Source organism: Saccostrea cucullata, unplaced genomic scaffold (assembly GCF_032062105.1).
Source record: "Saccostrea cucullata isolate Sc308-1 unplaced genomic scaffold, CSIRO_AGI_Scuc_v1 ctg3241, whole genome shotgun sequence".
In the NCBI taxonomy this organism is placed as follows: domain Eukaryota; kingdom Metazoa; phylum Mollusca; class Bivalvia; order Ostreida; family Ostreidae; genus Saccostrea; species Saccostrea cuccullata.
In genome coordinates this window covers 1-58,508 of record NW_026933864.1, presented here as the reverse complement: position 1 = coordinate 58,508, position 58,508 = coordinate 1, and the positions used below count along the sequence as shown (strand labels likewise).

General features: G+C 32.0%; 2 protein-coding genes and 1 pseudogene across 3 annotated transcripts; 1 reads left to right on the top strand and 2 right to left on the bottom strand.

Moving 5' to 3' along the window:
- Nucleotides 1-14,951: 14,951 nt before the first annotated feature.
- Nucleotides 14,952-26,094, bottom strand: LOC134239515 (uncharacterized). Of its 2 annotated transcripts, XR_009986235.1 has the most exons (8): nucleotides 25,971-26,094; nucleotides 20,930-21,121; nucleotides 16,682-16,785; nucleotides 16,500-16,566; nucleotides 16,161-16,411; nucleotides 15,904-15,951; nucleotides 15,347-15,674; nucleotides 14,952-15,059 (listed from the first exon to the last, which is right to left on the bottom strand). XR_009986235.1 is itself a non-coding variant. In XM_062721691.1 (7 exons), exons 3-7 carry the CDS (start codon nucleotides 16,740-16,742, stop codon nucleotides 15,505-15,507), a joined length of 597 nt encoding a protein of 198 aa, XP_062577675.1. In that variant the 5' UTR covers nucleotides 16,743-16,785; nucleotides 20,930-21,121; nucleotides 25,971-26,094; the 3' UTR covers nucleotides 15,335-15,504. The 2 variants fall into 2 exon arrangements, 1 of the variants encoding a protein (XP_062577675.1); XM_062721691.1 differs by lacking the exon at nucleotides 14,952-15,059 and having other exon boundaries at nucleotides 15,335-15,674.
- Nucleotides 26,095-38,724: 12,630 nt separating this feature from the next.
- LOC134239514 (thyroid peroxidase-like) lies at nucleotides 38,725-41,735 on the bottom strand. Its single transcript, XM_062721690.1, has 8 exons — nucleotides 41,630-41,735; nucleotides 41,330-41,428; nucleotides 41,107-41,193; nucleotides 40,482-40,807; nucleotides 39,987-40,150; nucleotides 39,491-39,703; nucleotides 39,202-39,368; nucleotides 38,725-38,831 (listed from the first exon to the last, which is right to left on the bottom strand). The coding sequence occupies exons 1-8, from the start codon at nucleotides 41,679-41,681 to the stop codon at nucleotides 38,725-38,727; spliced, it is 1,215 nt and encodes a 404-aa protein (XP_062577674.1). The 5' UTR covers nucleotides 41,682-41,735.
- Nucleotides 41,736-52,226: 10,491 nt separating this feature from the next.
- Nucleotides 52,227-55,143, top strand: LOC134239512 (kyphoscoliosis peptidase-like; annotated as a pseudogene).
- The last annotated feature ends 3,365 nt before the right edge of the window (nucleotides 55,144-58,508 follow it).

Sequence of the window (58,508 nt, the reverse complement as noted above, 5' to 3'; positions counted from 1 at the left end):
TTTGACCAAACAGCTATAAAGTGGTTTAAATCATATCTTTACGATAGGACCCAGTGTGTTAAATTTGGATCATGTGTCTCCAATATTCTACCCGTCACAGCAGGAGTGCCACAAGGGTCAATTTTGGGCCCACGTTTATTTTTATTGTACATAAATGACCTTCCATTACATGTAAACAATTCAAATATTGATATGTTTGCTGATGATGTAACTCTGTATTCTAATAATAATAATGCAAGATGTTTAGAAAATACACTAAATTCAGATCTTTGTGAGATTGAGAAATGGTGTGCTCAAAATCAAATGGTTTTAAATGTAGATAAAACAAAATGTATGTTAATGGGAACACAGCAAAGAAAATCAAAATTAGATAATCCAAATTTACAACTTTATGCCTCAGACAAAACAATTGAAATGGTTGAAACTGAAAAAATTCTTGGTGTACATATTGATGATAAGTTACAGTATGCAAATCATATTGACTCGGTTTGTAAAACGATAAATTATAAGTTATTTACTCTTCGAAGGATTAAGAAATTTCTCCCTCTACATACCAGAAAACTATATTACAATGCTTATATTTTACCATCTATTAACTATTGTTTGACTATTTGGGGTAATGCCCCCAAGCAGGACATGGACAGACTATTTAAATTACAGAAAAGGGCAGCAAGGATTATTCTTGACGCAAGTCCAGATTCTTCTTCTAAACCACTGTTTGAGAAACTTGGATGGTTAACAGTTTATGAGCTAGTTGATCTATACAAATACATATTATTATACAAAATTTTCAGTGGAACGACTCCCCAATATCTTTGTAATTTATTTGAATTTCATTCTTCTACTTCTTATAATCTACGATCTGAAAGTAATTATGATCTAAGATTGCCGAAATTTCGTACAAACTTATTCAAGACATCTTTTCAGTATTCAGGTGTACATCTATGGAATAAACTTCCCAACACATTAGATTCTCTCAATCTCTGCGAACATTTAAGCGTAATATAGAAAATTACATCATCAGCTGTCGCACAATTTTTTGAAGACAATAAGGTTTCGATATTGTATATTGTATTATGATTGTTAAAACTATACATGGACATTATATTCATAATCGTATGATTGTAATTCCTTAAACATATTACTATTATATATGATGAATTGTATTCTGTATTATTTTTTGTATTTGATATATATAGAAGGCCCTGGGGAAGAATAGTGCATGCACTAACCAGGTTCCTTTTTAAATAAAGTATTTATTATTATTATTATTATTATTATTATTAATGAAATTAAAAAAAAAGAACGTTCTCATAGCCTACAATTCAAGGTTTAGAAAAATATTTAACACACTGTAAAATTTCTATAGAAAAGTAACACAAAAGCAGTGAAATGACAATAATTCCATTTTTTTTATTTCCGTTTTAAAACAAATGATAACAGGTATCTCTCATTTTCACATTTTTCTACTTTGAGAACCAACCAAAACCAGTAACAGAAACGTTTGAAAGACCCTGGAATGAATCTTTAGTTTGACACAGAATTGTAACGTAATTACTACTATCTATTAATGCACAAACCATTAAGCTATTGAGAGCACTGCTTTAAATATATTGTGTTTCATTTGCAACGGTCCCCTGTCAAGAATTAAAAAAGGCGGGCCACATTAAATTTCGCCCCAAAACTCCAGAGTAAATATTCACGCCTTTTCTTTGGACTATTATTAAATAGGTGTGATAGCTTCAATGAAATTAAATAAATGAAACGTTCTTATCGCCTTTATTTTTTTTCATTTAAGAAGGTATATTTAACACATTGTACACATAACATGTCGTATCTAGCCCAGTTAAACTAAAGCAGTGAAACGAAAATTAAGTTTTAAGATTGACACGAAATTTCAAACTACTAGTGAAATCCAAGTGTTTTTAAATTCCATGTATCCTTATGTGAAGGGTTTTAAATCAAACCTCGTCCCTCCATAAACCCCACTCGCGAAATGGCGGAGTTCACAGAGACAGCCGCCATTTTGGGGGCCCGCTTCAGATTTTCAAAATTAATATCTAGAGTTCAGATAACCCAATATTCAAACAATTTATATAGTAAACATCAATAGAAGGGTCTCTATTAACAATCTTAAAATTAATTGAAAATATTAAAAAACAAAAAAGTTAGAAAAACACTTTTTTCAATTCGCATCTCCTTACGACAGGAATATTACGACAAACGAAAGGTCGCGTCCTGGTTAGTATCTATCATGATCAAATCCCTGAAAGTTTCACTTTGATATCTTTTACCGTTCTTGAGATTAACCAAGACAAAATGTCATTTTAAAATCAGAAAATGTCCTTAACTTGGGACCAGAAAGGAATTTTCAAAAAATTCCTCAGATAGATCAAGTTCATTTAACAACACATCTTTTCTGAAAATTTCAGAATTCCATCCAGTAGTCTTCGAGAAATCGCGTGCACAAAATTTGAAAAAAAATAATAAAAAGAATAATAATAATAACTAGAAACGATCTCGTTGCGAGCAACGAGAGGTCTTCCGTCCGATTCAGGAAAAGAACCTAAAATCGAGCTGAAAAAGTGATAAAAAAAATTTGGTCACAAAGAGGATTGAACCCAGGTCGCCAGCGTGAAAATCAAACGCGCTTTTTTCCTCTTTAGTCCCAACACGCTTAAACTACGCGTTTGAGTCCACTGCTCTAAATGTACTTGAACATACTTCTTCAACAATACACCTGTCTTAGAATCACGAAAGGCGCGCCACTATTTATAATTTCGCGCCACACGCCACAAGTTAATCTGCGCGCCTTTTCTTTGGAATGTTTCATTAAATAGGTGTGATAGCTTCAATAGAATAAAGGAAAAGGAACGTTCTTTAAGGCTTAATTTCGAGGTTTAGAAAGTGTATTTAACAGATTGTACATATTCTATATCTTATATAGGTAAGTAACACGAAAGAAGTGAAATTGTAATCATTTTAAACTTTTTTTTAATTACCCGTTTATCCCCAAAGTGAAGTAACCCGATTCTTTACATCTTCATGAAAAGGTAGAAATGGTTCGATGAAAGACATGTCTCGCCCTTCGACGGTCAAGGAATCAGATTTCATTTCTGTTCAATGTTCAATGTTCAACTTTAAATATCTTTGAGAAAAGAATGTTAATATAAACTCCATTAGACGATCGTATTTAAAAAAAGGTTTTCTTATTTCTGTCTTTTGTATTAGTTTAATATGACTCACCTGTGCATTGGAAACACAGTGGTTACGTTTGTGAAAAACTAATAAATTTTGATTACTGCTCTAAATATAGTTATGTATACAGTACACCTGCAACAGTACACCTGTCTAAGAATCATAAAAGGCGGGCCACTATTCATAATCTGGCGACAAACACCACGAGTAAATATTCGTGCCTATCCTTTGGTCTGATCTATCAAATAGGTGTGATAGCTTCAATGAAATTAGATATTAAATAAAACAACTTCTTATCGCCTTTATTTTATTTCGACGTTAAGAAAGTAAATTTAACACATTGCACACACGTATCTAGCCCAATTACACTAAAGCAGTAAAACGGAAATTAAGTTTTAAGATTGTCACTGAAATGCAGCGTACTACTAGGTGAAAGTCCACGTAGTTTTTTTACTTTTCATGTATCATTTAGTCAAACGCTCAGCTGCCTCCATATTGCAGCGTACTACTAAGTGAAAGTCCACGTAGTTTTTTTACTTTTCATGTATCATTTAGTCAAACGCTCAGCTGCCTCCATAAACCCCTACTCGCGAAATGGCGGAGTTGACAGAGACAGCCGCCATCTTTGGTCCGCTTCAGATGTTCAAATATTAATATCTAGAGTTCTGATCAACCAATATCCAAACAACTTATATAGTAAGCATCGATCAAAGGGTCTCTATTATCATTCCAAAAATAAATAAAAAATGTTGAAAAACAAAAAAGTTAGAAAATACAATTTTTTCAATTCGCTTCTCCTAACGACAGGAAGTACCGACGACGAACAAAGTGTCGCGTCCTGGATGGTATATATCACGATCTATAATCCCTGAAAGTTTCATGTTGATATCTTTTACCGATTTTGAGTTTAATCGCGGACAAAATGTCATTTTAATTTCAGGAAATTGTCCGTAACTTGGCACCGGAAGTGAGTTTCCAAATTTTCTCCCGGATATATAAAATTCATGTTACGACACATCTTTTCTGAAAATTTCACATCATTCCATCCAGTAGTCTTCTCTCTTCTTTGAAATCGCGTGCACAAAATTAGAAAGTCAAAAAAATAATAAAAAGAATAATAATAATAATAATAATAATAATAAGAAACAGTAGAATCACTATAAGGTCTTCCGTGAAGACGGAAGACCTTAATAATAATAAGAAACAATAGAATCACTATAAGGTCTTCCGTGAAGACGGAAGACCTTAATGATAAGAAACAATAGAATCACTATAAGGTCTTCCGTGAAGACGGAAGACCTTAATAAGAAACAATAGAATCGCTATAAGGTCTTCCGTGAAGACGGAAGACCTTAATTAAACTCATATGCTGATAATATACAACTCATTTCGGAAAATCAATCAGGTTTTCGCAGAGGTATGGGCACAACAGACCATATTTTTTCATTATATTCTCTTGTACAACTTTTTAAAAGACACAAAATGAAACTGTACTGTGCGTTTATTGATTTTGAGAAAGCATTTGACTCGGTTTGGCATATTGGATTATGGAATAAAGTTTTACAAAATAATATTGATGGAAAATGTTTTAAGATTATAACCAACATGTATTAAGGTATAAAATCAAAAGAAGTAGGGAATGGAATAAGTTCAGAAATGTTTGAATGTAATATAGGAGTTCGACAAGGGGATAATTTGTCGCCAATTTTATTTTCATTGTACTTGAATGACCTTGAGGAATTTTTGTCTGGAAACAAAGCTAAAGGTTTATCTTGTTTGTCAGAAAAACCCATGAGAGAACTTAACCTCTATTTACAGCTTTTTGTATTATTGTATGCTGATGATACTATTTTGTTATCTGAAAACCCAGATGATTTTTAGTACATGCTAATTATTTTTTCTAAATATTGCAAGAAATGGCACCTTAAGGTTAATGGTAAGACAACAAAAGTTGTAATATTTGGTAAAGGGAAAAATAATGGCCCTTTTACATTTGAAGGCTCCAAGCTTGATATAGTTGATAACTTTAAATATTTGGGTGTTACAGTTTGTAAAAGAAATTCTTTTAATCTAAATACCAAAGAATTATATGATAAAGCTACTAAAGCTATGTACGGTGTTATTGGTAGATGTAGAAAACATAACTTATCAATTGATTGTAAATTAGACATGTTTGATAAAATTGTCAAACCAATACTCTTATATGCGTGCGAAATGTGGGGTTTTCACAATACTAAACTAATAGAGAGATTACACTTAAAATTTTGTAAACATATTCTGAGCTTAAAAAACATCAACACCAAACTTTATTGTGTATGGAGAACTTGGTAGACACCATTTATTAATTGATATCAAAGTTAGAATGATCTCATTTTGGGGTAAACTCATTAATGCTCAGTGCTCTGAATTATCAGCAAAAATTTTATGTGCAATGATATTATATAAGAATCCATGGTGTGATTTTGTACAGAAAATTTTAAATGAATGTGGATTGACTTATGTCTGGTATGAAAATTCAATTAATATATCTTGGCTTAAAAATAAAGAATATACCACTCTTTTAGATCAGTTTAAACAAACATGGTTTAGTGAAGTGCAAACCTCCCCCAAAGGCTTGAACTATAGAAGTTTAAAAAAAATCATTAATTTTTGAAGACTATTTGTTGAATTTGCCTCCAAAACAATCCAAAAAATATTGTTTATTTAGAACTGGGAATACAAAATTACCAATCGAGACTGGAAGATGGTTTAACATCCCTAGAGAAAACAGGATTTGTAAATTATGTAATAGCAACGACATTTGGGATGAATTTCGTTACTTATCTTAATGCACTGATGTGTCTATAAAGAACTCAAGAGTAATGTATTTGTCAAAATATTTTTATTTGAATCCAAATATTTTGAAATTTGAAATGCTTTTTAGCTCACCTGAGCCGAAGGCTGCCTCAAGTGAGCTTTTCTGATCACATTTTGTCCGGCGTCCGTCTAGCTGTCCATTTGTCTAGCTGTCCGTCTGTCTGTAAACTTTTCACATTTTCAACTTCTTCTCAAGAACCGCTGGGCCAATTTCAACCAAACTTGCCACAAAGCATCCTTGGGCTAAGGGAATTCAAGTTTGTTCAAATGAAGGGCCACGCCCTCATTCAAAGGGAGATAATTTGGAATTAATAAAAATTTGATGGCATGTTGTAACAATTTTCTTCTCCAGAACCACTTGGCCAGGAAAGATAAAACTCATGTGGAATCATCCTCAGGTAATGTAGATTCAAGTTTGTTCAAATCATGACCCCCGGGGCAAGGGTGGAGCAAAAACGGCCGACGTAATTTTTACATAGGAATATATAGGAAAAATCTTTGAAATTCTTCTTCTCCATAACCACTGGGCCAGGAAAAATGAAACTCATGTGGAATCATCCTTAGGTAGTGTAGATTCAAGTTTGTTCAAATCATGACCCCCCGGGGCAGGGGTGGAGCAAAAATGGCCGACCATTTTTACATAGGAATATATAGGAAAAATCTTTAAAAATCTTCTTCTCCAGAACAACTGGGCCAGGAAAGACGAAACTCATGTACAATCATCCTCAAGTAGAGTAGATTCAATTTTGTTCAAATCATGACCCCCTGGGCAAGGGTGGGGCTAAAATGGCCGATCCAAGTTTTACATAGGAATATATAGGAAAAATCTTTGAAAATCTTCTTCTCTAGAACCTTTCCGACTAGCTTTCCAACCTCTGACGGAAAGATCCGAATGATGCGACTGAGAGTTCAGAGTTAAGATATACAGAAATCCAAACACAGCTTGATACAAGCCTATAACAACGGTTTTCAAAGTGAGGGAGGGGGAGGGGGCGGGTTAGAAAAAATCTGCGTGCTGCAGAGCTGTGGTACACGTTTACCATCAGATCTAATTTTCCAATGTTGGATTTCTTCCGAATAAATCTAGAATACTAGTAAATGTAAAGTCCAAGACATTATGGGTTTTACGAGGGTTGTTCCAAAATTTCGTAGACTGAGCCCATATCATTTAAAGAAATTAATGTATCGCTATGGAATTTTTAGGGTGGATAAAAACGTGTTCTTGGCAGATAAATTACGAAGTTTATTCATGTTTACTCTAAAACTTTTCCAGTAATAACATTTAAAGTGATATCGATCTCTAACACTCGGAACAATCTGCAACGTCAAAAAAATACAAATGCCAATGGTTCAAATTTTTGGAGAAAATATTTCAAATACCAGAATCATATTCTTTAATCAAACGAAACGGTCACAGTTATAAATGTGAAATATCCTAATAACTATGATATGATCAAGTATTAATATATGTTAACAAAGTATATGCATGTACAGGTATGAAATAATAATAATTTGAAAACGCTATATTTCTACGGGCTTTTCGTCTGTTTTCTATAATAGAGTTGCACAACGGAACGCTTGTCCATTTCTAAGCCCTGCTTTTATTTTTGTTACTGTTATTCAGATATACATAGAGAAACCGTTTTAGTCATTTTAAACACGAAGAACAAGAAAGAGCTTCCTAGTCTACCAAACGTTTAACACTGGTACATTTCTGTAAGAGTGAATTCAGGATCAAAACACCTGGTCATATTTCAGTGCGCCGCCTGTGCCAATGCAGCCGCCATTTTCAAAAAGTCGGATTTCAACCCCAAGTATTTAAAAATTATAAAATTCATAGTTATCAAAGCATAAACACCAAAATTCGAGAAAATACAGTTAATAAAGAAGTATTAAAAATTTTCATTGCCATTAAAAATACCGTATAAGTAGAAATTTTAGCGAGGATTTAATTTTGGCATTATTAGCGAGGCTGTTGTGATCGCTAAAATTGAATATCGCTAAAAATAAATCGCATTATATTTGTACTAGCTTCTTTAGTGAGCATTTTAAAATCGCTAAAATTGCTTCTCGCTAAAAATAAAATACCAGTTTTTAATAAGAAATCGCTAAATTTGCGTCTCGCTAAAATTTCCACTTATACGGTACTTTGTAATAATTACTTTTCCGTAGGATTCTAAATATATTATACCAAATATTAATTGCAACTTTTGGTTATTGTGCTGCCTTCCTACACAAGACAATGGAATGTGTCTTATAAATTGGAATAAATTGTGTAGTTACTCCATATTTGTCCATAAATTTATTAGATAGCGTTGGTTTAATCTATATACGAAGTTTCATTAATTTATGACCTAGGTTTCCTATAAAACAACGCTTGTTTACGGAATTTCGGGACAACCCTCGCATGTATCAAAATAGCCTGAATTTTAAAATGACAAAACTATATGCCAATCGGAGATAAAATCTAACAATTTTGCTATGAAAGTATATCAGTCCAAGTAGGCAGATCATGATAGAAAATGGGAACAAATCTACATGAATGTCCAGTAAACTTTTAAAAAATCAGAATTTCGGTTAGAAACACATACATATGGTCCACGTATTGAAGTCTTTTTTTCAAAGACAGCAACTTGTTTTAATTATTAGTCTCCATGTATATCTGTACATATTTCTGCTTGCGGTTCGAGATGTTGGAAATATCCACAATCTAAAGCGTTCGAGCTAATTGTTTTATGATATTGATCAATCAAACATTTCATTCTATGAGCGTACGTACATGTATTACATAGTAAGAAAATTTTATCATGAAAGGTAGCTTAACATAAACTTTAACTAGAAATATGTCCAAAGAACATGCATGCCCCACCCCGAGGGTATATTATTAATAGAACATGAAAATTTGTATTAGTGTATGAAATTTTATCAAAAAATCTTGAATAGTGATGAAGTTGAATTACTTACATCAGTATGTATCAGCATATGATATTGACACTAATTTCTTTAAAGTGAGGTCAAGATCAAAGGAAAAAGGTAAAACTGTTGATTCAGTTGAAAAGCTCTCATCACTTTGTATCGGCATATGAAGTTGAGAACATTTTATGAATGGTTTACTGTATCTAAAACTAGCTTAAACACATGATAAAAGTGAGATCAAGGTCAAAATGAAAATCAAGGTAAAAAAGTTGATGCAGTTGAATTGCTTATATCAGTATATATTAGAAAATGAAGTTTGATAATAATTTAGGGAAAGTAAGGTCAAGGTCAAAGGAAAGGTCAAGGTAAAAAATGTTGATGCAGTTGATAATTTCTCATCAATTTTGTATCAACATACAAAGTTTGATAAACACATCTTGAATGGTTTCTTGAAAACTGTCTAAAACACATTTTAATAAAAGTGAAGTCAATGTCAAATGAAAGGTCAAGGTCAAAAAATATTGCAGTTGCATAGCTCTCATCAGTATGTTTCAACATGTGAAGTTTGATAGCACTATTTTGAAAGGTATGTTAAAACTGAGCTAAACACTTTTTATGGAAAAAGAGGTCAAGATCAAAGGAAGAGTCAAGATCAAAGCACGTAAATGCAGTTGCATAGCTCTCATCAATATCTATGCGTCTATAAAGTTTGATGAAAATATCTTGGACAGTTTCTTTCAAAATGAGCTTTTAACTGAGCTAAAGGCAAATTGTGACGAAAGGGCAAACGGAAGGACAAAAGGACGGAAAGACGGAAGTACGGAAGACAGACATGACAAACTTTTACCTTAAATTTTACCTTAAATAACAGTAGTAACCTTAACTTTTCATATAGTGTCTATTGCCTTTAAATAATAAATAAGACCAATATTAAGATATACAATAGAAAACAAACAGTAAACCAATGGAAAAAGAAAAGAATGTAGTATAATTAAAGAAGCAGAAGACAAATATACAGAACACCAAGTTCAAATGGTAACAAACAATTAAATAGTCACATAAAGGACTTGCTGAAATTCATTCATCTCACTTCTGCTGTAGATAAACATGATTTATTTTGCCTGAATGTTTTGTTGAAAAACGTCCACAAAATGAGCTAATCATTTGACGCTAAAATAACTTTTTGAAAATATTTCAGTGACTGTTAACCAACCATTATTTGCCTCATCTTTTATTCGCGATTCGACTGTTAAAAATCAATCAACGACTGAGGAAACATTACATGTATGTACGAATACAAGGGAACATAAATTGTTCGGTGCAATTTATATTTGCGAATAAAGGTAGGTCGCAAACCTTGTGGATATTTCTCACGAGCGAATAGAGTTTTGTTTTTAGAATCATTCTATTAATTAATTCGATTCATGGAGTGGATATACATGTGTATGTATGTTGCTCACCTGATATCTGTGTCCTCCACGTGCTGTAATCACCAACTGGAAGAAAAAATGGTACATGAATAACCAAGAAATAAATCAATATAACATTCAATAGTCTATCTTATAAGTCTAAAATCAACTCAACTACCTTAACGTTTGAAGTAGACATAGAATCTAGCTAAATAAAGAAAGGAAGCAAAATACCTATACGTTATATAATTCTTCTTGATATCTTGTACTGAGTTCATTTGGTTTTGTTTTAGTAAGAATAATGTTTATGCATACATTTATTTGTCATAAAAATATGATATGGGATGCGTAATAGTCCTAAGAATGAAATCAAAAACATTCGTGAATATCCTCAATATCGTCAATATTTTGCACAGTCTACAGCAAGATGCTGAACCTTACATGTAACCCTAGAGAGCGGTGATCATGATATGTAAAATTTTCCCTCTTTATCATTTGATTAACCAGAAAAACACACATTAAATTTTAGTTTATTTCAGTTAAACAGAAACACTTACATATCTTTCAACATTTTTAGAATACGTACTACCCGAAATTCCAGGGCGCTTAAAATATGTGAAATGAAATCTTGAAAAATAAAAAAAATCAGACCTGAAGATGTTAAGCATTTACGTTATGTATTTATGCCTTTCTAAGGCAGCAAGGTCACCTGCATATATGGTTTTTATTGATTCAATATGCCAGCGGATGTTCTACGTAAAACTACGTAAGATACTACGTATGATTTAATTCTTAATTAAAACAAGCTATTGACAAATAAGATAAGAAAGTGTTTTGCATATTTTATTATTTGATTTCCTGCACATTCCTCATAAAATGTTGATTCCTAATTGATACCGCATGGAAATCCTTTTAATAAACTCTAACATACATTTTCCCATTTGTCGACCTCCACTGACCTATTGTGATTATACATGTAATTTGGGTACTGATTTGAATATACATTCACTTTATATAAAATTTACATAAAACTATAGATTTAAGCAGAACATTCCTATTCTCAAATCGATTAAACAACTTTCTTTATCATTATCATTGTAAAACTGTTTATCTTCTATTGTGGCTCTATTCTCTTTCAGTTGCAGAAGTTTATCATGCAGAAAATCATATTTCAAGAGGGAAATAACCACCTAACAATTGACACGGAAAACATATGTGAAACATACAGCAAGACAATGAGAACTATATGAGAAGGATATGGAGATAACGAACAGTATTCAACATTAAAGTCCATAAAACAATACAATGATAGGAGCAGAGCAAACTCTGACCTCCGAAACATCTGAGATAGGATCAGGTGCCATGGAAGAGTGAGCATCCCCTGTTGAGCGGTCACACCCGCAGTGTTCTCCTTGTCATGATCGAGAAATATCGGGACAATCCGTCGTCAATTCAGTATATAAATAATAAACTAACAATTAGTATAAAAAACATATGTCATAATTTGACTCAATGATGAATTGCATTTGTTGATAAGGTCATTGTGTCCACCTTAGAACTTTGAAAACTTCAAACGAGCTTGCTAGTATTCTTGTTTCATCACCTTGCTTGTCAATAATTTACCTCGTTCTAGAAATTGTTCATGTGTAGAGCATGCTCTTGCGTATCGAATCAATTGAGATATATTTACACCGCATGCAGGTGATGGAGATATATTACAGCATATGTAAGGGAAGTTATCATATACCTTTGTTGTTAGATTACCATTAATGTCTTTTTCAAGTAAACTATCTAAGTATAAAATAGATCTGTCAGTCCCTGTGGTAACTTTTATCTCAAGCTCACCAGCATAATTATATCATATCGATGTAGGAATGAAATTGTTAATTGACAATACGTCGTCGATATATCTAAATGTTGAGTTAAGGCACGAGAGGGGCAATCTTGCGAGAAGCCTCTTATTGAATGATTAAGTATATTTTGTTTGAGGTCCCTCTCGATACGTTTTCACTAAATGGAGACGCCACAACTTGCCGATGAAAATCTGCAATTTTTTTATTTTTTTCGGCACTTGGTACCATTGAGATGGGAAGGATATTTCTTGTACCAGTACCTACTGCAACACGGAATCTCGGTTTATACGGTCTCATCCGAAGAACTGCTCTACACATCCCCATAGAGGAATTAGAACCCCTAACGTAAGGATGTACTTCTTACTTAACGATTCTAGAGCAGACGGTCTAACCACTGCGCCTCGCTGGCAATTCGTCAAACGTTTCTTAATTATCACTCGGTTTACTTTTTTGAATGTCATTCATATTCTACAGTAAGTCTGTACAGGACCAGCTAGCTTAGCAATATACTGTTGTCAGAAATTTGGGTTTATTATACATATTACTAGTTAAACATATTTTTGACAGAAGCCTGTTGATAAATCTTTTCTGAAAAAATAGCATTATTTTAAACAAAAAATAAAGTTTTTGGACATTTTCAAAATGTTGTTTAACCTATGAACTGAACAGAAGACAGGGGACCTTCCACCATTATATTTATTACTGTTATATTCCTCTTTAAGGTTTCGTCAAAGGTCAACATGTTGAAAAATTTATTTTTACAAAAGTCCCAAAACTATATGAGGTATAAAGTTAAACCTTTTACATTTAATCAATTTTTAATTGATTAACAGATAGAACGTATCACTTGATAAAAAAATACTTGGAAAAAAAATAGTAATTGAGAAAAAGTCTTCTTAAAAAAGCATATATTTAAAAAAAAATACACCTATTTAATTCCATGCTCTTGTTGAAAACCATTATTGCAGAAACAAAATATGTTAATCAATGAAGGGCAAGTTGGACTTAGGTTGTCTATGGAAAGTTGTTTTTCCTGTTTATTTTGTCCAAATGTTAAGACTTGAAAGTGAAAGTTCCTTGCAAATGGCAGGTTCTAAAGGGGTCTTGTCTTTTGCATGTCATGCTTTCAATAACAGCCTTTCAGAGACAATTCAAGTCCAACTTGCCCTTCAATGATAAAGATATATTATTTCTGCAATGATGATTTTCACAAAAAGGACAGAATAAAGCAGGTGTTTTTTTTTTTAAAATATGCACATTTTCTGATACACTTTTTTTCCAAAAATTTTTTTTTTATAAATATTTGTTATCAAGTGATACTTTCTGATACTTTCTGTCTATTAATCAATGATATATTTATACACTGTAAACGTTTTGACTTTATACCAGACATATTTTTGGATCTATTGCAATAATAATTTTTTAGACATGTTGACATTTGAGGAAACCTTAACATTTTATGCTCTTAAAAAATGAAAGAGCTATAACACAAGATGCACTTTAAGTAAAATTATTAATTTCACCATATTTTCGGTACATATATATGATGTTAAAAATTAACTTTTAAATAACAGGTTTTTAATTGCTGTGAAACACGCGTAATTGTTAGAAAAACGTTGTAGTATAAATATATAATCAAAGTTGTCGTAAGATAGGTATGCTTATTCTTTTTTCGAGAAACAAAAAACATTAAAATAATATGAAATTTATAAGAAAATATGCTGACTTATAAATGATATAAACAACCGCAACATTAATATATATTTTTCCATTCCAAGGCAGTTCCATGTAAAATATAGTTAAAACAATGCTAAAGTATGTGGACGTATTGCATAAATACACTCGTATTTTAAATTTCAATGCAAGACTAAAATACATCTGTGTGTAATTTTTTTTATGAAGATATCAAGAAGACAGCTATATGTATCCGTAGACATGTCCCGACCATGATTTTACTCGGACAAGATGAGAGGAATCAATTTTGTCTATAAATGATACTATCATTTTTCTCTATTTGCTTAAAAAGCACTACATGTACATCTCTCAATTGAACAAAGAAAATCAAACTTCAACCATAAGTAACCAATGGTATCGGAACTACATTTGTGCATTCATTAGTTGTTGATTCTGTAAATACAACATCATGTACAATAAATGCACACACACACACACACACACACCCACACACCCTTACACCATTCCTTTTTACGAGTATCTTCAATGTTATAAAAAGTTTTTGAATCCAAAAACAATATAGAAATAAACAATGTGAAACAAGGATCTTGTATATCAGTGCTTTTCATTGATAAGCTGAATACAAATAATTAGACTTAAATAAAAAGAAAATATTTTTAAAGAAAACAAAAAATATAACGTTAGTTGATTTTGGAACCCTTTGGAAAGTGAATTTCAGTTCTCTTTCAGCATTGCAGAAACCATATGGAATCGTAATAAATAGTTTCCGGAAACTGAAATCTACTGACGCAAAAAATATTGTAACATTGAAGTTTGAAATTAATTAATTTTCATTTGGTTTATGGCTTGCATTGCAAAAATCATACAGGAATGGTTCATGAAGGTTTCCATACAGTTTTATTTTATGGGAACTGGACTTCTTATCCAGTATATTCAAGATAGCTAAAGCTAATATTAGACTGAAATAAAAGAGGTGCCAATGTACATGAACTCTTACTTTTCAGTATTCGAAGAAGCTCGAACTTCCTTTCTCTTCTAGATTTACTATCCCTTAGGATCCCATGCTCCCCCTCCTCTGATTCTCTACTGACACCAGCCTCTGTGACATCATTCTCCCTCTCCTGCACTTCACCTTTGACATCAGTCTCTGTGACATCATGATCCCACTTCTGCAGTTCACTATTGACATCAGTTTCTGTGACATCATTCTCCCTCTCCTGCACTTCACCATTGACATCAGTCTCTGTGACATCATTCTCCCTCTCCTGCACTTCACCTTTGACATCAGCCTCTGTGACATCATGATCCCTCTCCTGCACTTCACCATTGACATCAGTCTCTGTGACATCATTCCCCCTCTCCTGCAGTTTACAATTGACATCAGTCTCTGTGACATCTTTCCCCTCTCCTGCAGTTCACCATTAACATCAGTCTCTGAAATACTATGGTCCTTTTCTTCTGAGTCACTATGAATATCACTTTCTGATATACTATACTCCGCTTCCACTGGTTCACAGTTGACACCAGCCGCTGTAATACCATATTTCTTATCATTTGGTTCATTAAGGACTCGAGTTTTAAGTATCACCAATGTCAACTTCATCTCCCATTGTTTCACTACTAACGCAAACCTCTGGGATATAATGTTTTATTTCTTCATTTTGACCACCTTCATCAATCTCCGTGATATCATTTTCGCTCTCGTTTTGTTTACTACTGGTGCCTGCTTCATCTCCCTTTGTAGCCCCTATGAGAAGATTATTTCAATCAAATCATTGTTTCTGTTGTTGGTTAATTTATTTTTATTGTTATCTTATCGATTTCAGATGCAGTGGGATATTTAGTCCACAGCTGCAGGTAAAACATGTTTTAACTGCAACTATGGACTACACATTCCACTAGATTTTTTTTCTTTACTCTAACATTACATCAAATGAAAATTTATTTAAAAAAAAATAATAAAATATTCAAGATACCTTGGACAACTTTCTCCTCTGTTTGCGTCAATAAGTTTTCTTTTTCAGCTGAAATATGGAAATATTATCAATAATTGGCTGGATAATACTTCATTTTCAAGCGTTAATATATTGGTGTTCATTTAAAAATTTGCGAGACGTTTTTTATTTCTTTTGTTTTTTTAAGTTGAGACAATTTTCTGTATTTGAAAACAAACTATTAATCAGACTGATTAGTAAACTCTTGAATACATGTAAGGCATAATAGAACAACATACTCAAAAATTCCTTTCTTTCTTTACTTTTCAGTTTTTGCATTCTCTTCCATACAACCCTCAAAATTATTAACAGCAGTATAAGACCCAGTACAGCAACAACAATGCCCATAATTGCCCCGATATGTGCTGAGTCATCTTCTTGGAATTTGGTTGTATGAATATTCATTGCTGTTGTGTTGTATATTACATGATTTGTTGTGGACTTGGGGATAAATTTTTCCTCTGTTTCTTCAGTAGATATATCCCATGTCCTTTTTGGGGAAAAATAATTTTGTTAGAAACTCCTTAATACATGCAGAATGATTTTTATTTCAAACCAATAAATACACTATTACTTACGCGTTTGCACAATATGGATCAGCAAGAAAACAACGATGTTCTGTACTAATGTTTTGACAAGCAGGGTCTGATGTAAATCATAATAAATAAGAACTAAATTAAATCAAATATCAAAGTCATATTTTTCATAAGTCTAACGATGTCGGTATAATTTTTTTATAGAAAAAAAAATTGGTCCTTACATTTGTAGATTTCGTTACTGCGAAGTCTACATCCGGGCAGCCAGAAACAAAATTGGAACATTTGTGTGTAAAAATTTTACTCTCTGCAGTTTTCAAACAATTACCTGAAAAGTATTCATAGATAATAGATTTAAACATTTGAAGAATTTTAAACATAAGGATCAACTCTAATCGTTGTCAAACACTGGCTTAGATTTTGCTTGCTGAAAGAGCAAGTTAACAATATGCTTAAAAATTAAATGACTGTTGGTATAAAAAAAACAACATATACATGTATATTTAATGACGCCCTCATTAAATATGTAAGATTCAAACATCAATATGAATTATATATATATAGTACTTTCAGTTCTCATTTCAAAGTTCGATCTAATAGTCCAAAGATTGGAAATCACCATGTTAAAATGTAATGTCTTAAAATATGCAGATGTGATTTTGGGTACATTTGTTACAACGTACTTTGAAAAATTACGCACTTTGAAAATCATTTGGAAAGTGCGTTTAAGTCGGGACCAATTCAACGCACTTTGAAAAAATAAAATTTCTTTTCAAAGTGCGTTAATATCCACCATATTAACACACTTTGAGAAAAAAATGTGTCAATATATTTGCAAATCTTAAGTTTGATGAATAATTGAAACTGTTTGATAACTCGTCGGTGAAAAGGTCACCCCAGGTTGTGAAAGTAAGCGAATTTTAAATTTCCATACTTTAAATGTTTTCCTGTACTTATTTTTTTCATTATGCATGCATTTTATGTAAACTACAATTTACTGATTGTTTTCAAAGACATACCAGTTATGTAAACACATAAATTTGGGTGAAGAATAGGCATCGCTACCGGGAGGGGGAGGGAGGGCTTAGCCACACAAATGCTTTGCACAGATATGCATAATAATAGGCATTGAAAATTAGGCTTTACCTTAGGGCCCTTTGGGGTGTCCTATTTCAAATTGCTACCGACGTTTTGTATAATTTATAAGAAAAAACAATTTTGATGAGAGACCTTCTGCTTGTCTTCTACTTGTTTTCAATGAGGGTATGAGGTTATACTTCCCTTTCTAAGGAAGAAATTTCTTTAAAATGATATGTCAGTTTTAAATATTTTTATATTCCACAGAGCCAAAATGAATTTGAACTACCCTATATATATTGGATCGAAACTTCATAAAATCTTCACAAACAAAGATTCATTGCAGGTTCCGGTAAATGTTCAACCAAGCCTTTTTCGTTACTCCTCACTTAAATATTGTCAGTTGTGAGGGAAAAAACTTCAAGAGTACTTTGCAACAATATATTCAAGAAGTGGTTTGAATCAGATGTGAATACTCAAAAATTACAAAAAACTTTTGTACAATTTGAAATCACAAGATTTAACCAAAATCAACAGCTAAAAAAATTACGACTTTTCAACTTTGTACACAACCATTCCCCACAATATATTAAAGTCTAGGCTTTTCGATATCATTGACAGCTGCTTTTTTTTATTATTAAAAATGGAACTCGAAAATTTATTTATCTGGTCATTGGTCATTTGCAAAATTATTTCAAATTGTTAAAACACATTCTGATTGCAAACTCAAGTACTCTTGAGTTAACATCAAAGAGATGCTTGAGTTTCTGATTGACAATACCTATGTGGTTTTTGGAGACCAGGTATTCCAACAATCTATTGGAATTCCCATGGGTACCAATTGCGCTCCGTTATTAGCAGACATATTTTTATATTCATATGAAGCAGAAACTGTGCAAAATCCTATGCGTGTTTAGAAGAAAACACTTGCTGTGGCCTTCAACTCGACTTTTAGATATATCGACGTCGTATTGTCAATAAACAATGGTAATTTCCATTCCTACGTCGATACGATATATCCTAATGAGCTTGAGATAAAAGATACCACAGATTCTTACACACCTCTTTCATACTTGGATATTTTACTTGAAAAAGACGTTAATTGGCAATCTAACAATCAAGCTTATTGATAAATGTGATGACTTTAACTTTTCTATAGTCAACTTCCCTTACTTAATTATGCAGCGATATACCTTAATCCCCTGCATAAGGAGTATATATATCTCAGTTGATTCGACACACAAGAGTGTGTTGTACGTATGAACAATTTTTAAAACAAGGTAAATTATTGACATACAAGTTGATTAATCAAGAATATCAGCAGACTTGTTTAAAGTCATCATTTCGTATGTTTTACGGTCGATTCAATGACCTTGTCAACAAATACAATTTAACATTGAGTCAAATGCTGACTGGCGTTTTTCATACAGATTTTTTTCCGTTATTACCTGATCATGACAAGGAGCACACGGCGGGTGTGACCCGTCAGCAGCGGATGCTCACTCCTCAATGGCACCTGATCCCACCTCTGATGTCTCTAAGGTCCGTGTTTGCTCTGCTTCTATTTAGTATTGTTTTATGAACTTTGATATTGAATACTGTTCGTTATCTTCATATCTTTCTTGAAATATTCTTTCAAAGTTCGTATTTTTTTCAAAGTGCGTTCCCACATACGTTCAGCTACGAAATAAAAATATTACCACGCTCTTTGATCAAAAATATAGAACTTTATAATCAATAGAATTATATATAGTATTCTATATAATTGAACTTTGTGGATCATGTGTTTTACTTTATAAAAAACACAGAAAAATAAAATTTACGGTCATTTCAAAAGACGTTTCAGGATTTGAAAATGATACCAATTTTTTCATAATTTTTTTTTTTGTAAAAACAATTGTGAACAAGTGGCCCATGGGCCACATCGCTCACCTGACAAGCTTTGACCATTCTGTTCTTTACCAGATTTCCCCCTTTTAATACATATTGCGACCTCTCCCTACCCCACGGATCTTAATTTAGACATTTTGAAATCTACGCTACCCCAGGATGCTTCCATGTGCACATGAGTTTTAGCTTTTCTGGCCCTGTGGTTCTTGAGAAGAAGATTTTCAAAGATTTTCCTTTATATTTTTATGTAAAACTTTCATTCCCCATTGTGGCCCCGTCCTACCCCCGGGGGTCATGATTTGAACAATTTAGAATCTACACTACCCCAGGATGATTCCACTTAATTTTCAGCTTTTCTGGCCCAGTGGTTCTTGAGAAGATTTTCAAAGATTTTCCTGTATATTTTTATGTAAAACTTTCATTCCCCATTGTGGCCCCGCCCTACCCCCGGGGGTCATGATTTGAACAATTTAGGATCTACACTATCCCAGAATGCTTCCACATAAGTTTCAGCTTTTATGGCCCAGTGGTTCTTGAGGAGAAAATTTTCAAAGATTTTTTCCTATATATTTCAATGTAAAACATTTGAATCCCCATTGTGGCCCTGCCCTGACGCCAGGGGTCATGATTTCTACAATTTAGAATCTATACTATCCCAGGATGCTTCCACATAAGTTTCAGCTTTTCTGGCCCAGTGGTTCTTGAGAAGAAGAATTTCAATGTATAACTTTGATTCCCCATTCTGGTCCCGCCCTACCCCCGAGGGTCATGATTTGAACAATTTAGAATGTACACTACTGAAGGATGCTTCCACATAATTTTCAGCTTTTCTGGCCCAGTGGTTTTTGAGAAGAAGATTTTTTAATGACCCCACCCTATTTTTTTTCTTGATTATCTCCCTTTGTGAGAAGACTTGGCCCTTCATTTTAACAGTTTAAATTTCCTTTCACCAAGGGATGGATGCTTTGTACCAAGTTTGGTCAAAATTGGCCATGTGGTTCTTGAGAAGAAGTCGAAAATCTGAAAATTTACAGACAGACAGACGGATAGCTATACAGACGGACGGACCGCTAGATGGACGGACGACGGACAAAATGTGATCAGAAAAGCTCACTTAAGCCTTCGGTTCAGGTGAGATAAAAATAGTACATTGACCAGTGAGGAAAGTATGACATTTTCAATACAAAGATGTTTACATAAACCAAGCATCTACGGAATATTTACTGAATTTCCACTTAGAATAAGAAGATCAAAATTTTCAAAAAGGCCTTTGAATATCGCTCCTCAAATTTCGAGGTAAAATATTCTTACATTAAACAAGAAAACCTTTTCATCCATTTAATTCCGCTACTTTTCTAATTCATTAATAAAAGACACGCTGTAAATTTTTATTCGGGGGAATTTAAGAGATAAATAAGGCATACATTTGTAAGACCGTAGATAATATTTTCTCTTGATGGTATTTGTGTAGCTAAATTAATAGGATTTCCTAAAATAACACTCACCACTTTCTATTAAGCCCATGAAACCATCGTGACAGAATTCTACCAGACTTGTTGTCTCTAAGTTAGGGAGACACATATACTGGTCATTTCCATACTTGTCACGACCACAGCCCAGTCGTGCAGAGGCTTCCACTGTCTCTGTCAGGTTTCTGGGACAATCTTCGACTGTCTTGTCCATAGCTGTTGTAATAGCTACAAACAAATTCATAAACATAAAATGTATAGATATGATTGCGCCCATGGGAAAAGGGCCCTTATGGCAATTTTTATGCATTTTGAGATTTTCATGGATTTTGATAGAGTAAGGATAGAAGTTGTCAAATATGAATTTTTTTGGTCCTACGTCCACTCTAAGTAGATTTTTTCTTCATTTTTTTCAAAGATACTTTAATAGGTTCATATGACGTCATGTGTTTCAACAACGTCAAACGTTTTCAGAGTGAACGTAAATTATTTTCTTCTGCAATTTTACTACGGTAATTAATAGTTGTGTAATATTTAATATTTACCCTTGCACATTATTTTTACTCATTGTCTCTTTTAATTATTAATAATTCTTTAATAGCTATATATGTATTATGGATTCATCAGTGGTGTATAGAATTATGAGTGAGTGCTTGTTTTACATTTCACTTTTCTCTGACAGGAGGAGACCTGAGCAGCAGGCGACATCCATTCAGTTTTTTTTTCTTTTTGAACTATTATTTTCTCAAAAAAAAAAAATTTACTAGTAATCCATGCAAGAGTCAATTGATGAGCCTGCAGAATTCATAAGAAAATTATTCTAATTTAAACATTTCTCTCGATAGGTCGATATGAATTTTTTTTTGCCTGTATTCAGCATAAAACGATATATCTGAAGTTACCGTACATGTGAAAATTAATTTAAAAAATTATATCAGGAACAACAATACCTTACCTAAATGCTACTGTGAAGTGAAAATTTATCTGACCGTTCTTTTTTTCTAAATTTTATATAAAGACAGAAAAACTATGAAGTGTGATATCATGTTAATATTACGATATACAATAAACAGTAAATACAAGGGAAATTTGGTTGATTCACTGCAACTTTAAGGTTGTCTGTCTGCATAGGGTAAAAAATGACACTGCTGTTTGAAAAATATAAAGGATACAAGAAATATTTTTCGTTCTAGCAAAAAAAAAATATTTTCACATTTACCAGTCAAAAAGGTGGAAAGTTTATAAGCAAATAAATGAATTATAAACCGCACTCATTTACACAATAGGTTGTCAGACCAAGGATTAATATTGGTAGGATTAATATTATGCGTGTGTTGATGAGGGGGGGGGGGGGGTAAAAATCTAAATGGCAGAAACTTACAATTCTTGTGAACACCAGTTGAAATAATTAAATATATATTTTTTTACTTCCCAAGTTTTAGGTGCACATGCGGGGTGTCTCTCCTTCACTCAGTACCATTAACCCTACACTTTGTAAATTAACTTTTTTATTTAGGTTTGAAATAATGCTGCATATTACCGGGTATTCTTCATTTTATATTTGTACCTTGGCTTTAATTCTGAGAACTGCCATTTTAAAAATCGCACGGCGATCATGATCACTACGAGCCTGGAACTGAATTGCTATGAATTCAATCTTGTTCATTATGTATATAATGACACCCTAGATTAACGAAATCTTTTTTTTTAATTGGATGGTTTTAGAAGCATACCAATAGAATTAAATTAAAGAAACCATATACATAGTTTTTTAAAAGAATTTCGAACAAAATTGGTTTGTCGTCTTTTTTCTCATTAATTTAAAAAAAAAATATCCAGTAGACAAATCAATAATTGCTATATCCTGTAATATTTCTTGAATCATGCATTTTAATATATTTTGTTGGGGTAGGGGTTAAAAATTAATAATATGTAATTGTACATGCCTAAATATACAGTCAGTTAATATGACTGTTTTGTATGATATACTTCCTGACAATTGTCTGTGAACTGGCTTTGAGTTTTGAAATGTCAGATATTTGTAGGGATGTAAACATCCTAAAAAATTCATCATATTATTTTATGACTTAATTAAAAAAAAATCCCCTTCATTCTAATGATTTTGTTTTCTAATTTTATTTTATAAAGTGAATTTTACAGAGTATGAATTCCATTCTGTTCCCGTGCCAGAATCTTTGATATGCTAAGCCTTGTAAAGCCTTACATGTTACGGAAATATAAAAGACACCCCCATCCACTGCTCTGCAGCCAAAATAAAACAAAATGCAAGCATGCTGTAGCGGTTTTATATCGTTTATTTTCAGCATTAAATTTTATTCTATGTCAGCATTTACATGAAGAAATAAAACCCGGCCCTGAACTTATAAAGGATTTTTTGTCAATCAAATCAAATAAAATCCTAATATGTGCTTATACATGTACATGTATAATGATATGTATCCATAATTTGATGACAGGTTAAACAATATACCCCCACACTGATAACTGTAATGAGATAATAAGTCTAGTAATGAAATGGGTTTTTAGCATGACAATTGATCTGTTAAGAAACATTCAATGCTGATCGAGATTTTGTGAAAGACAAAGTCCTTCATGGCTTCAGGGATTAATTTGCAGATAATGCTTAAAACATTTGAACTCTGTATAAAAAAAACAACACGTAAGTACCAAAGAGTTACATGTATATTAAATTTGGAGATCTTGAAAATAAATTACCATACATGTAGTTTAGATAACAAAAAAGATTATTTCTTTCATTTTACAGTATTTTATCACATGTATTTTGTTTGTTTTGAAAACTCATCTTTTTCAATAGAGTTTCACATTTCTCAATATAAGATAAATGGATTCAATATAAATATTTTTATCTATACCCTCCATCCTCTCTCTCTCTCTCTCTTTTGCCCCCCCCCCTTCTCATCAGATTTACTTGACCAGATCTAGCTATTTAAGTTAGATCATTTAGAACATTTTTTTTTCATTTGGATGTTTTTGCTTGTTTTAATACCGGTAACTCTAAATTGAAGTGTCTTAGTGTAACAAGAAAATAATTAAGACAAAACAACATTTATAAAGTTTAATTTATTTAATCATGATTCATGATACGGTAGATAATATACATGTATAATATTATTTAAAAAAAAAATGAAATTCGTTATTAAATTATTTTATGTTAAAAAAAAGCAATGGATGAGAGATTTGAAAAATAAATTTGAAAGTGCGTTTTGTTCAATACTAGAGTTTTCCTTTTTTTCTTTGTTTTTCCTTATCTACATTAACGGGACCTTGTTCCCAAGTACAGCAATATTTTTTATTTAAAAAATCATAAGTATGTTGACAATTAAAAGTTTTTTTATTTGGCCATAAAGATCTCTTTTATAATCCGGGAGCAAAAGTCCCTCTCTGGTACCCATGTTACATCGAGTGTTGACATCAGAGTTATCTCTCCTATATTTTATTTATAGAAAATGCAAACATCTTTACGTTGCTCTTACACATTTTTTGCTAAATTTGTAAAATGTAGAAGATGTATGTTTAGTTTCAACATTAGTACAAACAATTTAACAAAAGTTTAAGCAGTATGCACCGATGGATCAAGATTGCATGTGATCGACGCGATCGCGATGTGTATATTGAGAATGGTGGAGCGGATCTCAAATTTCCTTTGCTATATTTTAACAATATACCCCTGTCTAACATGTATCATAAACGGTTAATCTGGTATAAATATGTATTTAAAATTTATTTATCTAGAGTATACAGTTTTATTATCCTATCAGAAAAAAACACCTTGTCTATGTAGCTTCGATCTATAAGTTATGCATGTAGGAAAACTATTGGTATTTGAGACGTATTCATATAAAAGATATGTTTGTTAAGAAACCAGTTCTAAATGTTTTTTATTTATACCTATCAAGTCGGTGGATTAGGAGATTCGGGTATTGATTAAATTAATTTATACATGAAAATAAATTCCACATCTTGGAAACAGCGATAAAAGCGTCAAACGTCAAAACACGTGGTGAAAAAAATCTGCGTCGAAGTTCACCGTCAGTCTGCAACGTCACGTCTTTATGACGTTATTTCTCTGTTTTAGCAAAAATGCCATAAGGCCCTTTTGTCATGGGCGCAATCATATTTAGGTCTTACTAGTAATGTGATGATTTGTTTTATTCATATTATTAATCTTTTGTATTTCAATTGAGTATGACTATGGGATGTTCCGCCTGACTTGTTAATACGTACATGCAGTGCACACAGCGTGTGTAACCAGACAATAGAGTGTGCTTATCTCTACTTGACATCTTATTCCACCCCTAAATTTCATACACTGTAAGATGGTTTGCCCGTATTTTATATCCACTTCACAATTTGTATATGTGTTTATAGATATTTTTAGACGATTAATGTTCAATACCTTTGTAATGTAATTGTTTTAATTGTTTTTCTATTTAAAAAAAATAGGGAACAATTTCCGACTATGAACTGTGTTATAAATATTATTAATGATTTCGTTATTTAATTTTCTTACAACCTAGTTAAGAGAGAGGGAGAGAAAATTTAAAAATTCTCTTAAACACATATCGTCATTTCACAACAATTATAAATTAACGCAACATGCAAAAAGTTTTCAGAAAGTCTTGATTCCAAAATGAGAATTTTGGATACCGTGAGAAGAGTTTCGATGGCAGAACTATGATAAAATAAATTGTGTGAAAAAAAGCTATGAATAATCATTATTTCTGTAATTCACCAATGGTCAGACTTGAATAAACCCTAGAGAATATAGAGGAAAAAACACTATGTGTCGCAGCCCCTTGTCGGGGATATTTCAAATGTAAAGCATACATTTATCACTACAATTACAATACATAATTCAATAAGTAGCGATCACAATTTACAAGTCTCAAATTATTTTTTATCTCATCTTTATTACCCTCCATAAATGCTCTGTACACGCAATGAATATTAAAACGAAACTAGATTTTTGTTTATCGTTTTAAAGTCATAATTTCAGAGACAATATTTTAAAATAGATTCCTTGTCATCTACTTACCACGGTAACGCTCCTTTACCTGTCTCTAAATATATCTTCTACACTTGTTTCCCATCCTGTAACAGTTAGGTGTTTCCTATATCATCCATGGCGTCGATGACCTCCACCTTATTTTTAGATATCTGATTTACCTGTGTATGGTGCACACTGAGGTGAAAAAATCACGTGATCTTATTCTTAATATGATAATAAATATATCAGTAGTCATTTCCTTTATAATAAAACTTAAAACAAATCCTTGACAAAGTCTATATTTCACTGTATTTGAGATGGAATAAAAGTATTAATATAAAAAGTACGTCCTATAGTTACTAATATTTTTATCTGGAGAAAACAATTCAAAGTAACACAAAATATTCAGAACTCAGAATAATTTTAATGCTGTAACCTTATTTTTTTAAAGACAAAATTCAATATCAGCTATTTTTTCTATATGTTTTGTCTCTTCATTCTTGGTCTATAATTATAAAATAATTGTAAAATTCGGGTAAATTAACAACCAACATCAGTTCTGTGGAGCTTTTTTCGGACTTCATTATGAGAAACATAGAGAGCAATAGTAAAGTTAGCGTATTATCGTAATTTTAAAGTCCTCTATCGATTTCACTTTCTTTGAGAAAAATTGAAAAGTCAGTCAAAATAAAGCATCTTAAAACTTAAAAAAATAAACACATCTCTAAATTAAATCGTTTAGTTACTGTTAATCATGTTTTGATACCAGATTTAGTTTATTTGGCTGGATTTAAGGTACTTTTTTTAAGGTAATATTACATCTAAAAAAACCTGATTATCGGAAAAATAGTAACATGTAGTATTGCAAGACAAAAATATCTTTTAATGCTAAATTTATAGTATTTTTGTAGCATAGATATATAAAGAGATGTTGTGTGTAAAAAAAAAAAAAAAGGGGAGAAAAATCAATTACGGTCGATCTACGAAATTTGCAATCAATATGCATTGTGAACAGGTATAATTCAAAGACCCCTTTAATTTACAGGGGTTGGATTATCTGTTAGGAATGAAGATTTGCTTTCAGCCGAAAAAACTCACTGGAGAACTTTAATATATAACACTTAGTTTTAAATATCTAAATCATTCGAGAACTTTAATACCGGGTACATTGTATCTAACACTGAATGTGAAATATGTTTGTCTAAATATCAGAACTTTCAATGATGTTTCTAGTTTCTTGATAATAAGATTATCTACATGATTTTAGAATTTACGAAATAATGATTTCAACGAGGATGTTGAAATAACTGAAATTCCCGGATATATATTTTCCAGGTTGTATATTTTAACATCAATACATGCCTACCCTCGCCACATAGAATATTTTACATTTGTGCATACATGTACAAACTTGGAACACAAAATCAGAAAAATAATTTGTTTCATAATAATTGGAAATATTTTTTTAACAAAATAATGACACTTTTACTGGGCGACAAGAATAGACATTGATCAGATTATGGTAATGCGATCCACAGTCAAGAAGGATAACTATTTAATTTATTCGAGGGTAAAAAGATCGTGGACAACTGCCATATCGTTTTTATGTGACGTCATACATGTATGTTATCCAAATTTGGTAAAAACACTTTAACATTTGTATAAAAATTTTTCCAAAATATTACGACTTATTCAAAACTTTCTAGATTTTGAAAAAGCAAAAATCGGATCACAGAGCAGGTAAAATTTTAGTAAGTTACAAAAATAACACTAGATATTGTCTGTTGTCATATTCTCTGTAGAATGGAGCAAAAACGAAAAACAACCTTAAAGTTCAATTCAGAGTTGTTACATTGATTCGTAAACCAAGTTATGACTTTATATTTTGCTTTGATGAAAATAAATCAACTTGAGATGAGATGACAGGTAACCCTTATTCAAAACGACAAAAACGATGAGGCCACAGAGCAGCAGATTGTGTTTTATTCAGGAAAAATCCTGAATAAACCCATTAAATGTTGAAGGAATAAAGAAATATGTCCCAAAGGAGTTGTGCATGCGTGTACAACTAGTGCAGGCGGTATTTGAATGACAGATATTCTGCATCGGATGAGGAGAATCTGTGAAGATACGGTTTAACTGTAAAAATCTGAACAAAACCTTTAAAAGATGGAACGTCAAGGAAAGACATACGCGCTTCAGAGTTGCTTATCCTGTGAAAGCAGAGATAGGTTATTAAAGAAGTTAAACCTTGAGAAAGGAAATTATAAAACGAGGGCAATTCTTTAAATATATATGTCAAATATTATAAAAAGGATTTAATGAATGGGCGTTGGATTATACTGTGTGAAATATATAGGAATAGTTTATTTTTAAGAAATTCTCGCTATATTTTGACGTTACATTGCCATTAAGTGTAATGGCACTTACCGCGGGTACAAAACATGATTATTTTAAAATGAAGTAAATTGATTTCTATTCAATCGAATGGAATGAAACTTCACACTCCAAAAACAAATATTTTTACATAATATAATGTGCTTGTATTAATTTTCTAGCGAGGAATACATGTAAAAAGAAGATTGACATCGTCTACGATCTTTCCGAACAACCCTCGTAATTTAATTCAAAAAGGTTTCAAATTGAAGCTTGAAATTTTAATATTTCCATGCAACAATTTTCATTATATACCTTTTTATTTGCTTCAGGTTTCTTTGAAATTCTAACAAAGGAGTTATAAAATGTCAAAATTTTTACCCCATAAAATTATTTTGAAATTACATATTCAAAGAAATTTAGGTTCTTTTAATCTTATTATAGGTACATATATCAATGTTTATTGATATGGTATGAAGTTAGAAATGATTTATGGTGTTTTGCAAACTATAGAAAAACTCTATATATTATGCATTGTAAAATGATCGAAATAAATAGAAAAAACCTATTTTTTACCTTATATGGATAAAAATTTCTTCAGAAGCCTGGATATACCTATGATTTTTATTCTTAAAGTGTGTTAATTGATCAAATTTGAATTGGATAATGCATAGTAAATGTTTTTTTAATCGCATGTACTAAAAATGCATTTGAGAAATTCTCATTGTTCGTACATGTATATAAAGCGATTAACTTTAAAGATAAAATATAAAGAATTATCGTTGGTAAAAACACATTTAATTTGAGAATTTGGGGACATTTTTGTTGAACATTTTCAATAAGTGATATATTTACCAATCACTAGTACTTAATTGTAATCTATTTCTGGCAATTAAATTAGAAAAACGCAAACAAGATTTTAGTGCATGATAAATTAAAAATTTTAATTTAATCATTGAAAATGTGACAGAGATTGTGCATTTTTAAATGTTATTACACATTCTTCTAGTTCCCTACAGCACATTTTAAGATGATTCCATCTGTTCAAGTATTTCATTGTATATACATGTAAAGGACTTTTGCGAGAAGCGCTGACTTTTACAGATGACGGTTCACTTGGACATTTAAACCTCTACCGAGGAACAGAATTGATATTAGATAAGGAAATCTTTGTAGTGGTCATAGTTGTTAGGGGTGTTAACAAGTGAAGGTCCGGAGTTAAGGGTAAGGTGGTTGTCGGTTTCTTCAAGGGCAACTTATTTTTGCATTGAACTAACCAATTATTTTCGCTTACATTAATGTCGCAATAAATATCTATATCGTAAAAGAGCTTGCGTACATTGTCCTAGTGTAAAAGTAAGCCGTCAACTGTAAAAGTCAGCTCTTGTCGTAAAAGTCAACCAGTAACCTTTAATAGTTCAATTACAAATACATCCAGCATTTATTGAAACCGAAAAAGAAAGTTGTTATGTTATCTGTTTGCCAAGATTAAATCTTACTCGGTCTTATCTAATTCTTATCCCAATATAAAAGACTAGTATATACCTCTAGAGAATCCCTCTATTCCTTTTGTTTCGTACCAATATCTGTCCCCAAACCTTAGTTCCTTGAATTGCCACCCTAATAAACATTCCAAAAGAGGACCTACTACTGCTTCTGCGCGAGTTGTCTCTGAAATACCTCCAACAAAAACATCAATATCGTCAACGTGGCTGTAAAATGAACCGCCATTTATATACATTTTACGAACAATATATTATAAGATCTTGAGTTGAATAGAAATAACCGTGTGGTTAATTTTTTTTTTGAATTCGTAGCTATATTTAAGATTCTAACTCGTATATTATCATTCACTTTTACACTTAACAATTAGATTTGACTAAATATCGTTAAAGATGTAATTACACACTTACTCATACCGGAAATTAACTCAACTTTCTCCAATCGTTGTAGGCGGACAAACCGTGATAGCGCCCTCTTTGAATGTTGAATGACATTAGGTCAAAGGTTACCCCATTAACATCAGGATATAATTTATTTACAGTGGCATTTTCAATTTGTCTGAAATAGGTTAGAAAAACAATTGACTCTAGATGTTATTTTTCTGACTTATCCTTATTGTGGAAATGTTGCAGAATTTTGAACTCAAATACGATCTAAATAAAGGATATGTTGAGTCTAATATCTCATTAAGGTTGCCAATCTATGTTATCTTTTCATTATGATAATTGATATGTTAAATTTCTTAATATTGTTTTATCATTTTGGCTTTAAAAGAACTCGGTCCATGTTATGCAAAAAATGGCCCTGTAGATATACCAATTGATTGACTAAAACTCAATGTTCCATAAGAAACATTCAAATAAAATAGAAACGATGTGCTTTCATTCCCTATTAAAGATTTTCTCCACTAAGTCCAGGTCTTGGAGAACTGGTTTTTTGAAATTGCAATGTTCGTGAATTTTATGGTAAATAGGTATATATGAGTACTTTCAATGAAGAAAAATAATATGAGCGTACTCTCTGATCTAAGAAACAAAACATGCATTTTAATCCTCTGAAACAGTTCTATCATTTACTAGTTGCTTATTTTAGATCAGATGTTGCGCTCTATATTTAAAACGAAAAATAGCTTTAAAAAATTGCCGTTTTGCGGACTTTTTCAGAATATGAGGAATTTAACGCATTTTGTAACGTCATAATGCTTTGACTAGCTAGAAAATTACATCATTTTTGATAGATACCCAATCGCAAAAGATCTAAGTGATACTCAATACATTGCTAATTAAAACTAAGCTGTTTTATTTTTTTCAGAAAAAAGGCAAAAGTGAACCTTGTTCTTGAAAAGAAGAAAACACTTGCTGTGGCCTTCAAGTCGACATTTAGATATATCGAGGACGTATTGTCAATTAATAATGATAATTTCCATTCCTACGTGACCCGTGGGGATCCTGGTTAGAATAGGTCCTCAGAACTCCTTGCTTGTCGTAAAAGGCGACTAAATGGGGCGGTCCTTCGGATGAGACCGTATAAACCGAGGTCCCGTGTCACAGCAGGTGTGGCACGATAAAGATCCCTCCCTGCTCAAAGGCCTTGAGTGCCGAGCATAGGCCTAAATTTGCAGCCCTTCACCGGCAATGGTGACGTCTCCATTTCGGTGAAATATTCTGGAGAGGGACGTTAAACAGTATATAATCAATCAATCAATCCATTCCTACGTCGATACGATATATCCTGGTGAGCTTGAAATAAAAGATACCACAGAGTCCGACACTTCCGCTTCATATTTGGATATTTTACTTTAAAAAGACACTAATGGTAATCTATCGACCAAGCTATATGATAAACGTGATGACTTTAACTTTTCTATCGTTAACTTCCCTTACTTATGCAGCAATATGCCTTCATCACCTGCATACGGAATATATATCTCAGTTGATTCGATACGCAAGAGCATGCTCTACGTATGAAAAATTTCTTAAACGAGGTAAATTATTGACAAGCAAGTTGGTGAAACAAGAGTATCGGCAGTCTTGTTTAAAGTCATCATTTCGTAAGTTCTATGGTCGATACAATGACCTTGTCAGCAAATACAATTTATCAGTGAGTCAAATGCTGAGTGACGTTTTTCATACCAATTGTTAATACATTATTTATACACTGAATTGACGACGGTTTTTTTCTGATATTTCCTGATCATGACAACGAGCACACGGCGGGTGTGACCGGTCGGCAGGGGATGCTCACTCCTCCATGGCACTTGATCCCCCTCTGATGTTTCGGAGGTGCGTGTTTGCTTTGCTCTTATTTTGTATATTGTTTAATGGACTTTGAAATTGAATACTGTTCGTTATCTCCATATCCTTATTATATTTGATTCATTTTTCTTAATCGTCTATAAAAAAGAAAAAGTGAAATAGAGTGATGTACCTATCGATTTTTCTTGCAGGGGTGTCCAATAAAAACCGTGCTAAATCTGGAATGTTTTGAGTCATACCTTGTTGTGTAGCAACAAAATGGGGGTCCATGAAGACATCTTCCGATTTAAATACTCTATATGTTGCAAACATTCTCGTCATATAGCCTAGCTCTGGTGGAATCTGAAAGTGTGATAATTGATTTTCAATCAATGTTTATTTACCTTGCTCAACCACAAGATATATTATTTAATTTTAAAAGAATTATCAATGAGGAAAGATAAAATGTATAGAAACTCCACATCATTCTGGACAAAAATGCAAAATCGTTTGCTATATTATTATCATTGGAAATATAATCACTTGCAATTAAAAGTTACCTGTTAGTGTCCACATCGAAGAGCTGTAGCAGCAATGACGTTCTTAACAGAGGGGGTTTACCTTTGGATCATATTTGTTCCAATAGCCATTCCTTCTAAGGTTCAGACAGAATTTCTTACAAGTGTCTCTCCCTATAAAAAAGCGTAAACTGACCAGGTTATACTCAACTATTTGGCCAAGAATTAGAGTCATTCCTTAAATAATTAAACAACTGTGAGTGTAAAATTGTGCTACTTTCTATGAGTTCAAATTTGCCTCTCAATAATACATCCCTAGTAACGATAGTGATCGAAAACAAGGGGAAGTAATAACAGGTACCCAGATCTAGCAGCCATGATGTTTGTTAACATTAGGTGAGATCGAGCTACTGTTTGAGATTAAAAGTACATTTATTAAATCTGGAATTTTCCATGAATCCCAAAGACAGAAAATGAAGGGATTGCATGGATACAGATGATTCAGCTGATTGCCAAGTGGATGTGTCCCCATACCAAACCAGGTTATTGAGAAATAATTTGCGTTCCATTTTGGAAATCAACCAATGAGAGACATGAATACATACAAAATTAAATTATTAAAATTGAACAAAATTAAGACATTTTAGGTTAAAAAGAACTTTATTCGGTTATAACCAATATTTGCTCCCCCAATCAAACTTTGATGGAGATATATTTAATTCAAGTTCTTAAACAGGGTAGCACATGCTGAATTCAAAGTACTGAATATTTTCATAAGTAATGACGTCATATGTACGTAATGACTTCACAAACATGACGTTAATTTCTGTTTTTTTATGAATTTTACAGAAAAATTTCGTCGATATTTTGAGTAAAAGTCACCGAGCGCATGTGTGTTCAGGATCAATATTTTGATATAATGTGTAGAATGATAATATCAATGAAATATGTCAATATTGTACCTGAACAAACTTGCGCTCTATAAATTTTAAAGCTAAAATTGTTGAAATTTTGTCCTCTCTCTGAAAAAAGATATTAAATCGGACTAGTTTTTGACGTCATCAAATCAAAAATTGTGAATATACTGCTTTGAAACTATAATATTTTCTGTTAATTTATATTTCTCATACAATTTATTGAATTCAGCACATTTCAGGAAGTTTTCAAAATTTGACTTTTATGGGGACAAATATAAGCAATATACCGCATAGAGTTTTTAAACGACAATTTGATATAACTGATTTTGAAATGAATTTTCGACTGAAAAGTACGCTAACGTCGAAATAGCGTGTTTTTGACGTTAATATAAAGTGAAGCTCTAAAAGGAGGTGTAATAAAAATGTTATGAAAGGTATAATATATCTGCTTTTGAATTTTTAGACATAAAGATTTGAGAATCTCTCGATCTTTTTTATAATGTTGTCGTATAAATCCTTGGTATTAGTCATACTTTGCAGTTCTTCATAAAAACAAGAAAATTTGTTAATTTTTAACATTTTGAGTTCCCTCCTAGAAACAACATAAAATGATTGTATGTTATTTTACGTCCCTCTCGAGAATTTGTCACTCAGATGGAGACGTTACCATTTGCCGATAAAGAGCTGCAAGTTTTGTCCTTTATTCTGAACTTAAAGCCATTGAGCAGTGAGGGGTTTTATTCATGTCATCACCTCCAGTGACAGGGGACATCAGTTTATAAGGTCTTATCCAGAGCACCGGTCTATACGTCCCTCAGTGGGACTCCAATCCTCGACGCTAGTATTAAGACTTTACCTCACCACTCTAGAGTGAACGCTCTAACCACTGCGCGGGCGACCTGGAAATAGGACGGTTGAATTATGTGTGTCTTATATGCAATGTACATATATTATTTCTCATTACCAGGGGTACATATTATAGCTTGAATAAAATTTCGATTGTAGAATCTTTATAACTTGCTTTAAAATGCAAGCAATTTGCACTTTCCTATATAAACCTGATAGTAGATGTATCTGTACTATGAGACGGTCTCTTAAAAATTCTTGGAAGGTAGATTTTCCCTAAATGCCACGCATACTGAATTCAATGTATAGATCCTAAACCGTGCTGCTACATCACTTGCACGGTTCGTTTTGTAAACGCGTACGGTTTGTTTTGTTTTGTTACCGGTACGCTTTGGAGAACGTTATGGTAATTAAGAGGGGGTGGCATTATGATTGGTAGTTTAATAAAGGGTCTTTCTTTCTTAATTTCTTCATAATAATCTCCTTTTTTAATTAATGAAATAATTAAATCGTTGGCAAGTTATTCAATTTTATATCTATTAGATGTTTCTTTTTTACCTTATTTTTTTCACGTGCTGTATGAATTTTCTTCTTTTTTAAGTATACTTATATTTGTCACACTTATTGCAGATCAAATGTGTTTGATTTCATAAATGACAATGCTTTTATTTCGTACATCAGTATAATACACGTATTACTGCTTTTTCTAAACGTTTGCAAAAAATAACCTTAATTAAGACAACATATCGAATGGTAATTGTTTACATACACAAATAAAAGCCTGTATGGAAAATGACAGAAATCTTTTATTTCCCTAATTTATTCGTAGAAAAGTTAAGTTATTCATGAATAAGAATATTTTTTGAATCTGCATAATTCTCCTAAAATTGGTGTTTTGGCACAATCATTTACATATATGTCATTTCATCCCATTCGACACCCTTAAGGTCCATTCAAAGCAATATGAATCTTCAAATATGTAAACATATAAATTCAGTCAAAATAGTATGAGAACAATGACTTATAACTCTATGGGAAATCAATATATTTAAGGTCACGTTTTGCTCTTTTCTAATATATAGAAAAATGAAAACAAATATTTTAAAGAGTACTGAATGATATAGAGTTTATTACTTTTTGCAAATTTCGTCCAGGAGTACATTTGAAAATAAAAATGCAATGTCTTTGTCCGTTATCCTTTAACGAGCAATTTTGCACTGACCTTGGCAGCAGATACAATAGGATTTTAAGTCATTATTGTAGCATTTTATATCATATGACCGTAATTTGTCCATGTCGCTCATTTTCACCTCTGTATTTGTTTTTGCTACAATTGCAAGTTTTATTGTTTCAATTGACTTTTTTAGCTACATAACTAGTTATTATCTTCATATTTCTTTAAAGATGAACCGATCGAAGTATCGAATAAAAAGACGTTAATTTTTCTATAAAAACTAAAATATGTTGATGTGCTTTTACTGAAACAAACAAGATTTGAAAGGGTAAAATGCAATCTTAATGATGTAAGCTGAAAACCAACTTTGGCCAAAATTTTGGCGAGGTAATTTCTTAATAAAAAAAGGCATTGTTACAACGCGAAAAGTAATAACAACGCGAAATGTAATAAACCTGGATTATTACATTTTTCGTTATCACACTTTGCGTCGAAATCAACGCAGAATGTAATAACGCAAAATGTAACAACATACATTTGAGGATTTTCACATTTCGCGTTATTACATTTTGCGTCGAGATCAACGCAAAATGTAATAACGCAAAATGTAATAACACGATTTTTTATTATTACATTTTGCGTTGTTACATTTTGCGTCGAGAATAGGCAAAAGGCAACGACGCAAAATGTAATAACAAACTTTTTTTCGGCAGCCAGATTCAGTACAATTTTCAATTGTGTATTGGTCAATGAAAAGAAAAGAAAACAAAAGGAAAAAATAGAAATATGCAATTTTTACAATTGATAAATTTTGTAATATAATGATTTAATTAACTATATGTAAAATTTAAAATTAGTTTTGATCAATCTTTGGTAATTGAATATATGTTATTGGTTAGAAATTTAATAAGACTATCAAAAATATGCCGATCAAAGTTAAATTAATTCTGTATAATTAAGTACAGTGTGTTCAATATAACTAAAATCAGAGTCAGAAAAACGATACATTTAGATGTTTTATATCCGAAAAAGCCCTAGCGTTGGTCTTATTGTTTTACTTCCAAAATTTTACAGCGTGTTTCCCACGTTGGTTACATGTATATATATTTGAATCAATTTTATGATCTTTTTTATTAACCTCAATCAAAAAAATTAATTACATTTTGTTTTATTACATATTGTTTTATAACATTTTGCGTTGTCTTCAGTGCAAAAATAAAATAACGCAAAATGTAACAACGAAAAAGCACGTTATTACATTTTGCGTTGACTCGACGCAAAACGTAATAACGCGAAATGTAATAATCTAAAAATCGTGTTATTACATTTTGCGTTATTACATTTTGCGTTGATCCCGATGCAAAATGTAATAACGCAAAATGTAATAATTCAGGTTTATTACATTTCGCGTTGTTATTACATTTCGCGTTGTAACAAGGCATTGTCATGCATATGGCAAGTTTGAAAGGTGATAACATTAGTGTCTCAAAGGAAAAAAATTTTTCCTATGTTGTAAGAATAAAAAACCAATAATTGAGATGTATTGAAATAATAAGGCATTATGAACAACCTGGTAAAGTTGTTTTCTTTTTCTAAATTGGCCAAAAGATTAAATCCAATTTTAAAAAGATGTAGATAACGATACAAAAGAAGGTATACTGAGGAATCTTATATATTTTTTTTTAAATGCCTGATAAACTCAGGAATATATTACCATTAAACTGGTTTTCTAATGATTAAATGTGAAAAATAAATGAAAACAGAACTGCGCCATACAATTTCCTTTTTTTATGTGGATCAAAACTGAGTAATCTACTGTCTTTTAAGAAAGTTTTACAGAAAATTAGTCTTCATTAACGCAAGACAACGCCTGTTAATTGTTTACAAACACCAATAAAAACCTGTATGAAAAATGACACAAAAATCTTTTTCTTATTTATTCAAAGAAAAGTTACATAATTAATTAATTAAAAGAGTCTCAAATGTACATAGTTCTTCTAGAATTAAGTGTTTTGGCACAATCATTTACATGTATGTCATTTCAAAGTTATCAGAACGAATTAAAGAAAGGGATATATTTAAACATTTTCAGTTTGCAGTTTTAATAATTTTGCTAACGGCATAAATATTGTATTGACTGTAACGTTTTCCTTAGTTCAACGTGTATATATGCCGACAAAGAGGAATACTATTGTACTATATCATCTCATCTTACGTTAAGGAAGAATATAAATATAAAGTGCAGATTTAATATACAATTAAATATAACAGGTACATGTTACCATTAAGGATGTGGCAAGATTTTATGTATGAAAATATAAAATTTATATGTATTTCTATGATACACAAAGGTCACTTTCATTCGGCTCATGGGAGTCAAAGCCTAGTTCTCGTCACACAACACGGTTCTATTCATTTTAAAATTATCCTGAAGTAAAGAATCTTGACCAGTCAAAAAAGGGGAAAAAAGATTTCTTCCACTCTGACAGATCCATAAAGGGTAACGAAGAACATTTAACACGGGGATTTCTGTAAAAATAAAAAGGAGTAAAAGTTAACATTTTTTGACAAAAATGCACAAGAGACTTTAATAAAATATCTTTAAAACCTATATATATTAATTTGACTTTTGTAGCATAGAGGAATTAAGAACTGCTGTGTATAAAGAAAAGGTGAGAAAAATCATACACGGTTGATAATAAAAAATTGCAATAAATATAAATTGTGAACAGGGTATTATTCAAAGACCATTGGAATTCCCTGGGAGCCGCTGTTTCAACCAGTGTTTTTTTTTTCTTTAAATATTTATGCAAACATTTGACAATTGGTGTGAAATATATTTGTCAAGATTTTTTCCGGTGATGAAGTTCCTTGCTACAAGATTATCAAAATGATCGTAAAGTTTATGAAATGATGATTTACATTTAGGATGTACAATTCACTTTAAAGGCATAATTAACTGTCAGTATTGCTCAAGAAATACCAAATTTGAATAAGTATTTTTAAAGCTTCTGAGATATACACAATGCAACTATTTCTATGTTGTAACCTTTAGCTACTCTTTCCAAATTTTGACATATATGTATAATCTTGGAGAATTTATCACAAAATAAGGAACTTATTTATCTGATACTTAAATATTTTTTTCTTATCAAAACAATCTGTTCTGTAAAGGAGCGACAATAATTGAAATTGAAAAGATCAAAGTACATTAATAGCACATTATACTTATACTTACTTTGATACCACGAGGTTGAAAACATCTTTCTGAATTTCATCCAGATTCAATGTCTCACAAAGTATCTTAGAAAACGTCATTTTTCTTATTTCTCTTAGCTGACCTGTGAAAAATCATTATCCTATTATATTTTCAACTGAAGACGTGTATTCTATTCATAGCTTAATTGTCCACTATTTATTTGAAGGTAAATTAGCCAAACGCAAAAGATATTAAAGAGCATAATTAATTCAAACATTTAGATTTAATTAATGAAAGTGGATAAGTGTTGACATTCTGCATTTTTAGATGTTATTACGCATTTTTCTATTTAATTGTACATGCGAGTAAAAATACCTTAAATTCCAATTATAATTAATAAATGCATTCAGGATATATAAAATCAAAAAAAAAATGTTATGTTATCCGTTAACGAAGATTAAGCCAAATACGGTCTTATCTATACCTATCCGAAAATAAAGACATGAACATACCTCTAGAGAATCCCTCTATTCCCTTCGTTTCGTACCAATATCTGTCCCCAAACCTTAGTTCTTTGAACTGCCATCCTAATAAACATTCAAAAAGAGGACCTACTACTGCGTCTGCGCGAGTTGTTTCTGAAATCCCTCCAACAAAAACATCAATGTCGTCAACGTGGCTGTAAAATGAACCGCCATTTATATACATTTTATGAACAACATCTTATAAGGTCTTTTGGTTAAATAGATATAACCCTGTGGTTTATTTTAGAAATCGAGCTTTTATGTTACACACACTTACTCATAAACATCTTGCAATCTTGCAATTGTGTCGGAGTTATGATCTTGTAATTCGGAAAACGTTGTTGCTACCGGAAGTTTACACAACTTCCTCCACTCGTTGTAGGCGGGTAAACCGTGGTCCCGCCCTCTTTGAATGTTGAATGACATAAGGTCAAAGGTTACTCCATTAACATCAGGGAATAATTCATTTCTAGCAGCATTTTCAATTTGTCTGAAACAGTTAAGAAAAACAGTGTACGCTAGATGTCATGTTTTTGACTCTTCCTTGACCATTTTTTTAACTTTTGCAGAATTTTGAATTCAAATACGATTTAGATAAAGACTCTGTTGATTAAAATATTACTTCAAGATTGTAAATCTATGTAATTTATTTATTATTTTAAACAAAAGGTTAATATCTCAATAACTTTTCAACATTTGGTTGTATAATTTTAATATTTGATTTAATTATCCTTACGTCTAAAATAACGTAATTGTGAAGTAGAGTAATGTACCTATCAACTTTTCTTGCAGGGGTGCCCAATAAAAACCGCGCTAAATCTGGAATGTTTTGTCCTTGTTGTGTAACAACAATATTGGGGTCCATGATGACATCTTCCGATTTAAATACTTTAGATGTAGCAAACATACGCGTCATATAGCCTAGCTCTGGTGGAATCTGGATAATACGAAAATTTATATGCAATCAATGTTTATTTTTCTTCCTCAACTACAAGAAATTAATTTTTTTTAATTTTAATAAAATTGGAGAAATTTAATAAAAAATAGACGAGATTTTTGAAGAAATTCAAATGTATAGAAACCCCCAAATGTTATAGTGAAAAATGCACAATCGTTTTTTATATAATTATTAATGGAAATATATTTTTTACTAGGAAGAAGGCTAAAATAGGCCTTGCTTGCAGCCCAATCCCATTCACTTATGTGTATAAAATTTTGTATTAATTATTAAAAAAAAATGAAAATATAATAAGTTGTAACTATGTTACCTGTGAGTGTCCATATCGAAGCGCTGCAGTTGCAATGACATTCTTAACAGTGGGGTTCACTTTTGGATCATATCTGTTCCAATATCCATTTCTTCGAAGTTTCAGACAAAATTTCTTACGAGTGTCTTTCCCTAAAATGGCGGGAAGGTATTCCCCATACGTCACTTGTTGCATAATGGCGCCCATAATCTTTTTGGTTTCCAAGAATACATCTTGACTAGATAGTCCAGTAACTTGTCCTATTTCCTTTGCAATGATATTATGAAGGCGAAGAAAAATAACATGGAGACCTCCCAAAGAAGGAAATTCATTCACTCTTTCGTCGCCTACAATAATGTTTATTTTTGTAATTAGAATTTTTAGATTTTTCCCTAATTTATGTTACATCATATTGTATAAAAAGTACGAGCGCTATTCTATTAATGTAGGCGTTCGATGTACAAGTGAAATGATAGTTTAATGTATTTGAGATGGGATAATTATCAAATCTGTTGAAAACACAACCAGTAAAAGATTTTTGTTTTATTTTTTTTTTAATACATCACATATTTTCCTGGTTTATGACGGCCTTAGTAAAAATTCAGCACGTTTGAAACTGAACACAGAACCATTTTATATTTATTACCAGCCAGTTGGCAAAAATCTTCTGTTTGAGATGTATGACAAAGTCCTCCTGGAGGAAGCAGGTCACCTGATGACGTCCTCAATGTTCCTGTAAATAGAAAATGACGTCATATAGTTACTATACAACGAAGATATAATTATCCTTTTATCGGAGATATGTTGCTCCAAAGATTGATACTTATACGAGGTTAAATGTCAAAGACACTGTTCAATTCGTATCATACCAACACGTCCACTGAGATTTTCATTAAAACGTTTAGAGTCTCCATATAACATTCCTGCATCAATGTAGGAAGATAACCGGTTCACTTGTTGTCTTGGACCTAGAATTAATGCAGAAAAAAAACTTTTGTACTTACAAAGGTTTCAGAAACATATATTTTCACTCAATACAAATATATATTTAATTTTGCTAAACTACTTTTTTCGTTGATTATCATTGTCATGTATGTCATATGGGTCAGTCAGCGATTCTTTTAGATTGCTCTATGAATATAGACCATTTTTAAATTTCAGTTTAGTACCTATGCTGCAACCTTCGTCAGTTGGCGTCGGTATTGATCGAGAGAAATTCATACATGTTCTGCCTGAAAATCGAACATCGTTTGTTGGAATTTGGATAGCAAAACACTCAGGACTACAAAAGATGATAACATACTTTGTCTTTGAAATGTCAAAGAAGCATTATCTATATTTAAATTACTTAACCGTTTTTTAATTCAACGTATAAACATGCAGTATCAAGAAATAATATTTTATAGATCTTGAACATTTATTTCAAATCACGTTTACTAATTCAACATCTACTGCAGAATATACGTTTTTGTTAAAAATAGAGATTTAATAGTCATAACGTCACGAATGTAAATATATAGAATTAGGGATGCTTGCTCTTGTGTCAAAACAACCATTTTTGTCAATGTTTTCTTTGTATTCATCGTTCCTTTATTTAATTTTCTATTTTTTTCAATGCTTTATTTGAAAAATAAATAAGAACTTCAATTACGAATCAACTTACTCTGAGGCATCTACTCCACAACAATCAAGAGTATTTCCCTTTCTACCTATAAATTATTCACAAAAATAAAACACACAAGTTATGAGAATTAAAACATTCTTGTAAGGGTAATAGAAATGTTTAATGGAAGGCTATTCCATGGTGTACTTGTAAATGATTTTTAATAATGCATTTTTTTATTTATCTGATCTCATGTTGAGATAATCTGAGATAACATTTTTTTCTGAATTACAAATACATATCAAAATTAAAATTAAGTTGGAAAAACGGTAAATTTGTTAAATGAAGAGAATTGTGACCGGTCAGCAGGGAATGCTCACTCCTCCATGACACCTGATCCCAACTCTGATGTTTTGGAGGTCCATGTTTGCTCTGATCCTATTTTGTATTGTTTTGATGACTTTTGACCTTGAATCTTTATCTCCATATATTTCATACACTATTTACCAACAACAATAGGAGTGAACGTCAAGTCGTGGTCTACAAATTGGCCGAAGGTGAACAACATTAAGTTTCGCTTGTCGTCTGGGGGTGTTGACGTGCCTCCCGCCAAAACTCTGTTACTGATCTCTCTTGGAGTTGGGAGTGCGCCTCCATTTCGATCTCTTTGACGCGGACTGTTATAGCCTATTCAAAATCAAAATAATAGCTATGGCCAGTATGTCAATCCCTGATCTCAATAAAATTAAATATCTTTTTTTTTAATTGGAAAGTTCAATTTGATGAATCTGTATTTTATATAGGTAAATTACAATTTTATCATGAATTAGATTAGAAATTTTTATCCTATTCTATTCTTACCATCATCATAAACAGGATCTAAATATTGCGCCTGTAGTGCCACTCCCCATGTTGGATTTTTGAGATTGTTGCATAATCCGTCAGCACTTCGATAACTTGCATACCTGTATTTTTTACAAGAGGGGGTGATTGTATCAAACAGTTGAGTCCGGAAAGATCTCTGATATTCATCACTGTTCTCTAGATCTCCAAAAGATTTCCCAGATGTGAATTAGAATGTATTTTGTTTTACTTACACGTATTGGCACATATTCCGTACATGCATTGATGAAAGAATAGAAGCAAGTGACGTCTTTGTGATAGCAAAGGGAACGCAAAACACATTTAACAATGGTTATGCGCAAATAATGAAATTCTTATTCCTTTTCTTGCCTTTATAATGTATCAGGTATAAGCATTTAGCTTTCAATATTTTTTTTAATTTAAAGAATCTTAAAAATTATTAAAAATAAAATCATACATTGGTATTCTAGATATTTTCTCTAGTTTTGTCAAACGTAAGTTATCCTTCGCCATCTTTGAAACCTGCATGTACATTTAGAAGTACCTTTGAATAAGATTTTCCATAAAACTTAAATATTTGAACCCCGCCCTCGCTATTTTGTCCTCATCATTCTTTTGTCTCTGAAGAAAATCAAAGCTGTTTCCAGTTTCAGGAATAGCTATTGTGAAAAAAGATAAGAAATTTTAAATGATATCCTCTGAAAGTTATCTTCTGTTTTATTTTTAATTTTTTGATTTTTTTTTTATTTTTCATTTTTTTTCTGCCACTATAATTATAATCTTGCTGTTTTGCTAAGACTTTTAACAATGAAAGTAAAAGGAAACTATAAAACATAAAATTACCATAAAACTCTAGCTCTTAAAATTTAAATTACAAGATATGTTTATTTACATGAAACTTACTCTCATTGCCTATTCCGAAATCACGTTGAGGCTTATGTATGTGTCTTGAATTGCGTCAGCAATGATGTCATCAACCTCTACACAACGTGCCATATAAATGTTTGACAGACACGTGACCAGCAGACATATATGTGTGAAATTCATGTTGAAATTTAATCCTAGTAATGAAATAAAAAAAGATTTCATAAAAATTATACATTTCACTTACACCTTCATCATTTATAAATGATGGATAATACATCTTTAAAACTATTCATGCTACATGTGCCTTCCAATTATATTCATTATGATAGCAATTCTATTATAACATAATGATTCTCACAGAATTTTTCCTCTTTTGATTAAAAAAAAAAACTTTGAAGATATTTAAGTTACATGTTTACATTTTGTTGGGATTAAGAATTGATTTTAGAATTTTATAACAAAGTCTCATAAATAATTACTAAAGATCAAATAAATCACTCAGTATCCTATCTCCGTCACGAAATGGAAAGCTGGGAAGACATAATGTTACTTTCTAAATAATTTTTGATTAGTGTATTCTATTGTTTGATAATAAACTCAAGTTGTTTTAAGTACTAAATACAAAAGTGTGTAGTTATTTGACATATATACCACTATGAAAGAGAGCGTACAATACATGCATCTCAATTTTTCCCTTTTTCTATCTTTTACTCTTAAGGAATAATGCTTAAATCTAAATAATAAAATAGTTTTTAAGGACAGATGATACAAACATTTTTTTTTTCTTTGGAGGAGATTTAATATAATGTCACAAGTTTAGAAAAGTGGTTTGTTCTTAGATTTTTTTTTATCCTAAGAACTGGAAAATATTAGTTAATTTTAAAAAAAATTACAAATATGGACAAAACACACTAAGTAAAAGTTTAGAAAAAAAGATAATTCTTGAATTTTTTTTCTCCTAAGAAATGATAAATGAAATAGACTTAAAAAATATGTCATTTTTCAATAAAAAAGCAAATATGGACAATTCACCCTCAGTAAAAAGGTTTACAGGTGAAAACAAATTTTTGAAATAAGTTACATTGTTGCCTAAAGTGTAATATAAACTTTCAAAAAGTAAACCAAGCCAAGTGAATTTTATCCTGAAATGGAAAATGATAAATATTACCCTAATTGATATTGCTGATTTCTTGTCATTTTGTTTTTCCTCATATAATTTACCTGGCTTGGTATTTTTTTTCTATAGTCTATATAACACTTTAAGCACCCCGCTAAAATAAACCGCCATACGGTATTGATCATTGGTTTTTTTTTTTCATTATGCGAAAATCCCAAATTTATCTAAGTAAGGATAGTGACGGAGAAAGATCAAAATAAACGTGATATATTATAGGGTTATTGAACTTATATTGGTGAATATTGGCACGAGTTGGCTGTTCAAATGCACGAGCTTGCGAGTACATTTTAACAGCAAACGAGTTTATTATACAGCTTGAACATTTCCACATAATTTATAATAATTATTCCAACAAAAAATCATTCAAATTTAGATTTTTTAGTATCGTCATTCAAATTTACGTCTGTAGTGTTAGCGTTCAATATCGCATAATTCCGATGTCCATACCGAGCGATATGATTTGCTTATTTAGGTTTTAATGGGTCCAATGCATTCTATATTTTAAATAATTTCATTTTTGTGTGGAAAATGAACTCATCCTACCTAGATGCCAATTCCTTTCTTTAATTTAGCTCTGAAAATTTGACAAGACGATTTTTTTGTTAGCAATGGAGCGTTCGATATTGAATGCTCCTATTCGGTTTGTTTCGGGCATACTCATATACATAATAAAGTTAGCGTTCAATAAAACGTCAAGATATTGAACGCTAAAATTCTCTGGATTTTTGGCAGTGTTTTATTAGAGACTATTTATAAGCTATGTAATAAATATAAAATATATGCCCTTTTCCATATCACATCCAGTATCATCCCGAGAAACCAACATCAGCCAGAGTGGCGAAGGCACGAAGAGTAATATTGGTCGATGACTGATAGATGACATGATGGGGATTAGGGTAAGTTTTATTGTATTTATCAAATAAAAAATTATTAAATACATAGCACATCAATTTGAGAGAATACAATTATGCATTTACATTTGACATGTGCGTAGCTTATTGTAACAAAGAACAGTAATTAAATGTGAAGAATGTGAACCCCAAAAAGATATGTATAATCACAAAATAAACTAGTTTTAATGATCTTTATGATGAATAATAGTAGGAGTGTGATATGGATTCATATCAGCCCAGCAGATTTATACGAAAGGTGTTTAAAAAAGTTTGCAAAATAAGTAAAATACTTTCATTAAAAAAAATGAAATTAGGTTTCAATGTTCATTTTTTGGAGTAGTCCACTCAGATTTTGATGTACATCTGCCACCGTTCTGTCAATGCACGAATCACGTGATCCAGGCGGTCTTGTGACATGCTCCAGGCGTTCTGTTTCAGAAGTTAAAAGATTTTCTCAAGTCTTATACCTTATACCTTATATCAAGTTTTGCAATGTGTTCATAAGAAGATAAGCAGTCAAGGTGACCAGAAGTGTTTTTACAGCTCCTGAAGATCTTATCTCTACTAAGCTTAACAATGGAATAATAATGAGTTTGAGTGATAATTCTAATCTTTTCAAGTCACTTTTGGACTCATTTACCGGATTTTCAAGATCATTTATTTTAACTAATGATCTGCCAAAGGAATAAGTGGGTCTTAGTGTAAATGATGTGCCAAAATTCTTGCAAGTACAGGACAATCAGGAAAGTGTTACAATTACTTTCAATGGCGACAAGTACCCCATCATTTTAGATCTGTTAGAGAAGAAACTTCTTTTATTTAAAGACAGCAATGGAAGGCGCTCAAGTACCCTAATAGATCACTTTTACACCAATAAACCAGATAACATGTGTGAAGAAAATGTACCTTTTATAGCCATCTCTGATCACTACCCAATATGTGCCACTAGAAAAACAAAATACATGCCGCAAAAAGGAAAACACATAGAAATTCAGTATAGAGACTTCAAGAAGTTTAATGAAAATAATCTTCCAAGACTTAAAGCATGTAGAATTTAACAATCTCCTCCAGATGCATGACCCTAATGAAATACTAACTGAATTCTATGAATTATTCAATAGCGTACTTGACCAGCATGCACAGGTTAAAACAAAACGAGTAAAGAGTGAAATCCGTCCTAAATGGATGACACAAGAAATAAACAATGCTAGACATTTACGGGACTCTTACCACAAAGAAGGAGGCATGGAGAACTATAGAATTTATCGAAACAAAGTTAGCGTTCTTATAAACAAATCAAAATCTTCTTACTGTAAAATAGCTATTGAACAGAGTTCAAATCCCAAAGAAATGTGGAACTATCGTAATCATTTAACATGTAATCTTAAGAATACAACTCCATCTCATGTGTCTTCTAATGGGGAAATTGTAGATAATTTACAGGATATTGCAAATACTTTTAATAACCACTTTACGGATGTCTCTAACAAGCTTCTTTTGAAGATGCCAAAACATGATTATGATCCTGATATATTATGTAATTTTGTTAGGTCTGAACTTGATGAGGAAACCTTGTTTAGTATTCATCAAATTGAGGAAAGTGAAGGTTTTAAAATGTTGAATTCTTTAAATATCAATAAATCAGCTGTCATTGACTTTATTGGACCGCGTCTTCTGAAAATCACATCTAAATAGGTATGTAAACCTATAACTCATCTTATTAACGCTAGCATAGTAAGTGGTATTTTCCCGACAAATTTAAAACAAGCCAAAGTAACACCTATTTTGAAGAAAGGTGACAAATCTGACCCGAATAATTATCGTCCTTTTTCTCTTCTACCATCTATATCTAAATTGATAGAAAAACATGTTGCTAAGCTAATACAAAATTTCACTAATGAATTTGATCTACTAACACAATCCCAATCGGGGTTTAGGGAACTCCATTCCTGTCAAACTTCACTTACAAAACTAACAGAAAGTTGGCTTACTGCAATGGATCGTGGTGAACTAATCGGTATAACATTTATAGATTTTAGTAAAGCATTTGATTTAGTGAATCATGATATTCTTCTAGAGAAATTAACCCATTACAAATTTGACCAAACAGCTATAAAGTGGTTTAAATCATTTCTTTACGATAGGACCCAGTGTGTTAAATTTGGATCATGTGTCTCCAATATTCTACCCGTCACAGCAGGAGTGCCACAAGGGTCAATTTTGGGCCCACTTTTATTTTTATTGTACATAAATGACCTTCCATTACATGTAAACAATTTAAATATTGATATGTTTGCTGATGATGTAACTCTGTATTCTTATAATAATAATGCAAGACGTTTAGAAAATACACTAAATTCAGATCTTTGTGAGATAGAGAAATGGTCCGCTCAAAATCAAATGGTTTTAAATGTAGATAAAACAAAATGTATGTTAATGGGAACACAGCAAAGAAAATCAAAATTAGATAATCCAAATTTACAACTTTATGCCTCAGACAAAACAATTGAAATGGTTGAAACTGAAAAAATTCTTGGTGTTCATATTGATGATAAGTTACAGTATGCAAATCATATTGATTCGGTTTGTAAAACGGTAAATTATAAGTTATTTACTCTTCGAAGGATTAAGAAATTTCTCCCTCTACATACCAGAAAACTATATTACAATGCTTATATTTTACCATCTATTAACTATTGTTTGACTATCTGGAGTAATGCCCTCAAGAAGGACATGGGCAGACTATGTAAATTACAGAAAAGGGCAGCAAGCATTATTCTTGTAAACCACTGTTTGAGAAACTTGGATGGTTAACAGTTTATGAGCTAGTTGATCAATACAATTACATATTATTATACAAAATTTTCAGTGTAACGACTCCCCAATATCTTTGTAATTTATTTGAATTACATTCTTTATCTTCTTATAACCTTCGATCAGAAAGTAATGATGATCTAAGATTGCCAAAATTTCGTACAAACTTATTCAAGACATCTTTTCAGTATTCAGGTGTACATCTATGGAATACACTTCCCCAACACATTAGACTCTCTCAATCTCTACGAACATTTAAGCGTAATATAGAAAATTATATCATCAGCTGCTGCACAATTATTTGAGCACGATAAGGTTCCGATATTGTATATTGTATTATGATTGTTAATTAACTATACATGGACACTATATTCATAATCTTGTGATTGTAATTCCTTAAACATATTACTATTATATATGATGAATTGTATTCTGTATATTTTTTGTATTTGACATATATAGAAGGCCCTGGGGAAGAATAGTGTATGCACTAACCAGGTTACCTTCTTTAAATAAAGTATTTATTATTATTATTATTAATTAATAAAGAGAATCGCATTTTATTGATTGAATTTAAAATGATCAAAATCATCTAAATTAAATTTTATCAATTGAAACAAGCTTTTATGATTAAGATATGCAAATTTCCATTTTTTATTTCCCTATCTTTTCGAGTTAATTTTGTTAGATTTTTCTGGATTCGTGAATTTGTGACATTTTGTCTCTATCTTGTCATGTACTTTAGGATAGAGAACATATCTTTATATGTAATGTGCAAAATCTATGAAATGATTTTAAAGCACAAGCGAATGCTGAATATTTAGTGTTTATAATACATCTTTTCCCATGGTTATCCCTTTATCCCACTGATATGACTCATTAGATTTTTTTTATATTCTACAGTGAAGTGCTGTACGGTATGACATTACAATGGATTTTGTGTTAGCATTATGATGTTATATAAATTGGAGTCCTACATAAAACATGGAAAAAACATTGCTTTTGAAGTAATTAACATGGGATAAAAAGAATCCCCCATTTTAGTTGGATATGACTTTTATCCAACTCGTTATGTGTAAGAGGAATCTTTAAAATAAGTGCATGTAATAACGAAAATTGAGGGAGTTGTTGGGGGTGGGGATGGAGGGGTTGACGCATTCCATCGATACATTTTGCTGAATAAAGTATACAATTTTTTTTTTCAAAAGTGAAATGAAACTTATTTGGTATAAGCCTTAGATTTAATAAAGAAATGGCCAACCTTTTCTCTCAAAAAAGATTTTCTCCAATCTTACTAAAGAAGAAGTCTCAATAAGGCATTATCTGTGGTCCCCGGTTACTCATCAAATTTAAAACTTTCATTAAGACACTTAAAAAGTAAATTACATTGTTCTCTCATGTCTGTAGTATTCGCGTCAACGTTTAAAAATTTTAAATAATTGAAATAGACAACACGCGAAGCTGTGTTTTGAAGGTGGGGTCCTTTGATTTTCATGAATATCAAAAGAAATTTGTGGCTGGTACCTACTTCTCAGCTTTCGTAAACATCGAGCGCAGATTTGTTCAAAGACGAGATTAAAATATGATATGTACATTTTACCAATACAGATTGTGTGAAAATATCTTTGGTGAACAACCTTGCGCTGTATGTTTTCTACTTAAAAGTAGCATGGTTTTGAATCTGCTTGGTGAGTACATTTACATAGGATTAACCTCTTGTAGACCTGCTAAGAATAGATAATATGTCACGTGATTCCATTCCGCCACAGGTGAATACCTCCGGAAAGCGTGTTTTCTTTAGGAAGCGACACATGTAGCTCGTATTAAATTTTGAAAAGTGCAGTCACCAGCTTTTATTTTTTAAAATTCAAAACAAGGTTCTATAGGCTTCTAAGAATATCACTCATTTTAAATTTCAAATGGTGATTTTCATGGACATATTTTAATTCTCATACATATAATGATTGCAATTTTCCTGGTGACTGTGAACAACACAATAATGTACGAGTAGATGTTTATAAATACACATTTAACATATCTATTTATTGCGAAAAAGAAACAAACAAGCAAAAATACCAAAAACGTTTCAACATTTAATCATTCTAGAAAAACAAATGCACTGAACTGACCACTTCAATATTCAAAGCAACCTTACACTTTTGTCACGTTTTGGCGTGCATATAAACTCGGAAAAACTTCGAATGTATTAATGCAACAAAGTAGATGAATATTGAGTTTGATTTTCATTTACCAATCTTGTGATATTTATTATTAAGAATCCTTATAAGTATAATAATTATGTTTCAATTATTCAACAAATGTTGTTGAAGTGATTATACACATGTATATTACGCGATTTGTACACGCCATGTATATTCTAAACAATAATCGATAAGTAAATCGGAATATTTATTGCGGAATTTAGAGAAATAAATATACATGTCAGGCATGTAGTACATGTATCGGGGGGAGGGGTAACCCCTTCTTTTCAGAGATAAATCTTTAGTTCCCCCCCCCCCAAAAAAAAACCTTTTCTATGCCTTTAGGCTGGTTCGATATGAATAAACACACATTGAAATTATTGTTTTATTTTTCAAATAACAATTAGTAATAGTTTAATGCCCACTCCTATATAATCGATTTTTTTCAAGTTTAGAAGAGTTTACTCATTATTTTGCTTAAAATTATCAAACTTCTGTTCAGGTTTATTGTTTATGTTTTCTCAATTCCCCCTTTACAAAGGAAAGGTAGTGTATTTCTGAGTGTATTTACCGTAATTTATTATTCGATCGCTTGTACTTTTTAAATTGTCATATGGAAGAAAATTAGTATAGTGGTTAAGGGTAATATATTTGATAGATGCAGATTAAACATTTTTTAAAAAAGCGATTAGGGGATTTTTAGACCAAAAATACTGCAAGAACAAAAAGAAGACCACTTACCCAAATTAAGAAGAAAACGAATAGTGCAAAATACAATTCAAGCTTATTGAAGATTATTCTTACCCCTACTACATTGGTAATTATTTCTTATCACACCCTAACGCTCACTATGTCTTCCTTTATATAGTACATAATTTAAATGTCTCCGCCCATTTGTATATAACAGAGAAACCGTACTCTGTCCGAAAGAAAATGTTCCGGAATTTGTATTTGCGGTAGGTGTTGAAAATTGGCTTTTATTTTTTAATACTCAAAGTCATTAATAATAATTGTACAAAATTTTAATCAGAAATACTATGTTATACACCATGAAAATAAAAAGTATACCATATCCTCAAGTATATTCTGTAAAATAAGGGCGAAAAAAGGGACCAAGCTACTATACTTAAGTCGAAAACTCCTTTAGATCTTTGATCCCCTCCAGTTAGATCGCTAATCAAAGATCTAAATGGAGCGGACCAAAGATCTAATTTTAATTAGATTGACATTTCCATGTACATATACAATTTTTTCCGATCTGTTTTTCCATCTAGAAACGCCATTTTTGTTCTTTGTTTCCAAACACAGGTATCAGATAATAATGTGATTCAAAGGGTGGGATGAGATATGAGTAGATGCTCATCCAAACCCTGTTGTAAGATCTCTGATGTCACAATTCTCCCCGATACCCGCTTGATCAGCGATCAACCAATCGTTGACGAGGATTTGGCACCAATTTGGCGCCCAGTCTCAGAAGAGATGATGTCATCTCCGATCAATCGATGTTCAAAAAAAGTCGACATCTACGCTGCAAAAGTATATTTTATATACATTTTTTTTAGATACTTAACGTTGATCAAGGCAATCTGCCGTAAGAATAAAGGCAAATATGACGGATAATTATTTGTAGAGTCAAATATATGATATATGTGCATGCACAATCATTAAAATTTTCAAAAGAAGAGAAAAGAAAAAAAAAATCCCACAAAACGAAATACTAGTAGCTTACTTCAATTTAGAGCAAATAATATAATGGTCATAAAATACCGCAATGCCATTCATTAATATTGTAACAACGTTAAAATGATGATCGAAATACATGATTGTACATGCGTGTTTTATGGAATTTCTAACTGTTAATAAATTACCACATCAATTTTATTCAAAGTTTTACAGTAGAAAGAAGTTATAGTCATGGAAAATTAGAATCTTTTGCTGTTCTTCGTATTGAATTAAAAAACAACATTTCCTTAAAGTGAAAGAAAAATGAAATGTGTACCTTACTGTACAGTAAACCTCATAAAATTCAACAACATGTACTAACACAGAAAGCGGCCATGACTCTGAATTATGAATAATTTCTTGATATACTAAATCTTGACACAGGCTCCGAAATCCAACGATCTTTCCGTCCATAACCTCGCCAAGTACTTGTCTAAGGCGTCTAAGTCCAACCTGGGACGAGTACGGGCCTACTATCCTTGGATATGTAACCACGTGGAGTAAGTTATTATCCTGGTTTATATGATAGGAAAACTCTGTGTGGTATTTATTTGTTAAAACATTTAAAAAAAGAAAATTTTCTTTTTCAAAGAGAGATAACTTCATACAAATAAGCTGTATGAATATTTGGTGTTACCTCTCTTCTCCCATATTAATTGTAGAGTGTTCGGAAAGATGCGTTGTCTGCATGTTTATGCCATCAACCTTTAAGTCTTTTCTGCAAATACGTATAAGAAGTTCACTCAGAAACGGATTATTTGCAATTTAACTGCATTTTTATATAGATTGAATTGCTGACTTATGTCACATTCATATGTTTTTACAGACTAGATCTTCGGTCCTTTCTAAATAACTACAAGAAGCCGGTAGCAGCGGAATTTACAATGCACACAAAAGTGGCTCTTTGCTACGGTTATGCTGAACTATTTGCGGAGTTATGCCGCTACTCGCTTCATTAATCAATTAATATTTTAATGCACTAGTCTACTTTACCAAATCATATGATCAAAACTTTTTAATGTCTTTATTTATTCCGTTGAAATCATCTGTATTTCTATTTATAGATTATCAAACATTCCCGTCAAAACTCTTCACGGATTTGGGAAAGGTTATGGATATAACGCAACAAAACCTTTTTAGTATGCACAAACAACCAATCACGCTTGAAATGTAGTTCACGTGGTCGGGCAATGGTGTTTGATTGACCGTACCTTAGGCGCAGGTCACGTGAATGACGAGGGTCATTATACCAGGGAATTCGAAAACTTTTATTTCCTTACCGATCCCGACAAGCTGATTTCTACCCATTTTCCCTACATGGACAACAACAAAAAGGAAAGCAAAGCTTGGCAACTTCTTCAGAAACCTTTGACATTACAAACATTTAATAAGAATGTAAAAAGGACGATAAAATCCTTCAAGTGGGGCGTGGATCTAGTTTCTCATAGACAGGCTGTGATTCAGGTGACGTTGACTGCCACCGTGTTTATAAAAGGGACGTCAAAAATGTTAAACAACGTAGCGGCACGCTTAACAGACACAGATGGTAATGTTCACAAACAGTATACATTAGTGAAAAATCCAAACCAAAACTAATTCTCATTCGAATAGGCCCCCAACGGTGGGGAAGTTTCGATTGACAATTGTCGGAAGTGTTGACCAGAAGGATGCAACTCTTTATGCACTTGTGTCATACATATTGCGTTGTAGGCAAACAGAGCCTAAGGTGTATTTATATCCCAAACATTCCGGCGTCTGGAGGTCAAGGTCAGATTACAGAGATTTTGGATTTCAAACTAGTGTGGATTCTCCTCTATTAATAACCCCAAAAGATGGCATTTTAGAGTTGACTTTACCTATAGAAAGAGATTTCCCTGTTTCATATAGATTAAGTTACTCTGAAGGCACACTGAAAAACATAGAACGCTACGTGTTGGTAGAAAACATTGGAAATGCAATATCCATACGTGGTCAATTTTCAGAGAAAGGATTCTATAAATTACAAATCTTTTGTAAAGCAAAATCAGTGGATTATGAGCCAGTTCTTTTGTATTTAATAGACTGTACTAAAGACGCCATGGACCACTCTTTACCATTTCCGGTTATGTATTCCTCCGCCTCAGAATATCACTGCCAGCTACTGGAACCATTGACACGTGAGCTGCGGGAAGAGACGTGGATAAAAATAAGGTTTCGGTCAAGTGATATAATTAAAGCAGTCGTAAATGGAAGAAAAATTGAAAAAGGAAATGGTGACGTTTGGCGAGCGGCTGTCCGAACTTCTACTGCCGGCGGAAGTGTGCGAGTTGCCGGAACAAGCGATCCTAAGGGCCGCTACTGGGTGCTGTACAAATTTAACGTAGTCATGGGAGCTAATTCTTTGGAGCTTGAGGATGTTTTGACGGCTCGATCAGTGACGCCACAACCTCCTACGACCCAACGATCAGAGGAGCAATCAAAGACACCAAACCAAAAGGGCATCCTTAAGAGACAAATCAAAGAGAAAACTGTAATTATTTCAAAATGAAATGTATTATTCGTTAAAAAAGACATAGATATGAAGACATTAATACATGATTCAGTCTGCAAGCTAATAGACTTTCTGTCTCGCTGACGAAATACAACTCCATATGCGACGAGAAATAGCAGCCCGAAACAGAGAACAAGTCTAGCAGTTGACCATGCATTCATGTAGAATGGACCTATATCGAATTCGTCAGACCTATCATAACGATCTTACATGCTATCCATTCGTTGAAAATTATGTTAGAGTACTGCTACACTTTTAATATCCATTTTGTGCATTATTTTTATTTCATGCTCTAAAAACTACACTTGTGTTTAACCCCAACCCTGATGTTTAATAAGCAATAAATCCTTAATTTGCATCTTTACTGTCCTACTGACTTCGCAACACCCTCTACCCGATTACTGCTTCAAACCTTTACTTGATTTTTTTATTTACACCATATCTTCTAGTTGATTAATCACTAGACTAAGTCATGTAAGTGGTGGCCAAAGATTCCCTCTTGGTTCTAGGAATCCACTTCGGCTTCTCTTTTCAGTGCAAAATCAGTGGTTGTCTGGTTTTGTACAACATTTCTCCGCAGTGATGACACTATTCTAAAAGTCTGCAACTGCCACACTGCCTAGGCTTGAGAGCCCCTGCACCCCGCCTTTACATTCAACTAAATAGCATTGTAAGATTGACGGAACCAGGCTTCCCATTTACATACACTGTAAGTCCCTTTTTCTGTGTCAAACCTTGATAACAATCTATTAATTGTTAATTGTTCTAAGGTCTTTCGATGCCCTCCCGTAAAAGTCACCTGACCTAACTTCATACAGCTGATTCTCTTTCTTCTCTACTTTTTCACTACGTCACTATAAGAGTACATTGGAACAAAACAAATTGGAGGCACATCAAACACGGATCCCCCCTTAAAATATCATTACTAGTATTGGAAAGAGGTACTATCGTGAATTAAGCATCCACAGTCGATTGCTTATCCGGCCCTGTGGGTCCTGTCTTGATCGGGAGAACAGAAAGGTAATTAGGTTGCCAATGTGCTTCACACATCCTTTGATATTTTTGGATCCCTTGTTGTTGAAGTGCTGATGTATTTCTTTCTGAAATCTGCCGTCTTTGCTAACATTGATAGGTAGATATTTTTCCCTCAATGTTGAGAAGAGATTTTGTCCTGGGCTGCTTGTCTTGGAGTTCTCCTTTGGAACGAAGTATCTCTGGATATACCGGTATATTCTTTACCTCTGGTACTATTTCTTTCTTTCAGCTATATGACACTTTACAATTGTTGAAAGCCTTGTTAATTTATTTATTACCCTGTTGGGTCTTGGAGCTGGTCCAAGACATACGGATAAAAATGAGTTATGAAAAAAAAAAAACAGTAATCAAGCTCAGTGCACTGGAACATACAAACTGGGAGGACAGCAAACCTGGACCCCTCCCTAAAACATCATCATTTGAATGAGGTACTATAGATAAGCAACCCCTGTCAACTGGTTACCTAGCCCCATTAATCCGGTCCTGTCACGAAAACAGAATCTCTAGACTATTCAGTGTGAAAATAACAACGTAATCATTTGAAAAATGCCAGTCAGCACAAGACTAAAGGAACAAGCCATTATTTCGATCATACAATTGGCGAAATGCTATCTAACTTAAACGAGGTGATAGTTTTGCCATTGTCAACTTATTTGTCAGTAACTTATTTTAGATACAGTATTTTTTCCTACGTAGGGCATGCTTTCGCGCATCCAATTGCAATCAACTTAAATACATTAATTCTATCTACAGGTGATAATGGTACATAATGACCAAAACTATAATAAGCGAAGTTGACAACAGAAGTGAATGCTGTTCCAGCTTATCATCAGCTTTTCTTGTTAACTCGTCATTATGAAAACAGATATGCTAGACTCTGTTGTGTTTTTTTTTTATTGGGATATGTCTAATCAAAGAAGGTCAATATAAATCAACACCGTCAAGGGAGCCGACTATAGTTTACATTGCGCAATATTTCGCGCATCATAGTAAAATGAAGCGTATTTGTTTTAATGCAACTTTTTACGCTTAATTATTAAAATTAAGTTCTTTGCTAATTTTTTGGCATTTTGAGATACTCTCTTAACAAGACGGTAGAATTTTTTGTTTCTTATATATATTGTATCATATAGTATTACTCATAAAATAAAATAGTTTGACAAATGTCTATTGTAGTATTTGTATAATTTGCTTTTAAGTGCTAAAACTTGGCATTTTCCTATATAATCCTATAATAAATGTACCTGTATTTTGAGATGTATTTTGTAGATTTTCCCCAAACTTTGCATGTACACTGAAGTTAATGTAAGTTATATATGGTATAAAAATAAAGAGTTTCGCTATTGTAGTTTTCACACAATAAAACTATAGTCGACCCCCTTAAATCCTGATCAATGTTGATGTATTGAAAAGGGAAAAAACTCAATTCTCCTTTGTAAAATATGTGAACTTCTCAACTTTTGCATTTACTAAAATTGAAAATATCTCCTTTTCATGCATGCTTTCTATGCTCATGATCAATATATGGTATTTTTATGAATTTTTTTTTTGTCAATAGTTGGAATAACATTATTTTTAAGTTTGTTAATAAAGATAAGAATCATTTGATATCAGTAATTTGATAATAGACGGATATCTTACATAAAAAAGTAAGCCTTCATGTCTGCCTAATTGAATTTTGAACTTTTTTGGACCTGAGAAACTGAAGATTATTTTGGCCTCAAATTAAAGACCACGGCAAAGCCTTCTTTTCATGATGAAGTTTTGAATTTATTCTGCATTAGATGAATACATTTAAAGCAAATATTCATTAAAAATTATATAAAGTGGCAGTAAATATTTATTCAACTTGTATATGAATGTTATTAATGACAATTTTGAGGTAATATTGTTTTACAAATATAACAATTATGGTTATAAAAATACTAAATAAGTAAACACAGTTATGACACTTTAAAATCTTTCATCTTTAAAAATGTAAAATAATTGTATGTCTCAAAACAAAAATGAATTCTCGTGCTGTTTTTAAGCTTTTCAAGCAAAACATTCTCACAGATTATGAGTAACATAGAACCAAAAAAATACATACTACATTCAAAGGAAATAAAACACAACTAGATTGTACATTCACTTTCAAAGATATGAATCTTTGAGAAGTATCGATAAAAGTTTCAAAGCAAAGTATAAAGTGGAAAATGGCCGATAACCACATTTATCCATATCCTTCAATGTTATAAAAACCATACTTTTTTTTTACAGAAAGTAAATACTGCATGGAATTCAATTCTAACTAATAATAGTAGATAATTGTTTGTAAGTTTTCTACAAACTTTCCTGTCAAT

Bases quoted from the DNA above. Each gene is read 5' to 3' on its own strand.
- LOC134239515 (XM_062721691.1), bottom strand. From the start codon at position 16,742: ATGTTCCAATTTTGTTTCTGGCTGCCCGGATGTAGACTTCGCAGTAAC. The intron at 15,952-16,160 runs GTATGTTGTTCT...TCCATATTTCAG, and splicing joins AGAAAGAAAGGAATTTTTGA to CTGAAAAAGAAAACTTATTG. The intron at 15,675-15,903 runs GTATCTTGAATA...ATCTTCTCATAG, and splicing joins AGAGGAGAAAGTTGTCCAAG to GGGCTACAAAGGGAGATGAA.
- LOC134239514 (XM_062721690.1), bottom strand. From the start codon at position 41,681: ATGAATTTCTCTCGATCAATACCGACGCCAACTGACGAAGGTTGCAGC. The intron at 41,194-41,329 runs GTATGATACGAA...TTCTATTTACAG, and splicing joins AAATCTCAGTGGACGTGTTG to GAACATTGAGGACGTCATCA. The intron at 39,704-39,986 runs GTACATTACTCT...TAACTGTTTCAG, and splicing joins CCTGCAAGAAAAGTTGATAG to ACAAATTGAAAATGCTGCTA.